This window comes from Quercus robur, chromosome 11 (assembly GCF_932294415.1).
Source record: "Quercus robur chromosome 11, dhQueRobu3.1, whole genome shotgun sequence".
Lineage (NCBI taxonomy): Eukaryota > Viridiplantae > Streptophyta > Magnoliopsida > Fagales > Fagaceae > Quercus > Quercus robur.
Window position 1 is genome coordinate 16,981,753 of NC_065544.1, and position 72,089 is coordinate 17,053,841.

The 72,089-nt window shown below is 33.9% G+C and overlaps 4 protein-coding genes and 1 pseudogene across 5 annotated transcripts; 3 read left to right on the forward strand and 2 right to left on the reverse strand.

Annotated features, from left to right (window-relative positions):
* Positions 1 to 18,070: 18,070 nt before the first annotated feature.
* Positions 18,071 to 26,924, forward strand: LOC126705303 (TMV resistance protein N-like). Of its 2 annotated transcripts, XM_050404198.1 has the most exons (6): positions 18,071 to 18,255; positions 20,942 to 21,478; positions 21,705 to 22,797; positions 23,124 to 23,339; positions 23,436 to 25,315; positions 26,502 to 26,924. In XM_050404198.1, the coding sequence occupies exons 2-4, from the start codon at positions 20,967 to 20,969 to the stop codon at positions 23,220 to 23,222; spliced, it is 1,704 nt and encodes a 567-aa protein (XP_050260155.1). In that variant the 5' UTR covers positions 18,071 to 18,255; positions 20,942 to 20,966; the 3' UTR covers positions 23,223 to 23,339; positions 23,436 to 25,315; positions 26,502 to 26,924. The 2 variants fall into 2 exon arrangements, with proteins under 2 accessions (XP_050260155.1, XP_050260154.1); XM_050404197.1 differs by lacking the exon at positions 26,502 to 26,924 and having other exon boundaries at positions 23,436 to 25,365.
* Positions 23,649 to 28,106, forward strand: LOC126705304 (disease resistance protein RUN1-like). Its single transcript, XM_050404199.1, has 2 exons — positions 23,649 to 24,075; positions 27,979 to 28,106. Exons 1-2 carry the CDS (start codon positions 23,649 to 23,651, stop codon positions 28,092 to 28,094), a joined length of 543 nt encoding a protein of 180 aa, XP_050260156.1. The 3' UTR covers positions 28,095 to 28,106.
* Positions 28,107 to 45,048: 16,942 nt separating this feature from the next.
* On the forward strand, positions 45,049 to 52,702 carry LOC126705616 (proteasome subunit alpha type-5). The gene is made up of 10 exons (XM_050404706.1): positions 45,049 to 45,185; positions 45,518 to 45,560; positions 45,672 to 45,753; positions 46,720 to 46,800; positions 48,010 to 48,123; positions 48,202 to 48,303; positions 50,045 to 50,103; positions 51,941 to 52,043; positions 52,177 to 52,242; positions 52,344 to 52,702. The coding sequence occupies exons 1-10, from the start codon at positions 45,053 to 45,055 to the stop codon at positions 52,434 to 52,436; spliced, it is 876 nt and encodes a 291-aa protein (XP_050260663.1). The 5' UTR covers positions 45,049 to 45,052; the 3' UTR covers positions 52,437 to 52,702.
* A 3-nt stretch (positions 52,703 to 52,705) lies between these two features.
* Positions 52,706 to 54,753, reverse strand: LOC126704773 (putative UPF0481 protein At3g02645). The gene is made up of 2 exons (XM_050403785.1): positions 53,899 to 54,753; positions 52,706 to 53,852 (listed from the first exon to the last, which is right to left on the reverse strand). The coding sequence occupies exons 1-2, from the start codon at positions 54,751 to 54,753 to the stop codon at positions 53,259 to 53,261; spliced, it is 1,449 nt and encodes a 482-aa protein (XP_050259742.1). The 3' UTR covers positions 52,706 to 53,258.
* A 1,304-nt stretch (positions 54,754 to 56,057) lies between these two features.
* On the reverse strand, positions 56,058 to 57,612 carry LOC126704774 (putative UPF0481 protein At3g02645; annotated as a pseudogene).
* Between the last annotated feature and the right edge of the window lie 14,477 nt (positions 57,613 to 72,089).

The window sequence follows — 72,089 nt, forward strand, 5'->3', positions numbered from 1 at the left end:
TTTGGATTTTATCCTTTGAAGTTTGGGGGTGTTCGAATTTTATACCCTGATATTTTAGAATTTGAATTTTACTTCGTAAAATTTAGGGATGTTTGGATTTTACACTCTCGAATTCTAAAACTTTAAATACCCTTAGACTTAAGGGAGTAAAATCCAAACAACCCTAAATTTAGAGGGTAAAATCCAAATTATGAAACATCAGGATGTAAAATCCAAACACCCTCAAACTTCAAGGAATAAAATCCAAATTCTGAAACTTCTGAATATAAAATCCAAACACCCTCAAACTTTAGAAGTGTAATTTACAATTTACTCTTTATAAATTTGTCAATCATTTTTATTCGAATCATTTACACGTACAATATCTTCTAAAAAAAATTTACATGTACAATTGATTATGGTAATGTGTGTTTTTCTTGACATTTGTGTGTAGTGTTTGACTTTATTTATAAAAAAAAAATGTACAACAAAATCATTTAATAGAGTATTCAATGCATCTTGACATGTTCCCTTGAAACCTAATGGCAAAAACCTTAAGGGTATGCTTGGTTGGGATGAAAACAGGAAGAATGAAAAATAGGGAGAAGAAAATAGGGTGGAAAATGGCATTTTCTCTTATTTGGTTCAAGAGAGACAGAAAATGGGGAGGAAAATAATCCCTCCGGGCCCACATTTTTTTGTCCTCCCAATTTAGGAGGAAAACTAAGAAAAAAGTTGCTGAATGATGTAATTTACACAAATACTCTCACTTTATTGCACTCATCTACCCCTCTCACTTTCCCACTACACCTGTGACCTGATTACTTTTGCCTCTTCATCCTTATCAGTTTCTTAGCATCTTCACAGCACAACAACGTGAACTCCAGTTGCCCATGTGAATAAATTTTTTTTTTTTTTTTTAAAATATCTTCCCACGTAACAATGGTTAGATAATTTTTTTTAAATATATATATATATATATATATATATCTTCCCAATCTACGTATGGTCATGTGGATAAAGTTTTTTTTTTTTTTTTTTTGAAATGTCTTCCCAGTTAACGCATAATCTATTTTTGTTGCCTATAAATTTAAAATTATAAATAATAATAAAGAAAAGTAATATAAATGTTTATGTATTTGTGTTAATTTTTATATTATTTAATGAGTGAAAATATATCTATTTCTTATATATTATATAACAAGGACATAATAGTCAATTTATATAAACTACATTTTCCATCCTCCCCTTTTTTTCTCCAACCAAACAAAAAAGTTTTCCAACCTCCCACTTTTCCACCCCTCCAACCAAACACACATGAGGGAAAACCAAATCTTTTATATACTCCCACTTTTCCACTCCTCCAACCAAACGGACCCTAAATTAAATATGGATTAACCTAGGGTTTAAGTGATAGCTTGGTGGTAATGACATACTTTATGGTGCCCAATATCTATGGTTTGAACCCCACCTCATCCTCCCCTAATATCTACTTTTTTTTTAGAATCCCCCTAATATCTAATCATCTCAACTCCCAATATATATATATATATATATATATCTGTGTGTGTGTGTGTGTGTGTGTGTGTGTGTGTGTGTGTGTTTTAGGGGAGGGAGATTCAACCCCCATGCACATACTAGTGCTTATTTTAAAGTCTATCCATATAATGCTTTTTTCTTGGGTTCAAAATAAGTAGTTGTATGAGTGTGGGAGAGTTTTCAAATTTTTAATAGTTATATTCTATTAAAAAAAAAAGTTAAATTATTAGTAGCGTGGAGTATGATGTTAGATACATTTAAGAGATATGTTTAGTTGGACCATTCTCCTTAACTTTGTATGTTATTCTAAATAATCTTTTCATTATCACAATACTTTTTTCTGGTCCAATATTTGTGTTTAAAAAAATCAAATTGAACTAAATATTAGGGGTAGGTTAAACATAAGGTACGGAAGCGGAAGGGGAAGGGGGAGATAGAATTCAAACCACATACGTTAGGCACCATAAATAGTGTTACTACCACTGGCCCTAGGCTATCACATGAACCTGAATGAAAAATAGTGAAAAGTTGACACCAAAAATCCTATTGCAATTATATACAGGGATATCAAACTTAGATACTATTTTTAAGGTATTGTATCTTAAATTCTTCATATTAAATTCAAACATGTGGTTTATTGACCATAAACCCCAGATTTAGTGTTTTTTTGTATTGTTGTAGAAAGTAGAGATTTAGTAGTAGAGTTTTACAATGCAAAGTTTAAACGGAAAAGTTTTTTATAATCTGAATACTTGATCAATTACATTAAATAGTATTATAAAAGTTAGCTTGATCAATTACATTAAATAGTTTTGACTTCGATTGATAGAATTAACAAGTTTTTAACCCAAGTTGTTAATTAGATATATTATGAATAATCCTTGGTTAAACGAACAAACATCAATATCATGTCAAAATCATGCACAGCGGAATAGTAAATAAGACAAGATATGATGACCTAGAAAAACCAATGAAACAAACTAGTTTCACAATAAAAAACCTAGGGGGAAACCTTAACCGCATAAACAGAGTGTTTCTCTCTCTAAAAAACCTTCTAATATATGGCTTATGATGTCCTTTAAATACTGGTTCAAATGGATCTCAATTCGGGCTTCAAACGAATAAGTTATGGGCTTCTTCGCATTGCTAATTGTTGTTGATCCCCGAAGGTCAATAGATTGAACTGCAATCGAGCTTCTATCGATGAGACAGTGAGTTTCTAGCTTCTATCGAGCTTTTATTGAGCTCCTATTAAGGTACATGCTAAAAATGGATTTTTCTTAAGCTTTTCTTGAGCAAACTTTGTGTCTTAAACTTGGTATTCAATTACAACTTTAAGACACATCAAAACTCAATAAAAGACACATAATTTGGCATGGTTGACAATATCAAAACACATGACCTTAACAACCTCCCCCTTTGTCAATCCATGACAAAACTTTAATACAAATGTAAGCCCAATACGATAATAACCCGAATACAATGAATGAACCCATATTCAAATACACCAGCCTATCTAAAAACAACCAGTCCTGAGAAATCATAGCACGAACTAGGATTGACTATTTTGATTGGCTTCATACCTATCTTTCCTGAAAGCACTTAACAAACATATTGTGCGTACCATGTGGAAAACAATGATAAATAATAAACAAGTAAATTGAGTTTTGTCATAAGATATGCCAATTATATAAAAATATGAACCTAACGATCTCCCCTTTTGGTAATCCATGACAAAACCACAAGAGTACATTGAATTCCCTAGAATACATTCTACTCAAGATTGCAAAATAAGCCTAGCCTAAAAGATCTGAACCTTGGAAGTTGTTGCAAAAAAAAGGCTCGGAATCTTAACTTGGCTTTAACTTGTCTTTCCTGAAAGGCACTAAAGAAGGCGTATCAAGGTACTATGTGGAAAATAATGACAAGTTAAATAAACAAGAAACATGTGTATAAAGTGAGAAAAGAAACAACATATGTGAGATAAAGAGAGAAACACATACATCATCGTCATATATTGAAACAACACATAATGTAATGTATGTAGATGGTTACAAAATCAAAAGATACACAACACAAAATATATCAATATCAAAGTGTATCAAACTAACAAACTAACTCTTCCCCTAAGGTTGTTACATCAAAAAATTTTCTACTCTTTTACATGAAGTTCTCCCCCTAAATTTATTACTCCCCCTGAGGAATGACATGCAAATCTCAAATTTCTCCCCCTTTTTGCCACGATTGTCAAAGGACATAGAAAGCCAAAAAAACTTGACCAGAGACAGATAGAAAACTGACAAGAGGGAATAAAGAAAATAAGGAACCATAGACCTACAAAAAGAACATGACAACAAGATGCTATGGACACAAGGGAGAAAAGAAATGCAAAAATCCAAAAGACTTTTTAAAGCAAAAACACAAATTTTTGTTTTTAAAAAAACTCACACTAGTACAAGAGTAACTTTAAATGGCCAAATCACATTGTACCCGTACAACATTATCAAGATTAGCAAAGAGTATGCGTGTTGTGTGTGAAACTTTTGCAAGAAGCATAAATGTCTCGTCATATGAAAATGTATACGACAATCAAAAACATTTACACATAATCATAACCGTTTAATGGGGACCATCACCTTTGAGGTACATCATATAACTCCAACATCTCCTAGAAACATACTTGCAACCATATATAAATGCATTTTGATTCTTTTTGCTTTTCAAGTTCTTTGGTTATTTTTCTTTCTAGTATAAAAGGCATATCATGCATGGGCATACAAGAGAAAAAAGAAATAGTCAATTATGTTAGCCAAACATCATTTTCTTACTGTGCAAGTACTACACCTTGCCAAGCACGACTTTTATGAATTACACACAGATGTTTATGATTGACGAGTTTTAATGGTGAGATGGTTATTCATGTTTTTCTCTTAGGATTTTCTAGTCCTTCCCATCAAAAAGAGTGATTGAAGATATGAATGATAAAAGATTATCCAAATCATACAAATCACATAACAAGCCACAAAGCTCACATTACTTAGTTGTGCATAAAAAAAACTCATCTAAGCTACAAGAGATACAAGAAACCTTGTTTCAATGGTCATTCAAAAGTACACAAGTAACAGCATACTTAAAACACACTATTTTTGTATTTTTCAATTTTTAATTTTTTTTTAAATTTTCTTTTCTTTTCTTGAAAACAATAAAAGAAATTAAAAAAATGCGTAAATGCACTTTTAGTCCCTACATTTTGCACTTTTTTTCATTTTGGTTCCTACATTTTATTTTTACCACTTTTAGTACCTAAACCAATTAACGCCTAACATTTAGGTCCTTTTCTTCACCCAATTAACAACAAAAGCTGACGTGGCTGACGGTAGAATAAAAAAAATAATATAATCACACACATTAATTAATTAAATTAAAAATAAATATTAAAATAAATAAAAAATTAAAAAAAAAAAAACTCAAGAACATGAAGATCACAAGAACTCGAACCCAGATCAAAGAACTCGAACCTAGATCAAAGAGCTCAAGAACACACGTCTCTCTCTTCCTCTCTCTCTATCCATCATGCCCATGACTAGCAATCACCACCACCACCAACAACCCACCAAAGCCAACAACAACCTAAACTCAACCCAACCACCAAAAGCTAGCCGCCGCCACCACCACCGAGACACCACAGAATCCTAAATTTTTACAAATACCCACATGAAAAAAACACATTCGATCATTACTACATCAACACACTTCCCAGACATCTTACAATGGAAATCACACACACAAATAAAAACAAAAACATGTCAGCAGCTCATGATATGAACCCATAGATAGCAAAAAATAATAATAATATACAAGAAAAAGAATTTTCTAGGAGCTGATAAATATTGTTAGCAAATCTGGGTTCGTGAGAGAGAGAGAGAATTTGGGTTCGTGGATATTGTTATGGATTTTTGTTTTTTTATTTTTCTTTGTCTCGACTAGGTTCGGTTGGAAAAGAGAGAGCAAATATGGGTTCGTGAGAGAGAAATCGCGAAGGGAAAAATGGGTAGAGGGGTTAGAGTGGTGGGCTGAACGGTGGCAGAGCAGTAACGGAGCATCGGTTCGAAACCCAAAAAAACTCAGAACAAGCACAGAAGCATTAATCTATATCCAAAACCCATACGAGCAAAACCCAGAACAACCAATCTTCAAGCTGCCGTCGTTGTCACCTTCAGTCTTCAAGCCTTTGTCGTCGCCTTCACCGTTGTCATCACCCTTGCCGAAAGAGTAAGATTGAGAGGTAGAGAAAGAGGTTTGGAGAGATTTGATGAGGATTGTGGAATAGCTCAGAGAGAAGAGAAGAGAGTTTTTTTTTTTTTTTTTTTTGATAAGTGGAGAAGAGAAATTGGTTTATAAGGATTTGTTTGGTTTTAGTTAGGAATTGTAATTGGAAATGGAATTGGAAGAAAGAGATAGTCTAAACATGTTTCCAACCAAAGATTGGGGAAAAAACATGTTTTTTCGAATTTTTTGAATATATATATATATTTTTAATTTTGTTCAAGATACTTTTTAGATCTTAATTTTAGTGATTTTTGGCTTTTAATTCTGTTTTTTTATTTAGTTAAAATTAATAAATTAATTTTTTAAATTTTTATGCTGACGTGGCATTATATTATGTGTGATTATATTATTTTTTTTATTCTACCGTGAACCACGTTAGCTTTTGCTGTTAGTTGGGTGACTGAAAGGACCTAAATGTCAGGTGTTAATTGGTTTAGGGATTAAAAGTGGTAAAAATAAAATGTAGAGACCAAAATGGAAAAAGTGCAAAATGTAGGGATTAAAAGTGCATTTACGCCAATAAAAAATGCATATGCAAAAATAAATAAATACAAAAACAATGCAATGCAGGAAAGCATGATTCTAAAAACAAATAAGAAGTCAAGCATGAAAGTCCTACTTTAGATAGAAAGAATTAAAGCAAAGGACAAACAAAAAGACAATTACGTATAAAAGGGATATCATGCATGAGCATATAAGAGAAAAAAGAAATACTCAATTATGTTAGCCAAACATCCTTTTCTTGTTGTGCAAGTACTACACCTTGCCAAACACGGCTTTTATGAATTGCACACAAATGTTTATGATTGACGAGTTTTAGTGGTGAGATGGTTATTCATGTTTTTCTCTTAGAATTTTCTAGTCCTTCCCATAAAAAAGAGTGATTGAAGATATGAATGATAAAAGATTAACTAAATCATACAAATCACATAACAAGCCACAAAGCTCACATTATTTAGTTGTGCATAAAGAAGCTTATCTAAGCTACAAGAGTTACAAAATTAAGAAACCTTGTTTCAATGGCCATCCAAAAGTACACAAGTACCAGTATACTCAAAACACACTGTTTTTGTATTTTTCAATTTTTTAAAATTTGTTTTTATTTTCTTGAAAGCAATAAAAGAAGTAAAAAATGCATATGCAAAAATAAATAAATACAAAAACAATGCAATGTATGAAAGCATGATTCTAAAAATAGATAAGAAATCAAGCATGAAAGTCCTACTTTAAATAGAATGAATTAAAGCAAATGACAAACAAAAAGATAATTAAGCCTTAGGATCCTTCATCACCCACACAGCATAAGTCTTTGGCTGTGAAGATAAAAAGGCACGTGTCCTAGTATGATTACCAAATGACATAGAGGAGTTAAAATTCTCCTAAAATAAAGTTAATAAGCTCAAAACTTTTAATAACTCACCAAGAAAAGGTGCAGAACTTTGTGAAGAAACCTGAGACCTTTTTGACACTTGCTTATGAGGATACAACTTGAAACAATTAAGGTGAGTGTGTCTAGGAGCACCACAATGGTGACAAACATGAGTAGTTTTAAAACAATTAAATTTCCTAAAACGAGGTCTAACAAAGGATTTAGAATTAGACATATTAGTTATGGATTTCTTACCTTTATCAACCTTCTCAAATTGAGGCACAACAACAGTCTTTGATCCAAAAGCTGTGGAAGAAGAGGGGCTAGAGGAATTAACATATCCTAAGCCAGTCTTATCAGAACTAGGCTTTTGAGCACTCAAAACCTCATCAAGCTTTGCACTAGACATCCTCTTCACCGTAGGATTCTTGACCTTCTTATCTAATGAGGTGTTCTCCACAGCCAGAGTCTCAACTAAGTAGTCTCATCTAATTTGACTAACAGATCAGTTTTTACCTCATTAAGTTCTTTTCTGCAGAGATAGGAGGTCTTTTCAGATTTTATATATTAAGTGCACAACTTATCATAGGCTTCCTGAAGAGTCAACTTCTTAGGTGCTTCATCATCGGAAGAATTCTCACTATCACTAACATTCTCCACAATCACATTCTCAGTTGTGGCAGCAAAAGCCATATAATTACTATATTCATCCTCAAACTCATCAAAAAGATCACTTTCAATATCACTTAACACTACAAGAAATCTGGGTTCAGGCGGCGTTTTTTTTAGCGACGTTTTTAAATCTGCCGCTATAAGTGGTATATTGTGACGGTTCTGATTAGTGCCGCTAAAGAGTGTGCTTTTTGCGACGTTTTTTAAAAAACGTCATTATAACCCAGAATAATAGCGACGTTTCTTAAAACGTCTCAAGAAGTACATTTTCAGCGGCATTTATTTGGATTATAGCGACGTTTTCGTAAAACGTCACTATAGTTATTAACAACACTGTAGCTTCTCGCCAAAAGAAAAGATAAAATAAGCAAAACTGTATAGCGACGTTTTTATAGCGACGTTTTCCAAACGTCGCTATATGTTCCCTTTAGAATTTTCATTCTTCCCGCACAAAGTTTCGCCCAACTTTTCATTTCCCACTTTTTTTTTACATTTCTTTTTTTTTTTTTTTTCTTCCTACACTCTTTTTTTATTTCATGTCCTTCTTTTTCTTTGTTCATTTGTGTACCACCTCTCTCTCTTCCTATAACTCATCTTCTCACTCTCCCCTCTTGCTGCTGCCGCCACCGCTCCCAACCTAGCCTAGCCACGACCCACGACCCACCACCACTTCCCTCACCCTAGCCTAGCTGCCGATCTGTCCTAGCCACCACCCGCCGCCATCATCATAGCCACCACGGCCGTCGTCGTCCTCCATCGATTCAGACTTCGCATCTTCATCATATCGCTTTCTTCAAACCCATTTTTCTTAAAACACACTGTTTTGCCCTCAAAGCCACTAAGTCAATTCAACCCATCTTGCTATCTTCCTCCACCACTTCCGCCGATAAAACCATCGTCTCCGACAAGGAAAGGTACAATTTTTTTCAACGAAAAGAGTAAATTGATATCTTTTTGTCTTCTATTGATATTTATGTTGTATTGTTATTCAATATTTAAATAGCTATTATTTGTTTTGTTGTTAGATTTGTTCAGTGGTTGACTTGGATGAGCTTTGTAGAAATACTCATTTAGACAAGTTTATTATAATAAAGGTTTAAGAATTGTACGTAGCTAGGAGTGGTTTAGTTTTGCTAGTAGTGAGTTTGGAATTTCTTTTTATTTTTTTATTTTTTATTTTAGTGAGGTGAAAATAAGTTGGATTTGGCTATAAACTGGAACAAAAAACTTAGTAAAATTTTATAAAGTTGTACTTAGGAAAAAGAATTAACTTAGTATATAAACTATTAAACCATAACAAACGACACACTTATAATGTTTTTGAACAAATTTGTGTCATTATTTTGTTTATCATAGAAAAATGGGGGCCACCATTTTAGAGCAAAATTCTATGAATTTTATAATGAGTTTCCACCGAAAAAAGTGGAAGACAAAAGCTATTTTAAATCTTTTTAAATTTTTTATATATTCAAGGTTGAAGATCTCATCTAATAATATTAAAACTTATGGATCCTTGAATTATAGTTTTGTGCTAAAAATTGTATCCATAGTTTTATATAGGTGAGTGAATACCCAAATGGCTACAAAAGATGAATAGTAGTTCCAAAAAGTTCAGTCAATGACTCAATGTACTCAATTCCTTGCATCCTCGCTCAGAAATGTGGCAATTATCATTTTTAAGTGATAGATGAACCTGACTCTTTGTTTCTTTAGATCTCCCACACGACATTAATAACCTAATGGACCACAAGATCATTCTCGCAATTAATGTGAGAACTAGTATTTTCTTATCAAGCAAATTGAGTTTGGCTCAACTCCTTGAACAAAAAAAATCTTTGTCTCCCTCTAATAATTGGTAATAAGTACTGCATGCTTGGCCTTTAGAACCTCAGTAAAATTTAATAGAAAATTCAAAATTCTATTAGGCACATTTTTTATATATTATTTGTAAAATTTAATATTTGTCTCCCTCTATCACAAGTGGTTCTTGCAATGGAAGAAAAATCAAATGAAATAAGAAGAATCATAGGTAGCTTTGGCTAACCGATATCTCTGACGCTTAGGATATGTAAAAAGATCCAATATGCTTTTCTTTAACTTTTTTTAGTTTTTTATTTTAAGTGATCCAATCTACAATCAAAGAGTCTAAATCAAGATCATGTGCAATCTCTCTCACCTTTATTTGCCTTCCACATCATTTAAGTGTCCGATTTTATTTTGCAGGTTAAACACTCATTTATTGTGATAAGTTTGGATTTTTTTTGGAAAGGTGTTTGCTTGGCTTGAGTATGGTAAGTAATTTTTGCTTAAAACTTTGTACTTGAGATGTTGATAATTGTGTTGGGGTGGATTGTTGAGTTGGAGCAAGCGGGTGGCTTGCATGATGCTATAAGGCGGTTTTCATTCATATTAGAAGTGTTTATTATTTTTTGAAAATTTAGATGGATATTTTTAAGTTATATTTGTTGATTACTTTTTGGATTTCAATACTTGTAAGCATTTTATATTTGTGATTATGATAATTGTATTGGGTGGATTGTTGTGTTGGAGCAAGCGGGTGGCTTGCTTGGTGTTATAACATAGTTTATATTCATATTGGGAGTTATTATTATTTTTTGAAAATTTGGATATTGTTGAGTTATGTTTGTTGATTACTTTTTGGACTTCAATACTTGTAAGCATTATATATTATTATATTGATAATTGTATTTGGTGGATTGTTGTGTTGGAGCAAGCGGGTGGCTTGCATGGTGTTATAAGATTATTACAATTGATATTTGGAGTGTTTATTAAATTTGAAAATTTGTATGGATATGATTGAGTTATATTTGTTGACTTCTTTTTGGACTTCAATACATGTAAGCATTCAATATTTATGATTATGATAATCGTAATGGGTGGATTGTTGTGTTGAAGCAAGCGGGTGGCTTGCGTGATATTATAAGGTCATTGCAATTTATATCGGGAGTGTTTATTAAATTTGGAAATTTGAATGAATATGGTTGAGTTATATTTGTTAATTTCTTTTTTGATTTCAATACTTGTAACCATTTTATATTTGTGATTATAATAATTGTATTGGGTGGATTGTTGTGTTGGAGCAAGCGGGTGGCTTGCATGGTGTTATAAGGCGGTTTGCATTCATATTGCGAGTGTTAATTATATTTTGGAAATTTGGATGTTTTTGAGTCATGTTTTTTTATTACTTTTTAGATTTCAATACTTGTTATATTGATAATTGTATTGGTTGGATTGTTGTGTTGGAACAAGTGGGTAGCTTGCATGGTATTATAAGGTTGTTTCGATTGATATTGGGAGTGTTTATTAAATTTAGAAATTTGGATGGATATAGTTGAGGTATATTTGTTGATTTTTTTTTTTTTTTTTGGGTTTTCAATACTTGTAAGCATTCATGATTTCATTTAAAAGTTCTAAAACTAAGTTTTTTTTTTTTTTCTTTAACAATTATGTTATGGGATTACAATTATTACTTGATCAGTGGTATTGAGCTGTGTTTGTGTGTTATTGTATTAGAAATTATGATTAATACTTTATATGAAATTATAGTAATTTCTTTATAATCTTGGAAAATTAAGAAAGCTGTGGATTTTTTTTTTTTTGGCATGTTCATTTGGTGTTATTGGCCTAGGTGTTGGGGTTTCACTCTTGTCCTAAGTATATAATCTCAACTAAATGCTCTTTTTTCTTTATATAAATATATATATATATATATATATATATATATATATATTGTTACTAAATTTTTATGCACCATGACTCATTAAAATTTTCTGCAATGGCACCCTTATTTGCCTTAAACATCATTTAAGTGTCCTATTTTACCTTGCAGGTTAAGCACTTATTTATTGTGATAAGTTTGGATTTTTTTTTTTTTTGAAAAGGTGTTTGCTTGGCTTGAGCATAGTAAGTAATTTTTTCTTAAAACTTTGTACTTGAGATGTTGATAATTGTCTTGGGGTGGATTATTGAGTTGGAGCAAACGGGTGACTTGCATGGTGCTATAAGGTTGTTTACATTCGTATTGGAAGTGTTTACTATTTTTTGAAAATTTGGATGAAAATTTTCATGTGTATTCCTATTTGTTTTGTTTGTGAAGAGTTTTAAAGTTATCTTGTATAATCTTATTTGCATGTTTATGAAACTAAGTAGTTATGAAGTTGTTGTATACTATAAGACAAGTTTATGTGTAATCCTCTTTAGATGGTTTTTGCATATTTCTTAAGAGGTTAAATGCTTAATCCATTTGTGTGAATGAGGATATTGATAGATTTGATATGGTTTATTTATTATATTTAAGATTATGTGTAATCTTATTTGCATGTTTATGAAACTAAGTGGTTTTGAATATATTGTGCACTATATTTAAGTGTATGTGTAATTCTACTTTCATAATTTTTGCTTAAGTTTGTAGAAAGTGAATCGTTATGATAACTTGGAGGAGCGAGTAACCCAAATGATGCAACTAATGCAAAATCGGAAAAATCATTCTTCAGAAGCTAGAGGAGTATTAGATTTTAATGTTTTAAGAATGTAATGGGTGTTTAAATTTTTTAGGTATAGCAACTATTATTTTGTTATTCAAAATGATTTCTTTATGAACTTATTAGATAGGTGGTTTCGGTTTAGATCATCAATTTTCAACTCCTCATAGATTGCAAGCTTCATCCCATCAAGAAACTAGCACATAGCGGTAAATGCAATGTTGTAGTGTTTTATAAGGACTCCATCCATAGTTGTTTTGAACAACCACATTTATTTTGGAAGTATTCTACATTGTTTAGAATATTGTCATAGTTTGGGTTGTGGTTCTTTTTGTGTAGGTAGACAAGTGTCTTGTTACAACCATATTTATTTTAGAAGTATTGTGCTTTGTTTATAATATTGTCATAGTTTAGGTGGTTTTTTTTTTTTTTTTTTTGGGCAGGCAGACAAGTGTATTGGTATTAAATATATATATAGTTATTATCTATTTGAATCTATGATTAATGTGTTACTATGCTAGTTTGGACATTTGTTATTTTTGGACATTTATTGTTGAATATTGATGATTAGGTTAGTTTCAGCAAAACAGTTTGGACATCTATTGTGAAATATTGATGATCAGGTTGTTATTGTGGAATATCATGTATTAGGCGAATCATTAGTTTGGACATTTGTTAGTTTGAGCAAGTTTATATAGTAGCATTTTTAATGTTAAAAAATAATGAGCAAGTTTTAGCGACGTTTTAAAAATGTCACTAAAAACTATGAGGAACTTCTTTTTAGTGACGTTTTCAAAAACGTTGCTATAGGACTAGTTATTTGTGGCGTTTTAAAAGCGCCGCTAAGTGTATTTACCTAAATTATATACGAAAATGTTATATTATATAGTGACGTTTTAAAAAACGTCACTAAAAGTTTTTGAACGTCATTAAAGATTCACATATGGTGACGTTTTCAAAAACGTCGCAATAGACCTATAGCGACGAGCCTATTGCGACAGTTTTTAACGTCGCAAAAAAAACGTCGCTGTAGTATATAGCGACGTTTTTTTTATGTTTTTAGCGACGTTTGTAGTGTAAGGTGGCAACCAACACTTTACCTTTTGATCTTTTGGTCTTTTCTTTTATAAGATAGTTTGGACACTCTATCCTCATATGACCAAAACTTTTATACTCATGGCACTAAATGAAGGGTTTTTCACTCTTACCTTTCCTAAAGGATTCAAATTTCCTATGAGCTTTGTTCTTATCCTTTTTCCTATATTGGAGAAGTTTTCTAATCTTCTTAGCTATGAAAGTTTAGTCATCATCCTCATTCTCATCCTCATTTTCAGAGTCATCACTCTCTTCCACTACACCCTTAAGAGCCATGCTCCTTCTCATTACTAATTTTTGTTGATCCGCAAAACTCGATAGATCGAGCTACTATCGAGAACAAAATTTCGATAGATCGAGCTTTTATCAAGGAGACAGTGAGTTTCTAGCTTCTATCGAGCTGCTATTGAGGTACATGCTGAAAATGTGTTTTTCTTGAGCTTTTCTTGAGCAAACTTTGTGTCTTCAACTTGGTCTTCAATTACAACTTTAAGACACATCAAAACTCAATAAAAGACACATAATTTGGCATGATTGACAATACCAAAACACATGACCCTACCCCCTTCATTTAAAAGAAATAGAAATTAAGACCCCTTAAAACTCTTTATTGAAATTGTTAAACTTTCGGTAAGGGTGTTCAAAAATCAATCTAGGCCAAATTATTGAGCTGGAATTAAGCTGATCGAATTGCCTAATGGGATTGCCGACGACAAATAGGACGATAGTTAATGACGTCGTTGAGATTCCAATTTCAATGAAGACTGAATTGATCACATGTGCGTGCGTGCGTGCGTGTATTATACAAAATACATTAAGTAACTTCAAAACAAAACCTAAAATAGTAAAAACCACCTATTCATATGTGAAATTTGAGAAGTCCACCCTTACCTTAGTCAGATATATATGAGATTTTCACCCATCACAATAAAATCCAAAACGATCATTTTGCATGCGTTCTCCAATCTTTAAGTTGTTGCTAGATCCATGCACATTGTCTCCAATTTAAATCATTAAAGAACAACTATTGTGGGAAAAATTAAATCACATAAATACTTTTGATAATCTTTAATAAGGTTTCATCCTCAATCTTAATTGAAAATTTAGCTATTCATAGTAATTGAAAGACAACGCAAAAATAAATTACCAAGCATTAAAATAAACATTTACTTTTGTGATTAAGCAAAAAGAAATAACATACATATCTAATTATAAGCAATAACATCAAAAAATGTGATATGCAAAAACAGAAAAAGGATACTGCATATATAAGAAGAAATCTGCAAGATAATTAAAAACTTACAAACCAAATGCGTGAAGGATGAATGATACAAATCAAGTCTTGTGTTTGACACAATATTCTTAAAAAAGATTTCGCCCCTCACACAATCTGTGATGTTTTGAGACTTATGGATGTTTGCCTCCCAAGATAAAATGATTTACAACATGGAGAAGAAGCATACAAGGTCTGTGCTCTGTGAACTGAACTATGTCTCCATTTCTCTCTCTTTGACTCAAATGCTAATGGACAAAATATTTTCTCTCTGGAAGAGTTTCTCAAAAGTTATTTTTCATGAATGAGGGGTAATGAATATATACGTTACTGAAAAGACACACTATTTTAAAAATAACTGCTATATACAGACTTACTAACTCAAAAGATAAAATAATAAAATATTATTATTATTTGGACAAGGGGGCTTAGTCTACACATGCCTAAAGCCCAACCCAATGTCCAACCAATGAGCATATAAACTCGTATTCTCCATCATTTCCTATATGGGACTCAAGGATTCTCACCACTTCAATATTATGAAATCTACATGAAATCCCAGCTATTTACACTCGCACAACAATTTTGGTTGGGTCTACTTTTTCTAGTGTAGATTCAAAAGTCTCTCTCGCTAGTTTATCAAATAAGCCTAAAAATAAAATTTAAGCTTGGCTTGTTAATAAATAAACAAACACAAAAGAGATTTTTATCAACCAAATCCCATTTATTTACACTCACACCACAATTTTGGGGTCTACTTTTTCCCTAGTGTACATTTGAAAGTCCCTCTCACTCAGAAAATCTTTTCTCTCGTTCCAGGTTGCTTTTCCTTTTGTGTTCCACAAGTAAATAGCTTAGGTGCTCTACACTCATTGGATATCTTCAGTTGATGAATTCTCCTAGATTTTATTTATTTAATAATTTGATAATATGTTTGATAATAGCTTTGTAGCTTAATTGGCAAATCGTGAGGTTTCCAACACAAGGTTTAAATTCCCACAACCATTTTAACTATATATAGATAATGTGCTTCCATCAAAGTAAATTAAAGAGGAATAACTAATTAGATAAATTTAGAAAACAAACAAATCTTGAAAATGTTTTCATTATTAGTGTAGGTGGGTTTGAGTAACTACATGAGCTCATAACAGAGAATGCATGATGCAAAGCAATGCTTTGATAAGTTTATTTGTGAGGAAATTGTTGATGGTGGGTTTGGTAACATGTTTAAAGGGCACATTGATCATGGGGCTAGGAAAACCATAGTTGTGGGAAGCATAGTTCTCAGAACCGGACCGGACCGAGAGGTCAGACCGTGAAAATCGGGAATCGGGATGAAAACCAGTTTTTTAAGCATAAAGAACCGAGCATATGTGGCAATTCCGTGAACCCCTAAAACCGGGGTTGGACGGTACGAACCGGTGGCAAGAACCGTGCGGTCCAACCCCTTAGCAATTAAAAAAAAAAAAAACAACTTAACACAATTTTATTCTATTTAATTAAATTATCCATCTCTTACAAGGAATAAAAAAAATTATAATTAAAATCCTTCAAAGATATTTAACTTTACTTCAAAAATTAATCATAAATTTTAATGTTTTCATGGTTATTATTTTATTTTATTAACTTTCTTATTTAATTATTAGATATATGCTTAAAAATCATTAAATTTCCTTCACATATATAGATATATTAGTCAATTTTGCTAGTTTTATAAATTTAATATCTATATTTAGGGTTTAATTAATTATTAAATTAATTATGATGTCATCACGGTTCGACTTCGGTTCGACCTCAAAAACCTTGAACCTCTCTTTTTTACGGTTCAATGAACGGTCCGGATCTGTAAACTTTGGTGGGAAGTTCAGTATCCTCAATCCCTGATTATATTCTTCCATGCAAATTGAATATATGTAATTTTATTTATTAAAATGGTGTAAAACCGCAAATCTATACAATTAATGTAAGTAAATAGTAGAGACCATAGACGTAAGTTGTGAAGGTCGAACTGTTGCAAATAGTGTTATTTCTTATAATGGGCAGCCTGTGATATAAAACATATTTAGAGAAATATAAAAGGGGACTATGACTTCATCCACTTGGCATTAAAGTTAGTGGGCAGGTAGGTGCATTTTGATTAAATCTGTGGCCTAGGCGCTCCCAACTTACACCATACCTATTAAAAGAATAGTTATTCCTCAAACGGATAGACAGTGTACCATTTAAATCAGGAACAAAGAAGGGAATCAAGGAATAGGATGGCTGTGCTACCATCAAAAGACCCACTTGTAGAATGGTTAGGAACAATAGACACAAACTGCCCATTATGCAAAGAAGCAACTGAAATACGTTTTTAACCTTTGGTTTGACTGTATGCAAAACCCATCTTTTATATTTTATCAAAATTCATTTAAGTTCTTTAACTTTGTTTTTGAGTTTTCTAATTTTAAAATTTATTCAATTAAGATTTTTTCATAAACTTTTATTATATATTGTAGTGAATTTTTCAATCTTTAAATTTTTCTTCAAATTTTTATAATAAAAAAATTCAATTAATAATTAAAAAATATTTTACAGATTCATTTTTTTTCAAAAAATTTAACAAAAGTTGATGAAAAACCTTAATTGAATAAATCTAAAATTTAAAGGATTGAAATGAAACTAAGTTAGAGGTCTAAAATAAATTATGGAGAAATTTAGGGGCGAGTTTTGCATTTTAGCCTTTTTTTTTTAATAAAAAATAATTAAAAAAATACAAGCTAAAGGATCCAAAACAAATGAGAATAAGAGGTGTGTTTGGATATCGCTTATTTTACTGAAAACTGAAAACTGAAAACATTATAGTAAAATAATTTTTAAATGTTTGAATAGTACAATGAGACCCATTTTTAATGAAAGTTTTGGTAAAAAAAGAGGTTTGTGGGTCTCGTAAATAGTGCACAAGACCCATTGGAAAAGCACCACAGCCACAAAATGCGCTTAAAAAAAAAAAAGCAAATGTAGACGCAGACGCATGATAATCGGTATCCAAACAGATATTAAGTGTGCGTTTGGGGTTAGAAAGTCAGCATTTTTTACTATTCAGTATATTTTTGATATTATTTATGAGTTTTATTGTACTATTTTAGTTATTTTTTAACTTTATCTATAATATTTTCAATAAAAAAATTTCAATTCCAGCTAAATAAGCTGTTTCTAAACCGGTACTATAAATGACAGAAAAAAATAAAGAAAAAAATAAAACCGAATGAAAAATACTGGAAAAGACAAACCCAAGAAAAAGAAAAAGAAAAGCCGCGCAAATGGGTTTTTTTGGTCTTAGATATCTTTCTACCTACAAATCCACTCCTACAATTATACTCTCCACAATATCTCACTGGTCTCTAACCCAAAAAAATATCTCACTGGTCTCTGTTCTCCTCTTCAACCGACTGTGTCTCTCTCTGTCTCCGTCTCTTCATCTCATTGACCTTGACAACGTGAACCGCATCCTCAAGGTCCTCTCTCTTCTCTTATTCAATACTTTGTGTGAATTCTCTGGTATTTATTTATTTATTAAATTTATATTTGGTTTGTGTTCAATTTCTGTTTGAGTGACGGGAAAACAGTGGAAAAGGAGGAGAAACGTAAAATTTATTTCTGGGTTTTTTGTTGTTGTTGTTGTTGTGTTTTCCTGTTTTATATCTGAGTTTTTCCTCTTATAGCAGTTGTGATTGTCAAATAAAAAATGTTTCACTAAAATAAAATAGTGTTTGGGTCGCAGTAGCTTCTTTCTTAATTTCAGTCTGGTAATCATAATTTTTAGAACACATAATTTTTTTTTAAAGACTCACTAAAATTCAGAACTTTCAATTCTGTTTCTATATAAAAATTATAATTGATAAAGAGGCATATTTGTTAGTTTGAATTGGTACGTATAATTGATGTCAAAAAGAGGCTCTCTATTAATATTCTTTTCTCCTAGCTTTAATTTTCCGTGGTTTATTCCTAGAAGATGATAAGACCCTACTTTGTTTCGTGGAAAAAATAAAAACTTTCTTTGGTCTTTGTTCTTTTCTTTTTTTTTTTCTTTTTTTTTTCTTTTTTTTCTTTTTATAAATAAATTTGATAATATCGAATCTCACTTTTGAGTTTTGAGTTAAAAAAAAAGATTTACTGACTTGACCCATAGCAGTTATATATATAATATCATTACAGTTAAAATGTTTATTCATATTAATGGACCAAGGATCTGACTCTGTCTGGCTAAACCCATGAGTTCCTAGCTTAAGACTTCCTTGCTGTCTCTAGAACTGGTCGGTTTGGTTTCTGGCTTTCTGCCTACTCCCACAAACAATTTAGTTCAAAGGTTTATTCATTTCTTCACACCATTGACCTAGACCCAACTATTTGATAGTTCTATTGATGGGCCAAGAACCCAATTTTGCCAGGCCTAACCCATGTATTACTAGAGGTTTAATTTAGCATACTTTCCTTCTGTTTATGTACACCAAGGGAAAAATGATCTTGGGCAAGCACTAAGCAAAATCACTAGTAAACTTACAGAAATCCCTTTATAGTTTATAGGCACGCACCATAAGCAAAATCATAATTTTATTTTTTATTTTTTTTATAACACAATAGAAATCCACTGAATTTTAAGATTACATTTTCAATCTGATGATATCATAAATAGTGCAAAACAATTCTTGGCATCTTCAATTTGTGAAAGAACAATCAGGCTGTTTAGAGAGAAATCCCTTTTTATATATGTGCATGTTTGTATGTGACTATGTCTCTTTGCTTCCAATACCCAACGCCCAATCTTAAAAGTTAAGAAGCAATTACATGATATAACACCTTGGAGACTCCAATTGAAATTTGTTGGGATACCATTAAATCCAAAAGCAGAAACCTATAAGTTTGGGCCAACTATGTTATATTAATTATTTGCTCTTGTTATTATTATTCAATGTGAGACTTTACTCACTCTGAGCCTCTCTTCTCCTTGACAACGTGATCCACATCCTCAAGGTCCCCTCTCTTCTTTTATGCAATGCTTGTGAATTCTCTGTTTTTTAATTATTTTTTTTTAACATATTTAATTTGGGTTCAATTTCCATTTGAATGATGATAAAGCAGAGGAAAGGTGGAAGAACATAAAACTTGTTTATTGGCCTTTGCGTTTTTTGAAAAATTTCCCTTTTTTATTTTAATTTTATATATTTGACTTTCTCAATTTATACCAACTGTTTTTTGCACAGGTTATTTGGTTTGACATTTTATTTATGAATAATACTTTAATTTTATAATCTTTATAATACTTCCACCTCCATACCAAATCACCCTATGTAATAAGCCAATGAATATATTTTCACTTAATATTCATGGTTAATCTCTAGTTACTATTATTACTTATTTGACCACTCTCATGTAACAAACAACACTGTAAAAATGAGTCCATGTTTATTCTCCTCTTATATCAAATATTAAATTACAAAATTTTTCCCCGTAATATTTTTATTATTATGTGATAGCTCACTGTTGGCATGTTAGGGAATCATTGTAACTCTGACCAAATTTATACAATTTTCATTCTTTGTTGTTGGTCCTATTAAGAAAATTTAACTTTTTAAGGGAACAATTTTTTTTTTTTTTTTTTTTTTTTTTTTTTTAATTTATAGAGAGAATAATGCTTTGTCTTTAATTAAAAAGGTAAAGCAAAGGATAAGTCGCGGAATTTATTTATTGACTTTAAAAAGAGGACTACCTTATGGGACTAGAGGACCAAGAACTTAGAACGTATGGAGTATTCTTTTTGGGAAAACTAAAAGGATGCATCATTTTAGCTGTGATTGGTCAGTGGTGTGAGGATAGAATGAGTGCATGTATTGACATGGGGAAGGGTTCATCCTAAATATAAAGATCAAGAGGTTTGATATTTAGAAAAAAAAAATTATTAAAACCACAGTTTATTTTGTAGTGATAAATTCAATTATATACGTTTAATTTTGCCAGTTGATTCCTGGATGTAAAGGGCATTTGCATGCCTACTTTGTTTAAAAAAGAAAAAGAGTGGTTGACTTGACTAAGAACAGAGGATGTATTCCTCCACATCAAATCATTCTCTTCTTCTCATTTTATTTTCCTTTAATTTCTCTTTTAAATTTAATTGAATGTGCTTTTTGTTAATCTTTATTGTAGCTCAAAATTTGCCAATATATTTCTAATGGCTGCCATTAGCACTCAAACTACCTCATCTTTGTCATCATTTTCTTCTTCAACACCACAATGGAAATATGATGTCTTTCTTAGTTTTAGAGGTAAGGACACACGCAATAATTTTACTGACCATCTATATGTCGCCTTAAAGCAAAAGGGTATTTTCACCTTTAGAGATGAGGAAAAACTTGAGACAGGAAAATCTATTTCACCAGAGATTATGAAAACAATAGAAGAATCAAGGTTTGCAATTGTCATTCTCTCAAGAAACTATGCATCTTCTACATGGTGTTTGGATGAACTTGTAAAGATCATTGGGTGCATGAAAGAAATGGAAATGACAGTTCTACCAATTTTTTATGATGTGGATCCATCTACTGTACGAAAACAAGTAGGAACTTTTGCCCAAGCCTTTGCCAAACATGAAAAACGTTTCAAGGACTACATAGAGAAGGTGCAAACATGGAGAACTGCTTTGAGAGAAGTAGCCAATCTCAAAGGATGGCATGTACAAGCTAGGTAATCCAATTTGACATTTCTTTCTTTAAAATATTCAGATGACACTCGCCTCATATATAGCATTGTTTTGAACTTTATGTAGACCTAAGTACATGTTTGTAGTTCTTTCAAGTTTTGTCTTGAGCCAATTAATTTCAATCAAAATAATAGAAAATTGGATTTTCTACCTTTTTTAAACATATTTATTGCGGTTTACACTGACCACATATTTTTCTCTTCATTGTAGGCCTGAGTCACAAATTATCCAAAATATTGTGGGAGAATTATGTCATAAATTAAGTTATGCATTCTCAGAAAATACTGAAAACCTAGTAGGAATAATTTCTCGAGTGGAGAAATTGGAGTCATGTTTGGATTTAGGGTCAAATGATGTTCGCATTATTGGGATTTGGGGTATGGGAGGAATAGGGAAAACAACTCTTGCTAGAGTTGTTTTCCATATGGTTTCAGATAAGTTTGAAGGTTGTTGTTTTCTTGCTAATGTTAGGGGAGTTTGTGAAAAAGATGGTTTAGTTCAATTACAACGGCAACTCATTCTTCAAATTTTGAATGAAAATATGAGTGTACAAGATGTTAATGAAGGAGTTCTTGTGATCAAGAATAGGTTACATCATAAAAGAATTCTTCTTGTTCTTGATGATGTAGATCAATTCGACCAATTAGACAAGTTAGCAGGGAATCGGGTTTGGTTTGGTTTAGGTAGTAGAGTTATAATAACAACAAGAGATAGGCATTTGCTACAAAACCTTGGAGTAGATGAAATATATGAGGCTAATGGATTGACTTATGACGAATCTCTTCATCTTTTGAGTTTGAAAGCTTTTAAAAAAGGTCACCCTCCCGAAGATTATCGAAAGCTATCTGAAGATTTTGTATATTATGCTCATGGGCTTCCTTTAGCTATTGAGATTTTGGGTTTGTTTTTGTGTGGTAGAAGTATCAATGAATGGAAAAGTACATTAAAGAGGCTAAAAGAGTTTCCAGAAAATGAAATTCTCCGAGTACTTAGAATAAGTTTTGACGGACTACATGAAACAGAGAAGGAAATATTCCTTAATATTGCTTGTTTCTTTAATCATATGGAGAAAAGAAAAGTAGTAGAAATACTAAATTATCTTGGCCTTTTTCCAAATATTGGATTGGGGGTTCTTTTTGATAAATCCCTTGTTAAATTCCGTGATGATCATACTTTGTGGATGCATGATTTGCTTCAAGAAATGGGAAAGAACATAGTTTATGAAGAGTGTCCTAAAGAGCCGAGAAAGCGTGGAAAACTATGGTTGTTTAAGGACATCAATGATGTATTGACAAAAAATACGGTAAGCAGTTATTTAGAAAACTTGAGCATGTACCCTACTATATTATTCAAGGTGAAAAGATATATATAATACTTTAGGTTCAATATATTAGTTTCCCTAATCAAATTCACTCGTTTGCTTGGATTGAACAATAAAATACGATATTATCATTTTCAAAGATAATTAAATTAAATTCAACTATGAGTTCGAATTTTATTGGGGAACTAATGAACTACACCTAAGATATTGTTTCTAAGTTTTACCCTTATTTAAAAGAGTAAACATAGAGTAGCTTTTGTAATCTTACATTTTGCAATTCACTAATATGTGCTCTTCATGATTACTAGGGAAAAAAAGCAATTCAAGGCATAGTCTTAAGGTTGCAAAAACAAAAAGAGGCATATTGGAATCCGGAATGCTTTTCAAAGGTTCTTGATCTTAAATAGCTCATAATTGATAATGTTCACCTTTTGCATGAACCCAAATATCTTCCTAATGCCTTGAGATATCTTGATTGGAGTGGATACCCTTCAAAATATTTTCCATCAAGCTTCCAACTAAAGGTAATTTAGGTACTATGTACAACTTTATTTTTAAGTTTCATTAAATAGTAAGTTTCTGTAGAAGCTAATTTTTTTTTCCTTTTTGGCTTTGCGCAGCCTTTTGATGGTTTGAAATTCATCCAATTGAATAACTCACTAAAATTGATTGAAACCCACGACTTCAACGAAATCCCAAATCTTGAGAAATTGGTTCTTGAGGGTTGTATAAATTTCCGATCCTTGCACCCATCAATTGGAGTTCATAAAAAACTCACTTTTCTTAACCTAAAAGGTTGCAAAAACTTAAGAAGTCTTCCAAGCAAGTTTGAAATGGAGTCTCTTGAGATCCTTATTCTTTCTGGTTGCTCAAATTTAAAAAGAATTCCAGTGTTTGGAGAAAATATGGAAAGTGTATTAGAACTTTACTTGGATGACACTGCTATTACAAAATTACCCACATCAATTGGGAATTTGACTGGCCTTGCTTCATTGAATGTAAAAGATTGCAAAAATCTCATGTCTCTTCCTAGTACCTTTTTAAATATGAAGCGGCTTAAAGATCTCAATCTTTCTGGATGCTCAAAACTAGAAAATTTGGTGACTAAGAAAAGTGCAGAGGAGGTTGATGTGAGTGGAACTGCCACAGGACTTTTGCCTTATTCCAATGCTCTTTTTCGAACTCTTAAAAAACTAGCTTTCAGTGGATTTATGCCTAGAAGTCCCAATTGCATGGGCTTGTTATCGACTTCTTTATCGGGTTTGTATTCTTTGACCAAACTGAATCTAAGTTATTGCAATCTCGTGGGCTTGTTATCAATTTCTTTATCGGATTTGTGTTCTTTGACCAGCTTAGATTTAAGTTATTGCAATCTCAATGCAATTCCCAATGATATTTGTTGCTTATTCTCTTTAAAATATTTATATCTAAGTGGAAATAATTTTAGTTGCCTTCCGGAAAGCATCGCTCAACTATCTAGGCTATATTGGTTGTTGGTGGACAATTGCACGAGTCTTCGATCATGGCCAAAGCTTCCATTAAATATTATTTATATTGTGGGAAAGGGTTGTACCTCATTGGAAACGCTACGAGGTCTTTTACAACCAAATTCTTTATTGACATGCCTCTGCCTTTTAAATTGCAAGAAACTGGCTGATAATCAAGGCTTCATTGATATGTTTTTTGCAATGATAATAAACTCCCTTTGGCACCCTCTCTTTCTCTCTGGTATTCGTGACATTGTTTTTCCTGGAAGTGAAATTCCAAAGTGGTTTAGGTATCAAAGTATTGGGGATGAAGTTAGTATACCTTATTCTCTTTTATTTAATGAGTGCTTAGGGATTGCTGTTTGTGTTGTATTTGGTTCTCATTCACATCACCAAATCCTTGAAGACAATTCACTTTACTGTTGTTTGATAGTCAACGGAAAACAAATTAATTCAACACCAGGCATTACAAGTATTGTTCCTTTATCAGATCACATTTGGCTACTTTATTTGCTTCCTCAATTCTACCAGTACGAAGACATAAAATCATTGTGGGAATGCAATGCAAATGGATCCAGTCAGATTGGAATTAAAATTCTGTCAAAATGTTGGGACTTGAAGACAAACGAAATAATCCCAAGCATGGTAAAGGTAAAGAAGTGCGGGTTGCGAATGGTATACAAGAAAGACATCAAAGATCTTAACGAAACTATGGCTGAGAGAAGCAATAACAACATCACTCCTTATGAAGGCTTAGATGTTCCCCATCATAATTTCGACAATTTGATAGCAGCAGAAAGTTACAAAGCCAAGCTAACCTGTGATGGCTATGAAGGGGCTGGAAGCTCTAATTACGAACCTCACCCAAAAAGGATTGAAAGCTCATAGATTTTATGGCCCAAGGTAACTTTAACTGTGAAGAGTCAAGTGAGTACAAGGAATGTGCTGAAGTGCTAGGTGATTGGCAGGAGTCTAATGAAAGTGACCTTGAAGGTTAATCAACTTTTTTCTCTGTAAGTCACAGTCTTTCTTTTTAATTCAAGTTCTGTTGGTTGCCACATTATCTTTTTCATGTGTACAAATATTAATGGATTGCTCACCATATGTTTGATTAGAGTTGTCAATGAGACTCTTAGCAATTTGACTAGGACGAACAAAGAATTGCAACAAAAAGATTCTTGTTGTTGTTGCATAAAAAATCATTTTCTTGAAAGCAAGTAAACATCAAAACTGTAAAGCTTTTGCTACCAAAAACACTAGTTTATTGTTCTATATCACTCCCTCTAATTTTCATTAAGCATAGAAACTCCATAAACTGAAACACACACACACACTGAATTCTTATTCCCATTCTTGACTTGGGCCCATACTTTGGGCAGCAGGATCAAAATCTTAGCTTTGTGGATATAATGTCCAGAATTTGGAATCTTCACTATGTTGTTTCCAACCCCTTACCCCTACAAATTTGTTCATCTATTGCTTCACCACGTCTTCCCTTCTACATTGTCACATGGTCCACAACACCATGACACATGTTTTGCAAAAGCTTGGTCTAACCGTTACTAAACCTTTGGTGGGGTTGCCTTTCTGTCTCTTCTTTTCTACAACGTTAGTGTACCTGAGTTTGATAGGTAATAATTTTTCTCAATCCTCCTTCGGCTTCTAGGTATGCAAACTCTGAATCCCTCCCCACCCTCCTCACTGCCATCCCTGTCCTCATTTTAGAAATCCATAAGCACAACCTCATTTTGTTTTCATGACAGGTTTTTCAAAATGAATAAAGTAGAATACCATTAATTTTATGATTGGGATTGAGGAAAAAATTTGGGAAGTTAATAATATCACTAATTGAAATCAACAAATTAGCTGATGATGCAAGAGGCACACACCATGAATTAATAATTGCGATTGAAGAAACATTTCAAAAGGTAGCAATGTTACTAATGGAAATCAACAAATACTAAATAATAGATAGTATTGAACACTAATTATTACAGTGGCCTGAGCCACGTGCTTCCATTGTTTTGCAATGTTAGAAAACTTCTTACTTACACCTCATCATCAAATGTGATGCTTGTGCAGAGGCATGTGTGAGATCTTATAATATTTGAATCTCATTTAAAAATGACTTATCTTTTTGTAAATTAGATTTTTTTTTTTCTTTATTTTGTTTCTCCCTAATTTCCTTTATCAAAATAGATAAATAGAGATAATTATCTCTAAACAAAATTTGGGCCAATCAAGAGTTTACTACATGTCTTCAAGCATATCAATTCAAAGTGGAGTTTATTCTCTAAAACCACTATAAATAGAGGACATGCCCTCTCTTTTTCATCACCAAGCTTTCAAGAAACCCAAGCTCTAGAGAAATTTTGTCTCAAGAATCTTTGAAGAACTTAAAGAACATTCAAAGGACTTGAAGGACAACAAATCTCTAACAATCTCAAAGCTAGAGACTTGTTGTGAAGACCATTTGATCCATCTTCCAATCAAATTGAAGAAAATTTCGTGTTCAAGTCAAGACTACAAAGAAGATAGAATCAGATGAGCGCTTTTTGTAAAAGAGTCAAAACAGAGATTGTACTCACTACTTGATTAATACAAAATTATATTTGTGGAACACCTTTTTCAATTTGTTTGATTTTCTACTATTGAGAAATTTTGTGTTCATAGCCATTTCCATATTTGGTAATGAAAGAGTATGATGTTGAGTTGTCATGGACAAAAGTTTTCAGTTTAAGTAAGACTAATGCAATAGAAACAATACCAAGGCCAACGGGTTTTAGGAGAAATTGTGAGAAGGTGTTTGAAATGAGTGGTAGGGAAATGGATGGTGGCCACCTTGTGTTGCAGAATCTTGGGACCCAAGAGATAAAGGATCTTGGGATTGTTGGATATAAGTATACTGTTGCTGATTATTATGTTGAAAGTCTAGTTTAACTTAACAAAGCAGCCAATGGTGCAGTTGCATACTGAGAAAGATAGGTAAGATGCATTTCATGCATATATATTTATTTATTTTTAAGGTTTTTGTCAATTTCTAGTTGCACTTTGGCTTCTAACAAGTTGTGTAGCTAGTGGAGAATTACTTATTTTCAATTGATGTCTACTAACATGCTAGGGAACCAAAGAGGACACTTTACATTTCTACCTATCTGCCTACATGTTGATGACTTCATTTGTTTGCACACTTGATTAATGTCATATTTTTCTGTGGAAAATAATTAACAATGCTTTTCCTGTGATGTCAGAACTAATTAGAAGAAAAGTTTTTGTTTCTGATTCATGTTTGATGTGTGGTGAATATGAGCAAATTGTGGATCATTTGTTCTCTCCTGTCCAATTGGAAGAGCAATTTGGTTTGCTTCAGTGTGTGGTATTAGAATGGATTCTTATCAACCCCAATAAGAGAGAGTGTGGTTAGAATGATGGTTGTATGTTCTCTCTGAAAATAAATCTCATAATGAAGTTATTGTGGCTATGGTAGTGGGTATTTTATGATTTATATGGTTTTTAGGATTTTGATGGTGAATTGTAGAGTTCAAGAAAAAGCAGTTATTAGTGAAAGAGATTTTTTAGCATTTTTGGTCACTGTGTAGAATGGCAAGTAATTTTGTTATCTGGCAGGTGTCTATTCTAAAAGGAAAAATTTTGGTGGATGTGTTTTTGGGTGCAGGGTCGGGTCCTGGAATAAGCAGATTATGGGTATCAGATCTATGTCATCTAAAAGGGAAGCAACTTTCATTTCACTTAGAGAAGCGGAGATGGCAGTCAAGAGAAAGGGGTTCATAGTGTCATTGGGGATGGAGAATAAAAATTTCTTGCAAAAGCTCCTCAAAGATGATTGCATATATTGGAGACTGAAACTTGTTTTTGAAGATAAAAGGGTATTAAGGAAGGATTTTGGTAATGTACTTAAATATGTAGATAGAGAATATTGGAATGGAAGGTTAAATTAGCTTCAAACGGTAAGCCTTTTTTTTTTTTTTAATTTTTCTTTCGTTGAATGAAAAGTTGGTAATCTTATTGAAAGCATGTACCATTAATTTTGGAAACATGGAGGAGTATCCTCCAGCCAAATCCTACTAGTGTGGCATTTGCTTGCCTCTAAAGCTAATAAATGACCATAGCCCTATTGGAACGCCTAAGTAACCATTCAATTGAACACTCAATTTTTCAAGTCGTCCACCAGATGGCCAACACAAGATAAACTGGGATCCATTGATTGAAGCTGGCCTTGTCTGCATCCATATACCTTAGGTCATGCCGAGCAGCAATGTTAGCATCTACAGTATCTCTGATTACCACACCAAAACTCAGTAGAAGCATTCCAATTACGCCTGCAAGAGTTGTGGTTGATGAAGAGGTAGCCTCTTGAGAGGTTTGGACATAATCCACTGCACATGACACAACTCTGCCACTATGCTTCAACCACCCCCATCTAAAATCTCATTTCTGTTTTTCCATTGCAGTCAAGCAATGAAGTCTCTAAGTTTGTTCGGAACCATAAGCTGCCATACCATACTTCAAGAGTTGGGCTGTGTGCTTGAGTGTGAGTTCTTGCTTATCACATCTTGCCATTGGGCATCCATTAGCATCTAATATGCAGAACGCCTTTTTCCTTTTGTTGTTTTTTTTATGGCCTCAAGCCTCTGTTATTGTTAAATCTTCCCCTTCGCATATTAAATGACTGGTTTGCAGGGGAAACTGTGAGAAGGATCCCTGATCATATTTGTTTTTAGAAGTTATATTCATTGCCATGATATTCTTGTCTTGCTTATCTTCCACAATTTTCTTAATTGACTAGAAGTACTATATGAAGATTGTCAACATTGAAGACTATTGGGGTTGAGAAGCTTCATTGGTTTGGACAAGCAAGCAGCTGGAAGCTGGTGAAATGTTAGTGTGAAGTAGAGCTAGATACAGGAGTTTGTATGATTATATGGGACTCCTTCAGACTTGTGTGGACGTGATTGGTTGAGATATTAATCTAGTGCTTCCAAGAAAAACCTCAGTCAGTTTTAGGGGTTAGAATAAATAGCTTGCCACAATAGTCTACCACATACTTTGGAAAGATGTGCTCGTTGCTAAAAAGTAATCAAAGGCCAAACCTTTTATACCAATACCATTTGTAATAGAATCAAAACACTCACAATTGATATTTTGTATTATTTGCCCCATATATAAATCAAGTAGAAAACCCTTGGGTGGGACTTGGGAGCTATTGCCTATTAGGCCGCAATCTATTCTTATATGATTTATGAAAATCCAACAAATAATATATATTTTTTAAATCCCTAAAATATTATAACAAAAAATTACCAAGACAATAGAAAATATAAAATAAACGTAAGAACACAGAGGTTTACTTAGAAAATATTTTCTCCTTAATGGGAAAACCACAAGACTGGACATAGATAAAAGAAGATTACAAAGGGAAAGTGGTTATATAAAAGAGAAAGAAAAGTATATAAATCTAAGTTGGCAAAAAGCATAACCAGCAAATTGTGAGGTTTTTAACACATGGTTTAAATTCTCACAACAATTATATATACACACACATATATATACAGAATAATTAATTATGGAAATTTAGAAAACAAACCTCAGTTAATATGGATGGACCAAACCACTTAACATAGACTCCGGGGTCAACACTCAACACTACCTTCTTCCATGAGAATTGAATATATGTAATTTTATTTATAAAAATGGTGCAATACCTCAAATCTATTCAGTTTAAGCAAATAGTAGAGATCATAGAGAAAGGTTTGAGGTCTCATGCAAAATGGTCCAAATGAGAGAAAGGTGCTAAATAGAGAGGCTGAATGTTAGCTAATTTCATGGTGAGCTTATTGATGACTTTGTTCCTCAACTGAATGTTGAGTTTTGTCCAAACTTGTAAATTTTTTCTTATATTTGCTCGACTGATCGTAAGTTCATTTGACCAAAATTTATAAATGTGTACAGTGAAATTGAGTGAACAACATACTTTTATATTCATCCCCAATTTAATTACACTGAAAGATTACAAATAAAATTTCTTAAACAAATACAATGAAAATTTTATTGCAAAAAACAACTATCTTGGAGTTTAGCCTTAATAAAAATCCTAATAGATTGCTTAAGGCTTTGACAACTTGTGGCTGGATGGAGTGGTTTTGTTGTGGGTTTGGGTCATGAGTATGGAATTGGATTTTGGATCGCTTGTGTGATGGCTTTGGTTAAGGAGCTTTCATGGCCTTTGTCTGTTTGTTAGTATTGGGTTTGGGTGGCCTTTGTCTTTTGTTTTTCCCGTGTTTTGAGAATCCATGTTTTTCCATCTCAGAAGACAAAGAGGCAAAATGCCTTACAAACCAATGGTTTGGGTGGTTCCAATGATAGCTATAATATAGGTGTAAGAGTTAAGAGCATCCACGTTGGTGGTGTGAAATTGCTAAAATGCAATGCTATTTTAGCACCACAATATACAAAAAGTGTGCTAAAATGGGGGTGGTATAGATAAAAAAATTTAACTCATTAGCTACAGTGCACAGCCATCTAGCTCAAATGGTAAAGCAGCATAATATATTTTAGTATAAATTCCACTTACCTCCCCTAAGGTTTGGGCTAATGCCAATAAAGTCCACAACATTTAAAACGTGACCATCCTAATCCAATGACCGAACCGCTTGTAATGCCATTACTTTTTTTTTCTTCTTCTTTGTTCTTTGTTCTTTCCTCTTTCTTCCTCTAACCCAGAATTGCCTCTCTCTCTCTCTCTCTCTCTCTCTCTCTCTCTCTCCATAACCTCTGGCTCTCTCGTCTCTCTCATTTCTATTTTTCTCTCTTCGTCTTTGCGGTGGCGCCATGGTGGTGGGTTTGCAATTTCTCTTCTCTCTTCCTCTTTGTAGTGGCACTATGGTGGTGGGTTTTGTAGTGGATCGGTTTTGGTTTGGATTGGTGATAGAGAATTTGGTTTTTTTTTTTTTGGGTGTGTTGGATTTTTGTGGGTTTTGGTTTGTGTTTCTAGTTCTGGGTTTGTTGTGGGGTGGTTGGTGGAGGACGGTCACAAAACCACAGAGAAGAGATATGATGAAGATGTCGTTGTGGGATTGACATGTTTGTGAATTTGTTGATGCTAGTGGTCTATGGTCACTGGTTCTGGGTTTGTGGATCGGTATTGCTGATGGGTTTGTGGGTTTTGTTGGTGGTCAATGGTCAGTGGTTTTGGGTTTGTGGGTTTTGTTGATGTTGTTGTTTTGTTGGTGGTTGATGGTTTTGTGGGTTTTGCTAGTGGTCGGTGGTCGTTGTCTTTGTGGGTTTTGCTAGGTCGGTGGTCAAGCATATTTTTCTTCTTTTTGTTTTACTAATTTCTGTTCTTCAATTTTCTTCTTCTTCTCGAAATCAGAGAAAGGGAAAAGAGAAGACCCAGGAGAAGGGTGAGAGAGAGGACAGAGTGTATGTAATGATGTTACAAACCGTTCGGGAATAAGGACCAAAATGGTCACGTTTTAAATGTTGTGGACTTTATTGGCAATAGCCCAAACCTCAGGGGAGGTAAGTGGAATTTACCCTATATTTTATATGGTTGTGGTGGTAGTTGTGGTTGTAGTTGTTGTTTATTGTAGTAGATATATTATTTTATTGTGTTGTTTATATTATTTTATGTGTTGAATGATAAAATAAAATCATTGATGTTAGGTGTTTTGTAAAGTGAGATGGTAAAATAGATAAAATAGTTTTTTGTGGTATCAAAAGCTAAAATTTTTGGCACTATCAATACTGATGCTCTAACACAACAGTCAGAAAAAGTTGTCTATCGCTCGGGTTCGTTTGAATTGAGGATTAGAAAAGTGGGAGGATTTAAAATAAAAAGGAGATAAAAAAGTGGGAGTATAAAAGATATTTAAGTTTTCTCTCATATGTGTTTAGTTGGGAGGATGAAAAAGTGGAGAGATGAAAAACTCATTTGTTTAGTTGAGAAAAAAATGAAAAGATGGAAAATAAAGTTAGTATAAATTTATAATTATATCGCTATTAAATAAAATAAAAGGTAACACATTTTCTTATTAAAAATTTGTGCATGGACACTTCATTTTTTTTTTTTTTTTGTGTGGATGAAATGCAAAACTAACTCTATGTTTCATCAAAATTCATTTCATTGCTTTAACTTTGCTTTTGTTCATTTCAGTCCTTTAACTTTCAAGTTTACTCAATAAAGGCCTTTCTATAAACTTTTGTTATATGTTGTAGTTAATTTTCCATTTTTTAAATTTTCTTCAATTTTTTAAATTAAAAAAATTCAATTAATAATTGAAAAATATTTTCCAGATTTGTTTTTTCAAAAAAATTAACAAAAGTTGATGGAAAGACTTAAATTGAATAAATCTGAAACTTAAAGGACTGAAAATAAATGAAAGTAAAGTTAGGGATTGAAATGAATTTTGAAGAAATTTAGAGAATGTGTTTTACATTTTAGTCATTTAAAAAAAACAAAAGTAAAATAAAAGAATCCAAAACAAATGAGAGCAAAAAGAGAGAGAGAAAAAAAAATGAAAAATATAGGAAAAGACAAAATCCAAAGAAAAAGAGAATCCGAAAGAGATGGGTATAACCAAAAAAAGAAAAGAAAAAGGCATGCACTTGGGTTTTTTTTGGTCAACCTCTTTCTCCCTACTTTTTCTTTTGGTGAAAACATTTTGGTGGATCTAGTCCCCACCAATATTCTCTCTTTTCTTTTTTCCAACCAATACTCATGCAAAAAAAAAAAAAAAAAAAAAAACAAACAAACAAACAAACTACTTTCTTTTCAATTTTTTCTTTTCCTTTTTCATCCCCCTTAAATGTAACTATAAAATGTAGTTTTCTATTGGTGAGAGAATCTTTTTTTTTTTTTTTTTTTTAGATTCCTCTTGTTGGGTAATCTTACTACTATTTAAGAAGCTTTCCCTATTTAGGATCCTCAATTTTGATGTCTAAAATACTCTCAAATTTCCTAGTTTGTAAAGTTTAAATAATAGGGGAAATTATTGTGTACTCCCGGAGTACCATAAATGCGTACTCCCTCCCCTCACATGAATGGTAGGTCCCACTAATTAAATTTATGGTAGGACCCACTATTCATGTAAGAGGGGGGGACTACGCATTTATGGTATTCCAGGAGTACCTAATAATTTTTCAAATTATAGAGTTATATATATATATATATATATATGTAAAATTACTAATTTAAAAACTCCTAAATTTTAGCTTTTTTTATTTTTTTTAATTTATTTATTTATAAATAGAACGATACGTCATTCATAAAATAGATAAAGAGTCATGATACAAGGATTCCAAAGTAGGTGATGGAGAATCTTCCAACCAAATTACATCATCAGAAATGTTTTTTGCATAATGTGCTAAGTTATGAGCAAACGAATTTGCTTTTAGATTCACCCATTCTACCTCTGCCCAATTTTGTCTAGAAATAAGCACTTGGATATCTTCAAAAATGTGTCCCAGCCGAGACAAGTCTGCCTTTCTGGACCTGATTGCATTCATCACCTACACACTATCTCCTTCGATAATCAGATCAGAGAATCCAATATCAACAGCAACTTGCAGGGCTCTACGACATGCTAGTGCTTCTACTTCCAAACTGTCATAAACCTAGGGTCTTCTGGCTGACATTGCTCCCATGACTTCCCCCTTTTCATTCCGTATAAGGACTCCCATGCCTGAGCATCCCAAATCTGAGAAAATGGCCGCATCAAAGTTGAGTTTGAATTTGGAATCAGGTGGTGGTCGCCACCCACTTTCGATGCTTGTTGTGATTGGCATAACCAGCTGCTCCTGTGCTTGGTTGTATTCTGCTAAGTAATCCACTGCCCTCTTGTTCAGCTGTGTTGGTTCCTTCAACTTTCCTCCATGAATGATCGAGTTTCTTTGATTCCTTATGAGCCAAGCTTGAACCAAAAATAGCTCAAATTCATCCAGACGATCCAATAACTCTTCAAGCAATTGGAGAAAGTCTTGTTGAAATTTTTCCTAAATTTTAAAAAACAGTTTACAAACTATTTAGTCCTAAATTTTAGTTCCAACTCTCTAAAATATCTTACGGTTAAGCAATTTACCAACTACTCCTATTTTGTTCCTAAATTTTAGTTCCAACTCTCTAATCTCTTCTCTATATATTAAAAGGATTCAAAAAATTAGTTATTGTCTTGTTCATTGTCAAAAATATTCATATTTTAATTAAATTATCATTACTCCTTAGAGTTAAAATAGTAAATCAACAAAAAAATAAAAATATTCCTATAAGAGAAAAACTACCCCACATCCCTTACTCCTATATAAAAAAGTTCTTATTAAAAAGTTCCTTCCCACTTCCATCACCCTACGTTCTTATAACTTAAAAAAGAAAACAAAACCCCACAAAAACTACCCATAGTTCCTACTATAAAAATTAAAAAAAAAAAAAAAAAAAAACAAAAGAAACTACCACGTCACGTTTTAAAAAAACAAATCCACACAAAACCAATTACAACTTCACGTAGAAAAAAGTTCTTTCATTTATTCCTCCTCTCTTCCCCTTTCCAACTTTGTGGAATGCATAAGAAAAAAATATTCTAATATATATAATATAAAAGTGAAGGACAAAATGGGCTTCTGCCCTTTTCAGCCAAATTAATTAGCCTTTTGCCCTTCTTCCCAAACTAAATAGGGAAATGCCCCTCTTTTGAAACTCGACTTTCTCAAAATCGAGTTAAAAAAAAAAAATTCTGAAGCCCTATAATGACGTTTTTAAGGACCTATAGTGACGTTTTAAGAACCTATAGTGACGTTTTGTAACTTGATATCCATGAAATCGAGTTATAGGTAATAAAATTGCCTATAACTCGATTTCATGGATATCAAGTTACAAAACGCCACTATAGGTCCTTAAAAACGTTACTATAAGTCCTTAAAAACGTCACTATAGGGTTTAACTCGATTTTGAAAAAGTCGAGTTTCAAAAGAGGGGCATTTCCCTATTTTGTTTGGGAAGAAGGGCAAAAAGCTAATTAATTTGGCTGAAAAGGGTAGAAGCCCATTTTGTCCTAAAAGTGAAATATTTGACTTTTTGTTGCCTCCTCATTGCGCCACGTGACTACACAAATTAATGCTATATATACATTTTTAAAAAATCGAAAAATTGTACCTTTTCATTTTTCAGTAGGCAACTTTTTAGTAAATAGACACTTTTTCATTCAATAGACACTTTTTCATAGTGACGAAGCTAGGAATTTGACTTTGAGGGATCAAAAAAAATGATTAATTGTTTTTTATATTTAATATATCTATACTATGGTACATAATTAAATTAATACCAGTACTATCTTTCTTTATTTTGAAGAATTAATCAACAATTTTAAACTTACTCATAAACCTGGATTTTAAAATTAAATTTAACCTCTTCTATATAATGACCATGGTACAACTAAATTACTAATAGACTAAAAAAGTAAAGATTATATTAGTTTATTTATATTATACATTAAAAATAATATCAGTTTCAATAGTCATAGTATTATATTATATACATTATTAATATATTTATTAATTTAATGACAAATAAGAAATAAAAAGTAGAGGGAGGGTTAAACTTGAGAGTATTTGCTTTTGCTTTTGAAGATAACTTGAAGTGTAAACCATACTCGTGTAGGACTTGAAGCAAATTGTAATCTCAAAACTGTAAAAAAAATCTTGTCTTGGAACTTGGATAGTGGACTTCAATCTTTCATATTGGGTGTTGGAAATATTTTAGTGAATAAACAAGTTTTGATACATAAATAATATTCCAAATAATTAGCAAAAACATAAAATAAAAAAGAGTTTAGAACAATCTCACAATACTATAGAATCACGCTACGAAAGTGTTGTCCTTAAATGTTGATTTGTGCCATCCAAAGTAAAACTCGGTGCAATTGGTTCTCTTAGCCAAACAACTCCAGGATTATATTATAGCGTCAACCTTCGTAATGGATGCACTTCTACTCACGAAGGTTCAAGAACAACCCTCTATTGCTTTTCCTTAGAACAAATATAAATTGTAGAAAAATATATGGGAGAGACATATAATAGGATTGTGTATATCTAAATATAGAGTAGTTAAAAAAAAAAAAACTCATTGGGAAGGGTGTGATGATGGGTATTATATAGGTTATTCATGACAATAATAAGCTATAGTTATTGGTAACTAATAACCCATAAAAGCCCAACAACTATATTATCCATTATTGCCCAATGACTATTTTTCTCATAATTGTCAACGGCTATTTTACTCATAAATTCCCAATGGATAGAAAATAAATACTAATAAAAGTGTTTGGAACACACACCCACACCAACAATCCCCCACACGTTATAAACACAAAATAGGAAAGGCAAGCAACTAAAGAAAGCATGCATCAATATGGTACCAAAATGTTTTAACCATACATAGGATAAATAAGTAGGAACTAAATGACAATGGTAGAGTTTAAACTCTTTTAACCAAGCTATTAGTAATCCAAACTTACCACCCACATAACTTTCTTTACCAAGGTTGTTCTTAAGTGGGTTGGCGTCTTATCCAGGCCATGAGCCACTGGGTTTCATGAGAGTTCTAGAGATCTACCCAAAAAGTTTCATAGGAAATGGCACAACTTTCACTCACACATAGGTGGCATCCATCAGGAGTGTGTGCAGAACACCCTATCCCAATAGGTAGGGAGTATGGATCCATTAAGAGCCTAAAACTCAACCTCCAATAATCTACAACTTAGTCGGTGGCATCCATCAGGAATGCGTGCAAATACAACCCATCCCAACAGGTAGGGATATTGATCCATTAAGAGCTTAAAGCTCAACCTCCAACAATCTGCAACTTAGTTGGTGGCATCCATCAAGAGTGCGTGCAGATACACCCCATCCAAACAAGTAGGGATATGGATCCATTATGAGTCTAAACTCAACCTCACCAAATTCTGCAACTTAGCACTCACACCATAGGGATGGACTCATCACTAATCTCCTTACCGAGATAGCGGAAAACACATAACAAATGACAGTGTCCATGGACCACTAATGACCTCTACCCATTTAACCTCTTGCGTGGAATCACCCATTATAGAGGTTAGGCATTAGCTATAGTGTCGCAACTTGGGTATTAGTCCAATCCCTCTAGATGTCTCACTCACTAGCCTTCTTGCTAGTGGTTTGGTCAAAGGATTGATCAAGTTCCTTTCAAACCTCACAAAGTCTAATAACATAACATCATTATCAATAAGCTGCCTCAACCTCAATTGGATATGTCGACTTTTCCCATTATAAACTTTGCTCTTAACACGTGTTATGGTAGCTTGGCAATCACAAGGAAAGCAAACAGAGACAACAGAGTTAGTAAATGGAGGCATATTAATTAATAAACTCCCAAGCCATACAGCTTTGGACCCAGCCTTTTCTAAGGCCATTAACTCTGTTTCCATATTAGATTTCACTATGTAAGTCTTCTTGGATGACTTCCAAGAGACAACCCTTCTAGCTAGTGTGAACATATCCACTAGTGGGCTTCACATAATCTGTATCAAAGATCCAGTTAGCATCACAGTATCCTTCTAAAACAACAGGATAACCACAATATGACAAACAAAAATAAAAAGTCCCCTTTGAATAGATCAATAATATAGATATTGTATCCCAATGCTCAACACTACGAGTGTATCTACCTAATCTACAAACATCATATGCAATATCAGGGCGACTACAGTTTATCAAAAATATTAAACAACCAATAATTGTGCTTACTCATCTTATGAAACATTATCACCACAATTTTTTACCAAGTGCACCTTTAAGTCATACATAATAGACATAGGTCACATATCAAAGTGTTTAATTTTTTTTTTCTCCACATAATGAGATTGTGATAGTACACTGCAATCATTATCCCTAAGGATCTTGATGCCTAAAATAACATTTGCCCCAATCAAAATTTTCATATCAAATTTAGAAGTAAGAAAACATTTAGTATCATGCACAATATTATGGCTAGTTCCAAATATAAGTAAGTTATCAACATATAAACAAATAATGTCACCTTCGTTATTATTTAACTTATTATATATGCATTTATCCTCATGATCATAAATCTCAAATCCATGTGTAAACATCATATATCAAAATTTTCATGTCATTGTATAGGTGCTTGTTTTAATCCATATAAGGATTTAACCAATTTACAAACTTTATGTTATTGTCCAAGGACAACACAGCCCTCGGGTTGCTCCATATAATTTTTTTTCCATCTAATTCACTTATTTGAAAAACAGTTTTAACATCCATATGATGTATAATAGGTTTGTAAATAGATACAATGACAAACAACACTCTTATAGATGCAATTCTAATAAACGAAGAATAAGTATCAACTAATCAACACGAAATTTTGCTTATAGCCTTAAGTTACCGAGCATGCCTTACACTTTTCTATGATCCCATTCGGTTATAATTTTCTTTTAAAAACCAAATTGCAACCATACAATTTTGTTTTAAACACCCACTTACAACTAATAGGCTTAACCTTAGGTGGAAGTTCAACCCATTCCAAGTGTAATTAGACATAATCTAATAATTTGTTAAAAGCTTCCAACCATAATGGTGCATCAACAAATTTAATTACATCATAATAACTTACATGTTCATCTTCAACAATATAGGTAAGAAAATTGTTACCGTAACTCTTTTTCTCCCTAGTTCGCTTACTTCTTCTCAATTCTTGCACATCACAACAAGATCATTAGAAGTATCAATAGGTTCATAAAACATATTTTCCTTATTTTTTAAAAGAAACTCATACTTAAAAAAAAGTATTTTTAAGATTCAACAATAGTATTAAATTCTAAATACATCACTATTGATGAAAATAATTCTATATCATGAACTATGGCAAACATAACCAATAAACACACAATCACATATTTAAGAATCAAGTTTCCTCCTTTTAGGTTCATGTAGCATGACCTTAGGCAAGTACCCCCACACTTTGAGGTATTCTTCCTTTTAGATTTGGGTAACATCTTAGCGAACCACCCCCACAATTCAAGGTATACCAAGTTAGACTTAACGCCATTTTCAACTTCATTTTATATTTTATAAAAATTTCCAAAACTTCATCTTTGGTTCCTAAGGCTGTGTTTGGTTCGTGTAAAAGCATTTCCGGAAAATATTCCACTTTCCGGAAATGCTATTTTCCGGAAAAGAAAATGTTTTCATGTGTTTGGTTGCATTTCAAAAAAATTTTCGGAAAATATTTTCTGGTGTTTGGAAAAGAAGAAGGAAGAGGCAAAACCCAGAAAAACACTTACAAAACCCAGAAGAACCGGCGCGATCTCGTGATCGACGGCACGATCGACAGCGCGCAAAGCACCGTTCGCGAGATTGCGCGATCTCGCGATCGACGGCGCGTGAAGCACAGTTCGCGATCTCGCGAAGCGTCGATCGACACGCTTCGCGAGATCGCGATCGGCGCGATGCTTCGCGAGATCGCGATCTCGGATCGCGATCGACGGTGCGATCTCGCGAAGCATCGTTCGCGTCAATCGCGATCTCGCGAAGCACCGTTCGCGTCGATCGCGATCTCGCAAAGCGTCGATCGGCGCGGTGCTTCGCGTTCGACGGCGCGATCGGTGCTTCACGATCGACGGCGCGTCTGTGAGCTCTCTCGTTCTCCCTTGCGCGTCCCCAGTTCCGGAAATCATTTGAAGTGAAAATAGGAATGGAAATGGATTTCCGTAGTCAACACTACTAATTTACGGTCAACTGAAAATGATTTCCGGAAAATTCAATTTTCCAAACCAACCAAACAGCCTATTTTACGGAAAATGATTTCCTGAAACCATTTTCACCCAAAACAAACACACCCTAATAAACAAATCTAAGTAAATATAAAATGGTCATCAACAAAGATTACATAAAATCTTTTACCACCTTTAGTCATTGTGTGTTTTAAATCATCCAAATTACTATGTACCTAACTAAAGAGTTTGGTTCCTTTTGCTATAGATTTGCAAAGTTTTTTTCTATTTTTTATTTTTTTGAATTTTTTTATATTTCAAATTCACAAAAACCTATCAACCATCTCAAAACAACACATATAACCAATAAAATATGTAAATATATTTTATCAATATCACTCTTGCACTTGGTGGATAAAAGGAATATTTATTCCCTAATACTATATCTTATCCATTAGCCCAAAATACTAGTTGGATAACTTTTTATTTTTATTATATCTATATATATATATATATATATATATAAAGACACTTTTAATTTTTTTTCATAATTCTCATTTCATACATGTGTGTCAAGAGATGTAAGAATAGCACTTGTACATAGAGCCAATAGCCTCTATTACTAAAAACCACTTTTAGGAACGTCCAAAATTTTACAAGAATAAGACACTTAATATTTTTGTAAAGTTTGACATCATTATACCAAAATTGTATAACACAATTGTTTAATCATTCGTAATTTCTTTTTCACACAACCATAAATGATTACGTGAATACTTTGTCAAGGAAGATAATATTTAATTAAATTATAGTATTATTGTATCTTTATTATACAAAAGGAGTACCAAGTTGATACTACTCTGTTGATCCCACTTAACAATAGGAGTGCAATCACCATAAATCTATACATTATTTTCCATGTTTGTGCCAAAAATAAAATTTTTTTATCTCATTTCATTTACATAAAGTAGATTAAGATCTATCTTCTAAAAAAATTCAAATCTTAATAAACATTATCTCAAAAGTTTCTTGTATATACTGTCAAACTTTATTGAACACTCAACTTCTATTGCATGAGAAAAATAAACACATGCTTTTTATTAAGATGTAGATTGTAGATCATAAAAATTCAATTTCTAATAACCAAACCAATGGGCATAGATCGATGTAAAAATCAATCTAATTAACCAAAATTAACATATATGAATAAAATCAAAACCCACGTGCTACTTTTATTTTGAAATAAGACCGTATATATAATTAAAGCCAACAAACCAAAACCACCTTTGAATCATTACAAATCAAATAGTATCATACAATACACATGCTTAATATTACAAGGCAAACGTTGAAACGGTATGACAGGTCAATCTTTAAAATTATATATTTTCATCAAAAGATTCGAGCTTTAATTGTAATTTCTGAAATAATCTTAAGAGAATCAACAACTTGTTTATCTATTTTGAAACACAAGACTCAACCTTTAAGATTGTTGGAAATATTTTAGTGAATAAACAAGTTTTGATACATAAATAGGCCAAAATGGGCAAATGCCCTTTTCGTGCAAAAAAATCAGTGTTTTGCCCTTTTTCCCAAACTAATTAGGGAAATGCTCCTGTTTTGAAACTCAATTAAAACTCGATTTTTGGACAATTGAGTTATAGCAAACTGAAAAAAAAAAAAAAAAAAAAAATTTATGGAACTTGAGCTCTATGAACTCGAGTTCCATGCAATTTTTTAAAGCCCTTTAGTGGTGTTTTAAAACATGCAAAATTTTTTTTTTTAAGTCTGATTGCTCCATAGGGAGCCCTATAGTAGCGTTTTAACATGCAAGTTTTTTTCTTAAGTTTGATAGCTCCATAGGGAGCTCTATAGTGGCGTTTTAAATACCTATAGTGGTGTTTTTTATGGAACTCGAGCTCCATGAACTTGAGTTCCATGCAAATTTTTTTTTTTTTTTTATTTTTTATTTTAAATTTTACCTATAGCTGCGTTTCATGGAGGCCTATAGTGGCATTTTTAATGGAACTCGAGTTCCATGCAATTTTATTTATTTATTTATTTATTTTTTAAGTTTGATAGCCCCATACTCGATTTTCTACAAATCAAGTTTTACATTGAAACTCGATTTTGAGAAAATCGAGTTTCAAAATAGGGGCATTTCCCTAATTAGTTTGGGAAAAGGGGCAAAACGCTGATTTTTTTGCACTAAAAGGGCATTTGCCCATTTTGGCCTACATAAATAATATCCCAAATAATTAGCAAAAACATAAAATAAAAAAGAGTTTAGAACAATCTCACAATGCTATAGAATCATGTTGCAAAAGCATTGTCCTTAAAGGTTGATTTGTGCATAGGCAAAACTACAATGTTTGTCCCTCAAGTTTACCCTCGGAGTATAATTGGTCCCTTAAATTTCAACTGAGCATAGTTAGTCCTTCAAGTTTAAAAAATGAGTTGTATTAGTTCTTTTACTAACTGCCGTTAGTGTTATTACTTACATGGCTAACGGAATAATGACTTGACATTTATCATAAGATATCATAAGATAATATCTGGAGACTTTTATGTCATAGGCTTTAATCCCATTTCCCTTGATGAACACACAGTTTACTTGCTCTCTACTCAAATAATTGATTACGGATCCATTTTATAATCTATAAGTACTTCCATTTAAGAGCAACTGCCTCATGGCATTATTTCTCTAACCAATATGTCAAGACCTACCATAATTTTGTGCACTACCAAAACAATAATCGATAATCAAACATTTAAAAATAGGTGGCATGTTTCTCATGACATTGCTTTGTAGCTTGAACAAATCCCCCCTTTAACAAGCCTACACATGAGTCTTGGTCCTATCACTTTCTTTTTAAGAAGACACCCCTACTGAACTATGTCTATTTCTCTCTCTCTTTGACTTAAATGCTAATGCACAAAAGATTTTATCTCTTTGAGAGTTTCTCAAAAGTTGTTTTTCATGAATAAGAGACTATAAATATATATGTTATTGAACAAACACACTGTTTCAGAAATAATTGCTATATATATATATATATATATATATTTTTTTTTTTTTTGACTCAAAAAATAAAATATTATTATTATTTAGATAAGAGGGCACAGTTCATACATGCCTAAAACCAACCTATTAGCATATAAACTCATATTCTCTATCATTATCTATGTGTTATTGATTACAAAGAAACCATACCGGCACTGTTATAGGTTCAACACCATTCGTCTCTATAGCCGTCTCTCCCTTATATAAGCGAAGTCACTCCTAAGTCCTAGAACAAGTCAGACAAGCCTCCTTTTATAATCACAGTTGCTGACTTAAGTCTTTTCTTTACATGACCAAAAGTGAAGTGGCCCAAATACAAACTCCTTGTTTGTGTTTCGGTGAAGTAATTGGAAGGCCCACAACAAATGTTCAATTAATGCTATGTATGGAAGTTTGGAAGGAGAGGGAGTAGAGGGGAAGGGAGTAGTGGAGAGAAGAGGAAAGGGAAACGGTTATCTTCTACCTTGTTTGAATGTTTTTAAAATTAAGTAAAAAGAATGGGAATAATTAGCATTTTCATAGTTTGTAATTTTGTTAATATGGTAAAGCTAAATTTGATAATTCATTTGGTCAAGTATTTCTATACTTTACTTTCCCTCCAAATCTCTTCAATTTAGGAGAATTAAAAATGAAGGGTTAGAAGTAGTTAAAACCCCTTAAATCTCTCCCCTTTTCCCTTAGAAAACATCTAAACAAGGTGGTTTAACTTACTCTCCTTCTCTCTACTCTACTTTCTTCTACTCCTCATCCATCCAAACAAGCTATAAGAGTTAGACCACAAGCCACTTGTACAACTCTTATGAATCCCGTGAAATTTATTTCAATTCTTTTTTCTTTTTGGTTCTCTTTTTTGTTCTTTTCTTTTTCTTTGCTTCATTGGATCTCTTCAAGGTTTGGCTTGACTTTGGGCCCATCTTGTAACATTGAACTTCCACGTGAATTGGTTCTTCAATGGTTTTTCTCTTTTTACTCTTCCACAAATTCCTATTAGTATTTAAAGCCTTTATCACCTATTAAACAAAGATTATTTATAATCAATCACAAAATAGCATAAGAGTAAGGCTAAAGGCTGTGTTTGGTTCGCGTAAAATCATTTCCGGAAAGGAAAACGTTTTCATGTGTTTGGCTATCACAAAATTCATTTTACGGAAAATTAATTTTGGTGTTTGGTTCATTTCATCATTTTACCAGAAAATGCATCAAATCCGGCAAAACGCTCGTCCGACGAGCGTCCGATGAGCGTCCGACGAGCGGCGCTCGTCGGACGAACGCGCTTGTCTCTCGTCGATCGACGAGCGCTCGTCGATCGACGAGAGACGAGCGCGCTCGTCGATCGCGATCGTCGATCGACGAGAGACAAGCGCACTCGTCGATCGCACCGCTTGATCGACGATCGCGATCGTGCACCGCGCCGCTCGTCCGCGCAGTGCAATCGTCGGACGAGCGGCGCGGTCGTCGATCGCGCCGCTCGTCGGCGCGATCGTCCCTCTCTCTCTCTGATCTGGGCTCTCTCTTCTCTCTCTCTCTCTCTCTTTTTCTGGAAGTGAATTGAAGTGAAAATGAAGGCAGAAATGGATTTCCGTGGTCAAAGGGGAAATTTGTGGTCAACCGGAAATCATTTTCCGGAAAATAATGTTTTCTGTGACAGCCAAACGCATGCATTTTCCGAAAAATCATTTCCGGAATCACTTTGAAGTCGATTCAAACGCAGCCAAACATACAAATATGAGAATATTTTATTGTCTATATTTCATACACATCATGTCTGAAAAACCGATCCAATGATAAGTCAATGATTTGTGTTTTTAGGAAACTAACGACTTGGGCCTCTCATATAGGTCCTTGAAAATATTGAAGCAAGTTTACGAATTGGTCCAATTTGAACGAAGCAGAGCCTGGCCCAGCCCATGAAAAAAGAAGCCTTCTTCCCCAACAAGAAAACTTTGAGACCTTTATTATACTTCTTCGTTTTCAATCAGAGTAAAGCTCTCTCACTCTCTCTCTCTCTCTCACACGCAAACACACCATTCAATCAAACCGGTAAATGTCTCTCTCTCTCTCTTTCTCTCTCTCTGGTTTCTCTGATTCAATTTGATTCTTCTTTGATTCACTCTTCGCTGTTCTAAGATTATCAAAACCCTCGCTCTTCGATTGGTGTGAAAAACCCCCATTGCCTGAGCTAAAAGCTTGCATTTGAGAGATCCATTACTCTCTCACTCTCTCTCTGCTTCTATACTCGTTTTTCAGTTTCAGTTTCTAACAATTTCAGTCTGAGAAAATCAATATGTTTGTTTTCACATATATGTGCTTGTGTAATTAGCGAAAATTTTGTTAATGAAACTGATCTAGGGTTTATGTTCTGCAAATTCTAGGGTTTTTTGTTAATCGAATCGAATCGAAAATGTTTCTCACAAGGTGAGCTACAATGTTGTTTTTAATTATTATTTATTTTGCTTAATGTAGATATTATTAGTTTGATATTAATTTTTTTTTTTTGAAAATCTTTTGGTTTTGGTGTTTGTGAAGGACTGAGTATGACAGAGGAGTGAACACATTTTCTCCAGAAGGGAGGTTGTTTCAGGTGGAATATGCCATTGAGGCAATCAAGGTAATCCCTTTTCTCTCTTACACTCTGTTTGTTTCCTTGGAATGTCTTTTTTTCTCTGAGAAAATGAAGTTATTAGAAAGATATATCTTTGTATACTTTTTCTTTTGGGGATCCATAAAGAGTAGGATTTGGTGGTCTCACAAAATTTTGGGTAAATTACATGGAACCTGCTATAGAGGAAGTTTAAAAGTAACAAATTAAACTTTAACCCAGTTAAGTTTAATGGGTTTGAAGCAATTAGCCCTTATTTATAAAGTAACCCACTTCCTATATAGGGGATTGAGGTGAGAAATGGCTTGATGAACTGTTCCGTTTGCTACGCGCTGGCCCTGTTCACTGGGCTGAGGACTGAATTTGTTACTTTTTAAAGTTTCAGGTTTAGTTTGTTACTTTTGAAACTATAAGAATTAGTTTGTTACAATTTAAAACTTCAAGGTTTCATTTGTTACTTTTGAAATTGTCGGGCTTAATTTCACTTTTACATAGGCTCACTACTGACATCACTTTTATTACCACCAATCACAACATGCCAACTTAGCAGTTGTGGAAAATGTTGTGTTGCTAGACGTATTGTTTAAAATTCAACTATCCATTAACTACATGTCATGTAAAAAAGAGAGAGAGAGCACAAAAGAAAGCAATATAGAAAGCAAATGTTCACATTGAGTTTTATGGAGAGCTATTTAGTAGCAGTTATGACAGCAAGGTCTTGTTGATTTTGGTCTATTTATAATTAAAATTTTGATATAATTGGCATGATTTTGAAAGTTGAGGGACTAAAGTGATACAATTAATAGTTAAGGGACCAGATTGAACTTTCACAATAGGAGGACCAAATTAGTATTTTAACGGTTTTAATCTTGATTGTATCTTCTTTTTGATAATTTCAATGTATCTTCTTATTTTGTGGTCAGGCGTAGTGTATTCTGATTGCAAATGTAATTTTGGGTTTTGGTTTAATTACAGCTGGGATCAACTGCAATTGGGTTGAAGACAAAGGAAGGAGTTGTGCTTGCAGTTGAGAAACGTATCACTTCCCCACTACTGGTTAGCCTTTTATACTTTTGTGACCTCTGTGTGTTTGTTGTTATTTTAACATGTTTATAGCTCTAATAGTTCAGCTTAATAGTCCCAACCAGTTTAGATTGTTTCTGATGGGAGAATTTCTAAGAAATTTACATTTGTTTTGGGCAAGTATTTTGGTCTGTAACTATTCTATGGTTTAGTCAAGAGTCTGGATTCTGGAAAGCCAGGAAGTACGGCAATGTTAAAGTAGTCATTGTCCTAACTTTTAACTTTAGTGGAATTTTCTTTCTAGACCAAGTAAAAGCCCTCTGCCCAACAGAGTATTTATATAACTCTAGATCCATTCCTTAGATGTATGATTTTGTATGCAAAGCAGACTCCTTAAAGAGTGCAGCTCATAAGATAAAAGGGTGTTATACTGTTATAGCCTCTCTGCATTTGTATAATTTATAAATATGTAGAAGGTCTTGATTTGATTCTTTTAGACAACATCTATTGTAAGCAAAGACAGATTGGCGTGTTTATAAAGACATCTGCCATCTTGTGTGGAGGCTTTGTTCCACAGATCAGAATCCATTTAGGTGAAGCTGGTTCATGAACCTCTCTTGATTTAGGAGTTTCCTTTTCTGTTTATGGCACCATTGTGCCAAAGCAAGGCAATCTGTATAATTTAGGGTCTTCATTGTAATTTTTTATTTTTATTTGAACCCTGGACATCTCTGGTGGAAACACTAGGAGTGCCCGTTGAGCTACATGACTCTTGGTGGGTGAACATTATAATTTATATGCATCTTCTGATCTGTTGAAGGTAATAAGTTATAAATTTACTATCACATTTGTGTTATTTAGGTGTGGCGAGGTATACACACACAAACACATGTTTGTTTCAAGCAGATAGAATAAAACTGTATTCTTTAGGTGGTGAAAATATCATGAATACACTATTGTGTATATGTTAATGCTAGTAAGGAACTTGCGTGAATTTTACATGACAATCATGACTCATGGACTGACATTAGGATCAATAGAACTTTCAATCAGATTTCAATAGGATACTCTCTTCAAAATTGTATTCCAACCTAACCACCAGTTCATTTGAAAACTGAGGGTGGTTCTATCCGAATTTTGATGTGAGGATTCTTCTCTTGTTGATGTCACCACACTTGTTGACATTTGAAGTATAGTGGATTTGCTTTGTTGAGACCTTTTTTCTTTATATTTATTTTTCAGGAACCCAGCAGTGTGGAGAAAATCATGGAAATAGACGAGCATTTGGGCTGCGCCATGAGTGGACTAATTGCTGATGCTCGAACGCTAGTTGAGCATGCGCGCGTTGAGACTCAAGTATGGTCGTTGTTATCAATGTGCTAGTGGAAAATAAAATCTCTATGTTAATAATATATTTCAATTCATCTTTTTCAGAACCATAGGTTCTCCTATGGTGAGCCAATGACTGTGGAGTCTACAACACAAGCTCTTTGTGATCTGGCCCTACGATTCGGTGAAGGTGATGAAGAATCGATGGTAATAACCACTTAAGCTTGCAATTCTTATGGTAACAACACAGACACACACACACACACACACACACACACACACACACACACACTTGTTAATGATGTTATTAGTGAAATATGTAATGCCAAAGAAAAGAAAACACCAATGAATACAGTTTTGAGTGGTGGGATCTGGTTAAAAGACTGCCTGGCACATTGCAATTGGGTTTTCTAGTTGCAACTGTAATCTATATGTAACCCCCCTCAACTCCCTTTGCTTTTATTATACATTGTTAAATCTTGAACTGAAGTGTGTATCTCAGCCAATGGTGTAAGTCATGCGTTGTTTTCTAAAATTTCTACCTTATCTTTTTCCCTCCCATTCTTTAAGGTATTTCCCTTTTTTCTTTGTCTCTTCAATGCAAATGACATTTTGAGATGTTCTAGTAGCTAAATTTTGTTTGTAACACATTCTAAACAGTCCTTTTGTTTGCTGCCAGCTTTCTGTCCTTGTAATGGGTCTGATTTTGTTAGATTGTTTTGTTTAATTGGTTAGGTACAACTTTATAAAACTTCACTTTTTTCTTGGTACAAAACTCATTAGAAAAACTTTTTTCTAGGTACAGTTAGTACTTTTATGAAAGTCATTTTTTTTAAAACAAAATGAGCCAATGAAAAAAAGCTCATCCAAACACAGTCTTATGTCTATTTGAATCACATATTGCCTTCTCTGCGGTTTAATCTCTCTCTCTTTTTTTTTTTTTTTTTTTTTAGAGATTGTTGAATGATAGTAAAATGAGAGAAATTTGTTTTTAAAATCTTTGGTTGTTTGATTTTTATTTCAAACTTTTTTATATTTAATTTTTATGATAATCTGCCTAAAATACATACAAATTTTTGAAGGATATCTTTATTTTTTCCCTTTGGTTTGAGAGGGGAAGGTCCTCTTGATGGGTGATTATGGCTGAATAATACCATAAATAACAAAGAAAAACGTTGTTGTGGAGTTGAATCCAACATCTTTGGTTAAACTGGTTGTGTCTTTTGACCAAGAAGTTGTCATTGGAAAGTTCATTGGCTTTCCTCTGCAATTAATCTATCTTTTTCTTCTAGGCATGGTCCGTTGTTAACTGAAAAGTAATATCAGATGCTTAACCCTGTGTTATGCTTCAGATCCTTTTGCAAGTGTCTATTTTTTAATCTAAGACTGCATCAAAGTGCAAAGCCTATTGTGTTGGCCCTACAAATCTTTCAATAGAAGAAAAGGTGATTGTGCAATCTTATTATATCCCCATATCCAGTCTGTTAGCGTTTGAAACTTTATTTCTTATCAAAACCAATTAGTACGTTGGTGTAGTTGCTTGTTTGGGATATGCCAGTGGTCTTTTGACAATTTGCATCTCTTCCTTCATAAACAAGGGGTGAAGGATGAGGTCATGGGTTCAATTCCGTATGTGTGTGTGAATTGTGTTTATGTAGCAGAACAAAATGTTGCATGTTCTTGCAGAAGTTCAAATTTCTTATTTACAGTGCTATAATTAATTTACACTTACTCACCTTCAAGTACTTTTTGTGATGGGATGCTGTGTTCTCTTTCATTTTATGAGAAGAGACAATATCATAATGTCTATAGCCTATAGGCGTTGGCGTCTCTTGCAGTTAAAATATTCTTGCTTGTTTTTGGTTGGGTCCTCTTTGACAACCGGATATTATATTCTAGATCTTTCATTCTTTAATGCTTTCTGATGTATGTTATTCTTTTCGTGCAGTCTCGACCGTTTGGAGTTTCTCTTCTCATTGCTGGCCATGATGAGAATGGGCCCAGCTTGTAAGTATTAGTTTGCTTACCATATTTACTAGCTATCTTTGGATTAATGTGATCCAACAAATGGTAAAATTAAATTTATTTTTTATTTTTTTATATATATGTCAGTTTGTTTTTAGGATTTGCTTAGCATATTTTATCAGTATGCAGCTACTGATGCAAACAATGATTTGGTTGCTAATGACTCTTTGTTGCTTCAGAACATGATTCTTCATTATTAGAGTATTTCAAACTTATTAGGACTTCCTTGCTCCCTTGCAATAAACATGGGATTGCTAAACCTTTATTATTATTATTATTATTTTTTGATGACATAGGAGAACTTCACTTAGATTAATAGTAGGGTAAATTACAATTTACCCTCTTGTGGTCTGGCTCAATCTCAATTTAGTTCACAAACTTTCAATTGTTACATTTGACCCCCCAAAGTTTGGTCTAAAATGAAACTTTTAGGGTTCTATCAAAATTAACATATTTTTACCTTTTTTGGACAGCAAATGACCCCTTTTTGGTTTGACCCAATAACTATTTAGTCCCACAAGCTGTGCAATTAAGAAATTTGACCCCAAAAGTTAGGATTAAAATGAAATTGTTACGGGGAATTTAGACAGAACCCTAATGGTTTCATTTTAGTACAAACCTGAGGCTTCAAATGTAACACTTGAAAGTTTGGGGGTCTAAATCAAACCATGAGGGGGTAAATTGTAATTATACCTATTTAATATTGACCAAAAACCTTTTTCAGAAAGTTTTAATATATAATTTTATAACTTCAAAATTAATGTCAATATTATTTAATTTTTTTATTGACAACCTTGACATTTAATGTCAGTATTATAGTTATGACCAGCTGCAAAATTAATCTGGTATTTAACATAATTTAGTTTTTGCCTTGCTAGAAACCTAAAATACATATTTTGCAAGTGCAATTTTATTGCATTATTTAAAAGTAATATCTTTATGCATACATTGTTAATTTATTTTACATGCTCCACTCAACCCAAATAGATTCCTCATTCAACTAAAAAAGACCCGCATTCCAACTAATTACTGTTGGCTGTACTATTTATTTTAGGCTCCTCCATCCTATTTACAGTCATCTTTCTACCATCCTTTCTTCTTTATAACTTTAACGTTGTAATTTTGACCTCCCTCTTGCGACTTCCACATTAATGGTAATCATGCTTTGAGAAAATTTATAAAATCAGGCTTTAAGTGTGCGTTTGGCTACTAATTAAAAAGTCAGCTTATTTTACTATTCAGCTTATTTTTGCTACTATTCATGGCCCCATTGCACTTTTTGGTATTATTCATAGGTCCTACTGTACTATTTCAACTAACTTTTACCTTTATTTACAGTACTTTCAGCAAAAAAATTTCAGTTTCAGCAAAATAAGCAGATTTGAAATAGACCCTAAATACTTTCATGCTCTCGTTCCCACTTCCCACATTACATGCTATAATGTGGCTTTTCCCACTTTTGGTTGGGGGAGTGGGGGGGGGGGGGGAGATAAGTGGATAACAGAACTACAACTGTTCTGAAAGCCAATAAATTCTCTCATTCTTACTTCTCAGCTTAGCTCCTTACCAACACATTCACTTAGTCAACATAAAACCATAAAGGCCATAGATTTCCATTTATAGTCTTTCTATTGGATGTAGATGTCACAATTACAGTAGTGCTGAGATGTGCATATTTGTAGGTAAAACTCCCCCCCTCCCCCCCCCCCCCCCCCCCCACCCCTCCAGTTTTAAGTGTTTAATTTCTTGATGCTTATTGTATTCGTATCCTTCTGTTTTTATCGTTCTTTGACCGTGTAAGAAAACTAATGAAATGCAGATATTATACTGATCCATCTGGCACATTTTGGCAATGCAATGCCAAGGCTATTGGTTCGGGTTCAGAGGGTGCTGACAGCTCTCTGCAAGAGCAATACAACAAGGTATATTTTGTGTGTGTAGCACAAGCTCTCTGCAATACAAGTATTTCTTCTAGTGTTAATTTTTTTTTTTTAATTTTTGCTACTGTAAACTTGAAAAATTGAAGGGATATATTATATATTCTATTATCTGCAGGACATCACTCTTCAAGAAGCTGAGACCATTGCTCTTTCCATTCTGAGGCAGGTTATGGAAGAAAAGGTAAGAGTTTCTTGGAATTGCTGATTCATTATGTTATGCATCATGTCTAACTTATCATATTTCCTTTCATCACATTGATTTATCCATGTTGTTGAACCTAGGTGACACCCAATAACGTTGACATTGCAAAAGTGGCTCCAAATTACCATCTATATACCCCTGCAGAGGTGGAGGCGGTTATTGCTCGCCTATGAGTGCAAGTCCTCACATTGCAAATTTTAGATTTGTATCGCACTTGTTGAAGATGAAATCCCTTGATGGATTGGTGACAAATGCTGTATCATTGCGAAAACTAGATCAAAATGGAAGCATTTCATGGGAACTTGAATAGAATACTTTTGCAATTAAATCTTGCCTGGCTAATGTTGGTTGCAGTTAAATGCTTGGCTATCTGAACTTGGTGGTTTTTGATATACAGACTAGAGGAATCTCAAGATTATGATTGACTTTATTTTGTTCATGATATATTCCATTGGTAGATGCTTCGTATTTGGGTTACTAAAAAAAATGTTAATGTTTTATGGGCCATACATTTCTATAATCTTTCGTAATTCCTTGCTCCATTGAAATAGCTGAGAGATAAGAGCATGGGGTTTGTATTAGAGCATGTACATGCAAGTAGACTTGCAAATTTAGCAAAAATAAATATATAAAAGATGATTCTTGCAATCCAAGCTTGTCGGGAGACCATAGAAACTTGCTCATTCTAGTACAGATTATAATAAAAAAACAAAACCATAGAAACTTGATCATAATGCTACATATAGGAATAAAAACACTCAAGAAAAAATGGAAGATGCTTGCAAGCCACGATCACATGGTTATATGACTGATGTGCCTGAAGAGACCTGGACAAGAAATTTTAAATCAAATGAATCACAACACAGCTGAAGCTTTATCATAATGCCACAGAGAACATGAAGAAAGACACTCACAAGCCATAAACACAATGTATTAACTGCTATTGTTGAATATTCGAGAGCAGCCATAGACAGAGCAACACGTCTGGAGAGTCATCAGAGACGGAACAAGATTGCAGCAAAAAGCGTGCGAACATTCCATAAAGTAAATACACACTTCTTGGCGAATTTGCGAGCCTTAGCCTTTCGTAAACCATTATAGTAGTTGTTAACATCTGCAATTGCCTTGTACAATTCATGTGTACTTGCTAATTGTACAGACTTGCTCATGCCACTGAAGATCTTTACAACCTCGTCATCCTTCAAGGACTCAGTTTTCAGAATTCCATGATGCCTCAATACCTTCACATCTTTTGTGGTCTCTATAATCCCATTCATCAATTCAATATACTGTGTAAAAACCAGAGACTCAGACTCAGACTCATCAAACTTGGACGTTGCTTCAAATGCCACAAGGTTTCTAATTATAACCTCTGAGTTAACATCTATTTTAATGTTAGGGAGCTTAAATGTGGTTGCGCCATGGTCAAACCCAATGGCTGTGATGTGGTTTGTGAAGGAGAATTTCACCCCTCCATCACAAAGTTTTGATGCTGTTGGAACCAAAATTTCCTTTTCATCCAAAGCATTATTATTAATAGAGGAGGAATCAAGATTTGACCATGGTAGCTCAAGTAAACCTTTTACTAGCTCAATTGGTTTTTAAATATCTGTCGGGTATATCTAAACCTAATACTATACCTGCAACTTCAGTCGTAATTCTTGATTGTGGCATGTCTTCTTCTTCTTCTTCTTCTTCTTCCTCTTTGGGTGCCTCCTCTTCCGGTGGCTCTTTGAGCATAATCAAGTGGTACAAAAGGTCCAACAAATGAGGATGCTTCAAAGCTATGGAAGCTAGGTAGTTCTCTAGCACATGGAGTGGAGAGAGTGCTTTACAATAACCCAACAACATTTGAGGAAGAAATTTCTCAATGATAGTTGACTTCTTTTTCTTCTTAGATGCAACATTGCTTGAGTTTGGCTCTGAGCATTCAATGAGCAAGATATTTTTCAGCACAATAATTGGAATTTGGTTCTCAAGCATCATTGTATCTCTGAGCATCCCATCTTGGGCCAGTCTCGTTCCTGCGGTGTCAACTAAGCCATGCAAAATATTTGAAGAGGTTAGAGTATCTTTGCCAACGCCATAATAACATAGCAACTCAAATAGAAACAAAGCATTAATAGCCATTGCATATGCTATTTCAGAGTCATCAGCTTTCAAGTACATTTGGTAACAAGAACGTACAGATGGAACTAGCTGCTTTAGTTCAGAAATGAGTTCTTTGAACTCAATTCTTCCAAACCCCTTATGCATTTTTCTTGCTACACCAACCTTGTACATCTGCATTGATTCAAGCTCCAATCGGTTATGATGCAATAGTCCTAATCCTACTACTTGTGGACAATAAGCTTCTGGTTTGGAAGCTTTTAGAAAGTCAGGCACTTTAAAGACACAAATAGGAACATCAGTGTCATTGCTGTGGATGATGTTATTGATAGCAATGATCCATTGATCTTGCGGTTGATTAAAGTTTAAACTTGAGGCCATGTTTGGTTGGCTTCTATGTTCAAGTTAGATCCAATCTATTTATATAGGACAATCTGATCATCGATGAGAGTTTCTTTTACTTTCTGTATTGGCCATGATACCTACCACAATAGAAAAAAAAACGTGATACAAATGAGTAAATGAGCAATAAGCATTATTTCTCACATTATCTTTTTATAATTTGTTAAAATGATAAATTGTAATTGGAGTAACATTATCTTCATCTGATTTTACTATTAACACTACTTTTTTAAGACACTACTAATCATAACATGTTAACTAAAAATTGATTGATTACAATGAAAAATTCAACATTTAACACACTCACTTGAATCTAAAATAAAATTTGAATGACCTTTTTTGATTAATCACAAAAATTGTTAGTGATATTTTGGAATCTTTATCATTATTGTGGACAGGGAGGGTCAATCTGAGGTAGGCTTTGTCTTACATATCAAATTATTGTTTGTTGATGTGAGGAAGGCTTTACACTTTCTTTTGTTTGTTTTCCATTTAACTGCTTGCAATATATGTATTGGTGGGTTAACTATTTAAAGCTTTTGAATTAAAAATCAGTATTTCATTTCACGTGAATTTGATGTTTTTTCTCTTTTAAATTTTTTTAGTGCCAGATCGTATCTCATAAAAGTGATTGGATATGGGCACAAGGGACAAGGGGTTTACTTTAAAACATGAGGAAGGAAATAGTGAGGTAGAAATAGATTAGAGTTATGTAATGGGATTTGGGGTTCGAAAAAACTATTTTTATGTTAATGTTGCACTATTCATGCAAAGTGTACATTATAGTTATAAGAATTGTACGCTTTGTCTCGAACGGGCAAATATTAGCCACATTTTTGCCTAAATTTACTCTTTACATGGTACCATTCATGTAAACTAATCAATACCTTGGGGGTTATTGTTATTCCTAAAGAACCATTACCAGTCCGGCTTGATGTATCTAATTTGTGCGAGGAAATTTGATATGTCTGAAGAGACCTAGATCTTCTGAGAAGACTCTTGCAAACCAAGATCATCAGAAAACAATAGAAACTTGATCATAATACAACATATAACAATTAAAAAAGAAGACCATAGAAACTTAGATAAGAATAGAACAAGAAGAAAGACGCTTGCAAGCCATGATCACATGATTACAATGTACCATAGCTAGAAGATCTTATTTTCTAACAACTTTCAAACCAAGAACATTACAAGACAGCAGAAGCTTTATTACAATGTTACAGTACAGAGATAAGAATTAAACATGAAGAAAGACATTTGCAAGCCATGATCACATTGTCTTAATTGCTCTTGTTGAATAAACGAGAGCACCCATTGCCACAGCAAAACGTCTGGAGAGCCATTAGGGACAAAAGCAAGATTATAGCAAAAAGTGTGCGAACATTCCATAAAGTGAATACACACTTCATGATGAATTTGTGAGCCTTAACCTTTCGTAAATCATTATAGTAGTTGTTAACATCTGCAATGGCCTTGTCTAAATCATGTGCATTTGCTTCTCGAATCGGCTTGGTGGTTGTCCCACTAAAGATTTTCACAACCTCCTCTTCCTTCATGGACTCAGTTTGAAGAATCCCCTGATCCCTCAGTACCTTCACACCCTTTTCAGTCTCTATAATTGCGTTCATCAATTCAAAATACCGCTAAAATAAGGGACTCGGACTCAGACTTGGACATTGCTTCATATGCCACCAGGTTTCTAATTACAACCTCCGAGTTAACATCTAACATAAGGAGAGGGAGCTTAAACGAGGTTTTGTCACGTTCAAATTCAATGGCTGTGATGTGGTCTGTGATGAATTTCACTCCAACATCACAAAGGCTTGACGCTGTAGGAATTAGGATTTCCTTTTCAACATGAACTATATTTTTAATAGAGTTGGGATCAAGTTTTGGCGATGGTAGCTCAAGTAAACCTTTTACTAGCTCTATTGGTTTTTTAATATCTTTTGGTATATCTAGAGACAATAATATACCTGCTGCTTCTTTCACAAATTTTGTATTCAAAAAGTTTTTCCCTACTGGTTTCCTTTCTTCTTCTTCATCTTCTTCTTCCTCCGTTGCCATCTCTTCAGGCGGCTCTTTGAGCATAATCAAGTGGTACAAAAGGTCCAACAAATGAGCATGCTTTAAAGCTATGGAAGCAGGATAATTCTCTAGCAAATTGAATGGAGAGAGTGCTTTGCAATAACCCCACAACATATGAGGAAGATATTTCTCAATGATAGGTGACTTCTTTTTCTTCTTGGATGCAACATGGCTTGAGTTTGGCTCCGAGCATTCGATGAACAAGATATTTTTCAACACAACAATTGGAATCTGGTTCTCAAGCATCATTGTATCTCTGAGTATCCCATCTTTGGCCAATCTCATTCCAGCGGTGTCAACTAAGTCACGCAAAATATTTGAAGAGGTTAAGAGTATCTTTGCCAATGCCATAGTAACATAGCAACTCAAATAAGAACAAAGCATCAATAGCCATTGCATATGCTATTTCAAAGTCATTAGCTTTCAAGTACATTTGGTAACAAGCACGCACAGATGGAACTAGCTGCTTTAGTTCATAAATGAGTTCTCCGAACTCAATTCTTTCAAACCCCTTATGGATTTTTCTTGCTACACCAACCTTGTACATCTGCATTGATTCAAGCTCGAATCTGTTATGACGCAATAGTCCTAATCCTACTACTTGTGGACAATAAGCTTCTGGCTTGGAAACCTTTAGAGAGTCTGGCACTTTGAACTTTGAAGACGCAAATAGGAATGTCAATATCGTTGCTGTGGAAGATGTTATTGATAGCAATGACCCTTTGATCTTAGGGTTGATTAAAGTTTAAAGCCATGTTGGGTTAGCTACTATGTTCAGGTTAGTTCCAATTTATACAGGACGAAATTCATCATCTGTGACAGTTTCTCTTATATATTGTAATGTAGGGGTGGCAATGTATGACACACACAACTTGCGAACATGACATCATTTTTGTGTGGGTTAGTGTTTAGTTTAAATGGGTTCGTGTAAAAAATAAGATGACACACTTTACTGGGATTAAAAAACTGGTCAATTTCATATTGATGTTTAACTCGCAATCAATCCGAAATGACCTAATTAATATAAATAAATGTGGTTTTTATCTTACATAAATTTGAATTCTAAATATAATGGAGTAATTAAAAGAATTTTATTGGTTATATTGATAAATTATTAATTAAAACTCTAAAGTCCCTAACCCTTTTACTTGAAACAACGGGGGAAAAAAAATCTATTTTTGCTTTATTTGTCTTAGAATATTATCTACTAATGGGTTGAAATGGGTTGTGTCATATCGACCCGCTTAATAAACGGTTTGTGTTAAGATTGAGAGATTTTGATACGATTATTAAATGAGTTGGGTTAGGGTTGAGTTTTGTATTTAAATACCTTTACCTCGACATGACATGAACAAGGGGGAAAAAAAAAACAAAGAATGAAATAAATGTGATACAAGAGTAAATGAACAATATGCATTACTTTTTTCATTATTTTTTTTATAATTTGTTAAGATAACAAATTATGATTGGAATAATATCATTTTCAAGCTAGACCTAGGTTTAGGTAACTTAGGCCATAAGCCTTGGACCCCTACTAGAGAGAAGCCCCCTAATGTGGGGGCCAATAAGTGATATATATATATATATATATATAAATATGAGTTGTACAATTTTCCCCTTTTTAAGAAAGCATAAAAAATTGATTGATGCTAGAAATACTACAAATTTTATTGCGTAGGTCTTACAAATTGTTGTGCCACCAATCATAAGAAGTTATTAAAATATTCATTTATTATCTTGTTGAAGTGCTACAAACTAACATTCTTATCCACATCATTTAGTAAGGTTTTTTTTTTTTTTTTTTTTTTTAAAAATTTTTTTTAAATAAAATTTGTAGAAGCTCTAGCATTTCTCCCCCAAAAATTTTAAACTAATAAAAATCAACAAATCACCATTAAGTAAATGAAAAATATTAAAGACACTAAAAATTTCACTACAAAATATTTACAAATTGATGTGGCAATAATAGACTGATACCACTTAAACAATATAATAAATTAATGTTTGAATTAATTTTTTCTGATTGGTGACACTTCAATTTGTAAGGCCTGTTTGATAAATTTTTTCAATATCCCTAGTATTGCTAAAGTGAATTGGTCATATAAAAAAGTAAGAATAATTGATTTTAAAAAAAAATTATAGTTCAAAATATTAACTAAATTGATGGTTAATAAACTAAATTTTATTTAAGTAATATTTAAATATACGTTTGACCCATTTAAAGTTTTATCCTAAGGCCTCAAATTGTTTTGATCTAGTCTGGATCATTTTCAAGTGATTTTACTATTAATACTACTTTTTAAAATATTAATCTTAGCACTTCAACTAAAAATTGATCGATTACGATAAAAAAAAAAAAAAAAACTTAACCTTAACCACCAATGCCTATAAGTACTGGGATCCTAAATTAAATTTGAATGAAATTTTGTAATTAATCACACAAATTGTTGGTTAAACTTTGGAATCTTTATTATTGTGGTCAGGTGGTCAATGAGAGGTAGGCTTTGTCTTAATATCAACAATTGTTTGTTGATGTGAGGTAGGCTTTAGACTTTCTCTTGTTTGTTTTCCATTTAACTACGTGCATTAATCAAGGGATACGTATGTGCTGATGGATTAGATATTTAAAACTTTGAATTAAAAATCAGTATTTCATTTTATGTGAATTTGATGTTTTTATCATCTACGAGCCAGATTCTCATAAGTGAATGAATGTGGGCACAAGGGACAAGGGGTTTACTTTAAAACATGAAATTGCATCTAAATAGGCTCAATCGAAACTCACACAGGCACTACCAAATGCATCTTTCAACTTAATTAATGACCATTACAATTAAAACGCTTATGATTATATGTATGTTTTTGAGAGAATATCAATCTATAATGTCCGCTCGTGATGATAACTCTTTATCATTAAACCAAGACACTAATCGGTTTTTGGTGTAGGAAGTGATTAAATCCCAGATTTTTTATTCAACCGTCAAAAATTTTACCAGTTTAGCTAACTGAATTATCCAATATTGAGACAAGGACAATAGATCATATTTTTTTTTCCTAAGATAAAATTTGTTATGACAAGAAATCTCTAGAGTCTAGAGTGATGGGTTCCTTGTAAAGTCTTTTGTGGTCCAATAATGAACTTGAGATCAAATCCCATTTACACCAAAAGAAATTTATTGGCTTATAGAGAACAATTATTATAAAACGAATGCTATAAATTCAAATTATATTTTATCTTTTTAAAAAAAAAAAACAAAACAAAAAACCACAGATTATCTTATTCTGACAAGAATTTAATTTCCCACTATCCCATCTTTGGCCAATCTCGTTCTTGCAGAATCAACTAACGCAAAATATTTTGAGAGGTTAGAGTCCCTTTGTCACGGCTAAAGTTATATAACAATAGAAACAAAAACAAAGTATCAATAGCAATTGCACATGCAATTAAAAATGTCAATGATGCAATGGTCCTAAGCCAATTACTTCTGGAAAGTATTCAGCAAAAAAAAAAAAAAAAAATTACTTCTGGAAAGTAGGCTTCTGGCATGGAAGCCCATAATTTTCGGGCACACGGAACACACAAATAAGAAAATCAAAATCTTCGCTTTTGAAGATGTCAATGACCCATTGATTTTCCTTCCAAAAAAAAAAAAGACCCATTGATTTTTGTGTGGAATCTGAGTTTGAACTTGAGGCTATGTTGCTGTTGGGTTGTTTACAATGTTCAAGTTAGTTCCAATTTAAACAGTTGTAGAGAGTGTTGTGCATTTGCTACAACTTTTTCCTTTAGTTTTTAGTTTTAAACTTTTATGTATAGTTTTTAAAAATTTCATATTTTCTCACATTTTTAAAATACAAGTATACTTTAACACACTTTTTATAAAAGTAATCAGCAAAAAATTAAATAAATTGATGCCAAAGGCACACACAGCAACATTTCTCTACTCACTGTATTGGCTATGTGATGCACGATAATTAGAACAAAATGAAACAATAGAAAAATAAAGGGATATGACTTAGAAATCAACACTTAGGCCTGACTTAAAATTAGCACCAAGAAGAAAACCACTAAGAGTCAGCACTTAGGGTGAAACTAGAGTTAGCACCAGACCAAAGAGAGACCAAAATGCCTTTTTTATTTTTTTATAAAAAATCAAAATATCAACTATCTCCAAAAGGAGTATGTTAGGACATATGTGTTTCACTTGTAAGAACATATGTTATAATTTTATGTAATTGGCTTATCCTTTAACAAAACGCACTTTACTTGTATTTGGGTAGATTTAAGATGTTTTAAATACTTCAAGAAACCTTGTTTCAAGATCAAATATTGAAGTTTTCAAGTCTGTTCAAGAAAACAAGTTCAGAGTGCAAAATCATTAAAGCTCGACAGCTGGTCGACAGCTGCATCTATCAAGCTTAAGGAAGCTGTTCTTCATTTAGTGTGCTCAACACCTGCTTGACACCTGCTATCTATCGAGGTTTAAGATTTTCAGAATTTCAATATGAATTTCTTGGGATCCGTGAATATGTCTTTGGCCCTTCTTTTCTCCTAAACCTAGACATATAAAAGGATCAGTTTAAAGGTCGTCAAAGTGTTCACAAGTTGCACAAGTTTTGAGCAAAATCTGTTCGAGCAAATTGTGACTGGAGACGAAGTTCTTGCCCTAGTTCATCTCTTTCTCTTGAAGAAGTTGCTGTGTATGTGCACCGCAGGGTTTTGTGACCAAGCATCTTCATGATCTTCATCGTTTGGATGAACTGAAGAACTTTGCAACCAACAACCTTCTTAGTTGGTGATTGAAGTCGCGTACTGGGATTCGCGCAATTGGTTAGTCACGTACTGGGAGTCGTGCATTTGAAAGGGAAACTATCACTATAGAACAAGTCCAATTGAGTATTGAGGTAAAGGTTCAACTATAAGTTGGTAAGGTACTTAGATTCCTTTACTTGTAACCGCTTGTTGTGATAATAGTGGAGTTTCGGGAATGGTGACATCAAAATCACTCGGTAGGGTTTTTGCCGTTAGGTTTTTCCCATTCGTAAACAAATTACCGTGTCTTTTATTTTCCGCTGCATATTTAGTTTATTGGTGATTTATTTGTGCTACCACGCGTTTGCATGTTAAATTGATTAATTAATAACTTGACTAATTAATTAATTAATCTCTATCACAAGGGGTCATTCAGTTTGTGGCCTATCAAGTGGTACTAGAGCGGACACACTCTGATTAGGGTTTAATCTTTGCTGTGTTGATCCATTGACCCTTATTTGTCATGGATAGAGGACAATTATTAATCATATCTTCTTTATTTTATGGCACTAACTATGCATATTGGAAAGTACACATGTGAGCTTTCTTGCAGTCTTTAGATGAGAAAGTGTGGCAAGCTGTGGAGATAGGCTGGACTAAGCCTACTGAAGTGCCAGCCAACTGGGATGATGCCAAGATTAAGGTGGCAAACTTCAAAACAGAGCTTTGAATGCATTGTTCAGTGCTATCACCAATGAGGAGTTCAAGAAGATATCCTCCATTGAAACTGCCAAGGAGGTTTGGACCATTCTCCAGACAACCTATGAGGGTACTAAGGCTGTCAAAAACTCAAAGCTTCAGAGGCTCACTATAAGCTTTGAAGAGATAAAGATGGAGGAGGATGAGTCTTTCGATGAGTTCTATGCCAAGTTGAAGGACATAGTGAACTCAACCTTCAATCTTGGGGAAACCATTCCTGAACCCAAGATTGTGAGGAAAGTGCTCAGATCTCTGCCTAAGAGATTTCATGCCAAGATTACGGCAATAGAGGAATCAAAGGATATTGACAAGATTCCTCTAACTGAGCTGGTTGGAAACTTGCAGACATATGAGCTAGGGTTGACAAGAATAGACAAGTCGAGTAAAAGCAAAAGTATGGCACTAAAGGCCAAGAGTAGTGAAACAATTGAATCTTTTGATGATGAAGATTCCAAGATGAAGTCCTATATCACCAAGCAGTTCAAGAAGTTTATGAAGAACGCTAATGGAAAGGGTTTCGAAAAGGACCGCAAGCAATCCAGTTTTTCTCAGTTTAAAGGCCAAGACAAAGGGAAGAAGGATGCTAAGGAAGGTGGTCAGTACACTGTTCCCTTAGGACCTAAGTGCTTTGGGTGTCAAGGTTTCGGTCACATGAAGCATGAGTGTCCGACATACCTCAAGAGCATTGAGAAGAGCAAGACACTTGCTGTTAACTTGAGCGACACTGAGCCTGAGAATGATTCCGACAATGAGGATGACGGAATCTTAAATGCCTTCACGGCCACGATCAATCCTACTGATGGGATTGTTGAAGATATGGTTGAAGAAGAAGAACTGGTGGAATCTAAGTTTAAGAAGATGGATGATGAAGATGACATCCATACAGCCTATGAGAAGCTGTATAAGCTTTCTGAGAAGCATGAGAAATTATATAGGTTAACCACCAAGAAGCTCAGTGATGTGGAACTTGACCGTAAGAAGCTTTCCATAAAGTTTGATGAGGCTAATCAGACTATTGGAGTGCGGAGATTCGAGAACAATTTCTTGGCTGAGAAGACCAAGAAGCTTGAAGCGGAGCTGTTTCAAGTCAGAGCTCAATTGGAGAGGACTTCAAGCACAAAGCTGGATGAGATGCTAAGCATTCAGAAATCTGCTTCAGATCGAACAGGTTTAGGGTATGGTCTTTCTTCCTCTAATACTACTTCTTCTAGTACTACTGTTTTTGTTCCTCCTGCTAATAATGTTAAAACTGTGAACAATGAGACTAAAACTGAATTAGCCAGTGAGAACTTAGACAAGGGTAAATCTATTTTAGGAGCACCCCTTAAGCTTGAGAAGAAAGATGTTAAAAACCCTAGGGTTAAGAATGCTAACTCTCAAAAGCCTAAACAAAAGAAGCAGCTCTATCATCATTGCGATGCTGCCAGTCATACTCGACCAAATTGCTACAAATGGCTTGCCACTCAACAGAACAACGACATGATAGCATCTGGGAACCAGAATCAGCTTCAATCCTCTCTTGCTCCCCTTGGAAATCTTCTCAAAACCCTCATGTTCCTTTCGAACTTGAATGGTTTTAATTCTTTCCCTTCACCGCCGGTTTAAGAGTTTGCTAGACAGAAAGGTTTTTCCAAGGTGTGGAAGGAAAATGGCTCCAAGTGATTCTATCACTTTTCTCTCTCTTCTTGTTTTTGTGTGTGCATTACTTATGTGTTTTGCTTTCATGTTTTGAGTCAGTCTAATTTTATGCTTTGTTTGTTTAACATGTTTTTGTTTGGTTATTTTTCAGTTTTTACTTTGTTTTTGTTTTTCTTTATAAAAATAAAAAAAAAATTTTGAAAAATCAGAAAAATACAAAAACAGTGTGTGTTTTGTACGTTGGTACTTGTGTACCTTGGATGGCCATTGAAACAAAGTCTTCTAAACTTTATATCATTTGTAGCTTAGATGAGCATCTCTATGCACAACTAAGTAAGTGAGCTTTGTGGCTTGTGTTTGTGATGAGTACGATTAAGTTGTCTCTTAAAACTTAACACTCATATCACTTTTTTTGACGGGAAGGATTAAAAAATCCTGAGAGAAAGGCATAAATAACCATCTCACCACTGTTGCCCGCCAATCATAATAAGACACCTGTATGCTTCGGCATAGCAAAAGTGCAGTGTCAATGACATTTGTGTGCTTAGGCATAGCAAAATTTGAATGTCAAATATCATTGGGTATTTCTTTTCTCTCTTTAATAAGCCCATGCATGATATGCTTAAAAGAAAAATATGCAAAGAAAATTCAAAAGCAAAAGGATAAAATATACTTTAAATATGATTGCAAGCGTGTATTCTAGGAGATGTGGAAGTTATATGATGTACCTCAAAAGTGATAGTCCCCATCAAACAGTTATGATTGTGTGTGAGTAAAAGCGATTTTCTCATATCTCAAATCGTCATAACATACATACACTTATGCAATCTTGCGATGTTTTTCACACATAACACGCAATATTCTTTGCTACTCTTGATACATGTGCAGGTACAATGTAATTTGACCATCACAAGGTTTTACATGTATTAATGTATGCTCACTAAACTGTCTAGACTCGTTTTTGAAATATAAAATTGGTTAGACTTGTTTAGTGTGTGTGTGTGTGTGTTTGTGGAGATCCATGTGCTTAAATTTTCATTTGAGAGATGATTTTAAGAGCTTAATATGTTGATTGGATCGTTGGCTAAGTTGCATGATGGATTGCATTCATGTTTATGTTTTTCACATCTCGAAAAACTGCTTTTAAAAGCTGGCTTGACACCTCCTCGATACCTCCTCGATAGTTGGCTATCTATCGAGCTTCCTTAAGCTTTTTCTTATCGCAATCTCGCCTGCACCTCGATACCTGGTGGATCTATCGAGATTGGGTCTGTATGCTCGATAGCTTCTCGATACCTGGTGGATCGATCGAGCTTGTGTTCTAAAAACTGCTGTGTTGATCCTCGACACCTTAGCTGTCGATGTGTATTTTCTCGACACTTCCTCGACAGATACCTCGATACCTGTCGATACCTGAATCTGTCGAGAATTACTGGCTTTCCTATATAAAGCCCATGCGCGATCTGGTCTTCATTTCCATCAATCTCTCTCTCGATACTTCTCTGTTTCTCTCCCAAAAACACTCCAATCTCTCTCCTATCTTGGTTCTCAAGGATTTTCCAAGGTTTTTCAAGTTTTTCTTCACCTGGTAAGCTTCTAATCCTTTCTCATTCATGCATTTCATGTTCTTGAAACCTAGGATTTGGGGTTTTTGGAAATTTTTGGGGGTTTTCAAAATTGATGAGATTTCATTGAAATTTTGGGTTGGGTTTTCACTTACATATGTTTAAAACCTCATACATTGCATCACATTAGCATTATAATGGTCTTGCCATGCATTTAGATGTGTGCTATATGATTGTGTGCTGGTAGGTTTGGATTGGGATGAGCCCATGATGCAATTACTTTTGCATGTCACATGTTCATGCATTTCCCATGCTTACGTACTTCTTTTCAATATATTTGATATATTTGAACATGTTTGGGACTTTTCTGATTGTCTTTCTTTCTCTCCCTCTTTGTTGTTTACGTTAGTCGTGTTTATGGCACCTAAGCGTAAATCCACTCCAGCCTGGAACCCTCTTCGTTTCGGTGCTTCTTCTTCGTCTGATCCTACCTTATCTCATATCTGGTTCTATGATGATGATGCCTTTAAGGCATTTTCGGAGAACTTTTCTAGATGAGGCATTCATTCGAAGCGCCAAGTCATCTTGTCTGATTTTGCAGACACTGACCTTCCCTCTGTCATTCACAGTAAGGGATGGGAGTCACTGTGTGACGCCCCGGTCACCTGTCCTCTCGTGCTTATCCAGGATTTTTACTCCAATATGCACGGGATTGATCAGTCAGTACCTCTTTTCTTCACTCGCGTTCGAGGTATACGCATTCCTATCACACCGCAGTTAGTTGTGGATGTGCTTCGGGTTTCTAGGATAGAGTTTCTTGACTATCCTAGTTGTGAACGTCTGAGGACTGTGTCTAGGGATAAGCTCATGTCCACTTTTTGTGAGCGCCTTACTTCTTGGGGTGAGCGTCTTTTTACACTACGTCGACCTTTTGCTAAAGGTTCTAGATTCATGAACTTGGTGATGACTTTTGTTTTACATCCCCTCTCTCACTATAACTCCATCACAGGGCCTCGTGCTCGATTTTTGTTGTCTCTTCTTGAGCATCTTACCATAGACTTCCCTTTTCATTTCATTTTGTCTATTATAGATGTTTATCTAAATTTAGCGACCCATGATAAACTCATCTTTTTTTCGGCTATCACGAGGATTCTATGCCATTTTTCTGTTCCTTTTCCCTCATCTGACCATTTTACTGTCATGTGTGCCATAGATTATGCTACCGTTAAACGTAGCGAGGCCCAGCTTCGGTCGCAACAATTAGATTCAGCAGCTCCTTCCTCTCGTTCCGCTCCATCCCGTTCGGCTCCATCCATATCGGCTCCTCCTTCCTTTTCGAGCAATGTGTCTCTAGGAGATATTATGGTGCAGCTGTAGCGCATGGATGCTCGCCTCGATACACTCTCTACGGAGCTGTATCAGGTGAACGTTCGTGTCGGTCGTATTGCACGACGACAGGCGTCTATGGGTGGCTTTGCTCCTGAGGCTACTCCTTCACCGCCTTCTCCTGTGGCTTCTGCTTCTGAGGATGATGATGATGGTGATGACGATGATGCTTCAGATGATGATGATGGAGATGCTAGCTCTGTCGATGAGATATCTACTTGACACTCTTACCCTTTGTCATTCGTGACAAAAAGGGAGAGTAGTTTTGGTATGAGAGTAGTCTATCTTAGGGGAAGAGTTAGTATAGGATTATTTTGTTAGGGGGAGTGTTGATACATTTTTTGAGGGATGTAGTGAGGATAGTATGTATCTTTTCTTTTATTTCTTTTTAGATACATTACTCTTGTACATGAGGTCTTGTGACCATTTCTAGACATACATTGTACTTATTTCCTTATTTATATTAATGTATGTTTTTCTTTCACCTACCCCTTCATGTGTTGTTTCTTTTCTCTCTTTATACACATGTTTCTTATACTTGTATGCAATCTATTATTTCTGTTTCACACAAAAATGCCTTGATGAGTTTTATTTAAAGTGGTTCAGAAATACAGGTTGTCAAAGTCTACTTACTAAAAACTCTCTTTTTGCAAAGTTTTTCAAGAGTTTGTGTTAGGATAAATTTTATTGTATTCAACAAGTGAATATGAGTTGAGTGATTTATGAGTTCTCTCATATGTTCATTTGTTTGTTGTGATTTTGTCACGGATTGCCAAAGGGGGAGATTGTTAGGACATATGTGTTTCACTTGTAAGAACATATGTCATGATTTTATGTAATTGGCTTATCCTTTGACAAAACGCACTTTACTTGTATTTGGGTAGATTTAGGATGTTTTAAATACTTCAAGAAATCTTGTTTCAAGATCAAATATTGAAGCTTTCAAGTCTATTCAAGAAAACAAGTTCAGAGTGCAAAATCATTAAAGCTCGACAGCTGGTTGACAGCTGCATCTATCGAGCTTAAGGAAGTTGTTCTTCATTCGGTGTGCTCAATACTTGCTCGACAGCTGCTATCTGTCGAGGTTTAAGATTTTTAGAATTTCAATCTGAATTTCTTGGGATCCGTGAATATGTCATTGGGTCTTCTTTTCTCCCAAACCTAGACATATAAAAGGATCAGTTTAAGGGCCGTCAAAGTGTTCACAAGTTGCACAAACTTTGAGGAAACTCTGTTCAAGCAAATTGTGACCGGAGACGAAGTTCTTGCCCTAGTTCATCTCTTTCTCTTGAAGAAGTTGCTGTGTATGTGCACCGAAGGGTTTTGTGACCAAGCATCTTCGTGATCTTCATCGTTTGGATGAACTGAAGAACTTTGCAACCAACAACCTTCTTAGTTGGTGATTGAAGTCGCGTACTGGGATCCGCGCAATTGGTTAGTCACATACTGGGAATCGTGCATCTGAAAGGGGAACTGTCACTACAGAACAAGTCCAATTGGGTATTGGGGTAAGGGTTCAACTGTAGGTTGGTAAGATACTTGGATTCTTTTACTTGGTTTCGACCTCTTCAACTTCACCAAGTTGCAAATCTTATAGCACTAAGGAGGGTTGATTAATAACACATTCAACTTTCTCATCATGTGCACCCTCTAACATAATACTCGCTTGAGAAATTATCTCTTCACCTTATTGCTCTTCAATACTCTCTTGATGTTTTTCCACTACTAAGATCTCATCATCAATGTTGTCTTCTATGGGGCAACATTAATTTCATTATGACTTATCATCCTTGTTTCCTAATTGAATCAATTTGAGTCTTCACTCTCTTCAATTTAGAAACCAAGTCTTGAACGCCTTTCTAGAGCCTTTTAAATAATTTGTTGTCTTGAGGAAAGGTAGATTGTTGCACGAGTACACTGAGGACATGAAAAGATTTTGTCAACTTTACTTGCTAAGTACAGTCCGGCCCACTAAAGATAGTACTGCCGCGCACTTACCAAGTAAAACTTGACTGTTGGAACACAGGTGATGAGTGGGCTTGGGGGGGCTGATGGTGCCTATGGTTTTAAGTGGGCTGGGTTAGATTTATTTTAGGCTTTTGTTGTTGATTGGGCCGGGTCAATTAATTTCTGTGTTGATCTTTATATATTTTAAACTGGGGCTAAGGGTTTGGGTTTAAAGTTGGGCTTGTGGTCTTGTTAACAAAATGGGTCGGGTCAAGGGCTTGTGTCTACAATGAGTTTGTTATTTTGACTGGGGCAGGTAGTTACCGTAGTTTTAGGGGTTTGGAACTTTCGATTTTATTTCTTTATCAGATGGACCGGGTCAAGTTGAAATTAAAAATGATTGGGTAGAGTTTGAACAGATAAGCAGAAGGTGCCGGGGTTCTTTTTTTTTTTTTTTTTTAATTAAAAAAAAAAAATCTAACCATGGGTAAGAAAAAATCTACACACCCTAAGTTAATATAAGGTTTGTTATTTAACACACACCAACTTGAGATGCCAAAAGAAATATGGAAGCTCCAACACCATTTTTGGAAATCTTACTGGTAAAAGGAACATGAGAATCACAAACTATTTTTCTTTTTCAAAAAGAAAATCTTACCACTTTGATTATATACTGATATACAACACTTACATTAACAATCTTTATTCTGTCACTAGCTTTTGTCAATTTGTGGTATCATTAATGTGCAAGAACCCATAACTTTTGGATACTATTGAATTCTATAAAACAAAAGATCACTAATAAATTAAATTACAGGAAAGCTTGTTATAACTTATAACAACAAATTCTGGGTCAATAATAAAACATGGTACTTAACAAACCATTAAATTAGCGAAGCTACCATCTTAACTCATCATTTTAGGTATCTTATACATATTTTTATCAGCAACTTAGAGCATTCACATCAGCTCTTGGATAATTGTGTATAAATGTGTAAAATACACATTTTGACCATTTTTACACATTTTGAAGCAAAAATCACACTACATCAGTCTTTGTAAACTCATGTAAACCCATGTATAATTTTCAACGAGCTACAGTACCCGTGTAAATTTACATGGGTACTGTAGCATGTGTATATATTATTTTATGAATTTTCGTTCGCACCAATTTTTCTCTCTCTTCTCTGTGCACAACAACCTCAGCTCCTCATCTTGTTTTCCTCAGATGCACACAAATACATCCACACAAATAAATCAACACAGAAACACACCCACACACAAACAAACCCACACAGACAAACCAACAGAGAGATATAGGTCGTCAGTGAAGAAAGGATATGGGTCACCGGAGCTTGGTTCGTGGATCGGCCGGTGAAGAAAGGATCTGGGTCGCCGAGCTTGGTTCGTGGATCTGCCGGTGAAGAAAGGATCTGCGTTGCTGGAGCTTGGTTCATGGATCAGCCGGTGAAGAAAGGATTTGCGTTGCCGGAGCTTGGTTCGTGGATCGGCCGATGAAGAAAGGACCCGGTGAAGAAGTGATCTAGGTTGGTAGTTTTTAGAAAGAAAGGATCTGGGTAGCCGGTGAAGAAAGGATCGGCCGGTGAAGAAAGAATCTGGATCGGCCGATGAAGAAAGGATCCGGTGAAGAAGTAATCTGGGTTGGCGTTTTTGGGAAAGAATGAGAGAAGGGAGAAAAGAGAGAGACAGAGAGAGAGAGAGAGAGGTCTTCAGTTTAGGAAAAATGAGTAAAGGGAGAGAGTGAGAGCGCGCGTATAGAGGTAGGCAGTTGAGAGAAATAATAAAAAAATGAGAAAGGTGAATATTTTATTAAAATATCTTGTAAAATAGAAGAACTGATGTGGGTGTTTTATATAGGTGGTAGTGTAAAATAGAAAAAGTAGGTTTTTCGTGTAAAATAGACAGAAAATTTAGAAGAACTGATGTGAATGCTCTTACAAATACAGCCAATGGATCTTGAACCCACGACCTCACCAATTTGCTCTTACAAGGGGAGAAAGTGCCACTTGAATTAGAGCTCACCTAGCTTGTCCAATTCCTAAATCTGTTCAATCATCATGCTTTGATTGAGTTCATTTGAACAAAAGGGTAAGAAAAAGGGTAACTTAGAAGAACAAAAACCAAGTCGATAAAATAATCAATTGATTATATTTCAACACTGTGAAAACATTCATCCAAGCTTAAGGTGGACAAGGACATATTTGATTTCCATGGTGGTGAAAAAAAAAAGTTTTATATTTTATTTATTTATTTTTCTGTTCTATTGGTTTCCCGCAATTCTCCTTGAATTTGACACAGGCGTTGAAGTCAATTTTAATATGGGTTTACGACAATGACAGTGTGCTCCAATTTATTTTTGATAATTACTTATGGTGAAGATTTGAAATCCTCGATTTTTTATAAAAAATATAAAATATTATAGCTCAATAGTCAATACTCAGAGATAAAGGTCTTTGCTGGTTATGGTGACTTCTTTTTGTAGTCAATGGATATTACTATTTACTGCTATAGTTCTCAGTAGTTGATGAGTCTCTAATTCTTTCCACTTTTAAAGAGGAGAAGCCCTGTAGGTGGAATGGTTAGGGAGATAGGAAATTCAAACTGCAGTCTGAAATGGGAGGTTTGGATTTTAAAAACTTTGGAACTGAACTTCAATTTCATCTATCGTTCGTTTGGATGAAGGTATAAAATTGAAAGAATTTCTCCATTAATGAAATTTATGGGTGGTTTACGTTTTATTAATACATTGATTTGAAATGATTATTATTCGAATGTGTGAGATTTTGAGCTTGGAATATGTAGAACAATGAAGGAAAGCTAGTGAGAGAACTGAAATAGAGAATAAAAATTCTAAGTACTACTAAAATTGTATTTCCAAGCTCTAAATTTTTACAAAATATATTAAGCTCTATTTATAGAGTAGGAAAGGTTCTAGAAACCCCTACTCTAGCTGGATCATAACAAACTCATAACAAACAATCTAGCTGAGCACTACTCTATAACTGGCTAGTGTATTAACTTCGTGAATTAAGCTTGTGCAAAACGATGCCATTTGCCGCTAAACCAAATGTCATGTTTTGATCTAGATGACCGTTTGTTATTAGCCGTTGCTACAGCTGTCTCTTCTTCCTCTTTCTTCAACATATTTGAATTTG

Excerpts from the sequence above, each read along its gene's own strand:
- LOC126705303 (XM_050404198.1), top strand. The coding sequence starts at position 20,967 with ATGGCTGCCATTAGCACTCAAACTACCTCATCTTTGTCATCATTTTCT. Across the intron at positions 21,479-21,704 it reads GGATGGCATGTACAAGCTAG|GCCTGAGTCACAAATTATCC; the intron begins GTAATCCAATTT and ends TCTTCATTGTAG. Across the intron at positions 22,798-23,123 it reads ATGTATTGACAAAAAATACG|GGAAAAAAAGCAATTCAAGG; the intron begins GTAAGCAGTTAT and ends CATGATTACTAG.
- LOC126705304 (XM_050404199.1), top strand. The coding sequence starts at position 23,649 with ATGGAGTCTCTTGAGATCCTTATTCTTTCTGGTTGCTCAAATTTAAAA. Across the intron at positions 24,076-27,978 it reads GTTATCGACTTCTTTATCGG|GGTCGGGTCCTGGAATAAGC; the intron begins GTTTGTATTCTT and ends TTTTGGGTGCAG.
- LOC126705616 (XM_050404706.1), top strand. The coding sequence starts at position 45,053 with ATGAAAAAAGAAGCCTTCTTCCCCAACAAGAAAACTTTGAGACCTTTA. Across the intron at positions 48,124-48,201 it reads ATGCGCGCGTTGAGACTCAA|AACCATAGGTTCTCCTATGG; the intron begins GTATGGTCGTTG and ends CATCTTTTTCAG. Across the intron at positions 50,104-51,940 it reads GATGAGAATGGGCCCAGCTT|ATATTATACTGATCCATCTG; the intron begins GTAAGTATTAGT and ends AATGAAATGCAG.
- LOC126704773 (XM_050403785.1), bottom strand. The coding sequence starts at position 54,753 with ATGGCCTCAAGTTTAAACTTTAATCAACCGCAAGATCAATGGATCATT. Across the intron at positions 53,853-53,898 it reads CGACTGAAGTTGCAGGTATA|CTAGTAAAAGGTTTACTTGA; the intron begins GTATTAGGTTTA and ends AAACCAATTGAG.